At 38.3% G+C, this 72,089-nt stretch overlaps 2 protein-coding genes, 1 long non-coding RNA gene and 1 pseudogene across 3 annotated transcripts; 2 read left to right on the top strand and 2 right to left on the bottom strand.

Moving 5' to 3' along the window:
* Positions 1-12,944: 12,944 nt before the first annotated feature.
* Positions 12,945-14,462, bottom strand: LOC105706968 (kinesin light chain 3-like; annotated as a pseudogene).
* A 61-nt stretch (positions 14,463-14,523) lies between these two features.
* Positions 14,524-15,921, top strand: LOC105706965 (protein bicaudal D homolog 2-like). The gene is given in 3 exon segments (XM_064369121.1): positions 14,524-14,529; positions 14,579-15,050; positions 15,053-15,921. Coding segments are annotated over 3 exon segments (1,347 nt in total).
* A 46-nt stretch (positions 15,922-15,967) lies between these two features.
* LOC105706966 (sterol regulatory element-binding protein 2-like) lies at positions 15,968-16,672 on the top strand. Its single transcript, XM_064369134.1, has one exon. The coding sequence runs from the start codon at positions 16,025-16,027 to the stop codon at positions 16,670-16,672; it is 648 nt and encodes a 215-aa protein (XP_064225204.1). The 5' UTR covers positions 15,968-16,024.
* A 3,206-nt stretch (positions 16,673-19,878) lies between these two features.
* Positions 19,879-67,988, bottom strand: LOC135271618 (uncharacterized). The gene is made up of 6 exons (XR_010339733.1): positions 67,929-67,988; positions 67,113-67,201; positions 44,471-44,627; positions 42,533-42,654; positions 37,397-37,451; positions 19,879-20,003 (listed from the first exon to the last, which is right to left on the bottom strand). It is a non-coding gene; the product is annotated as an uncharacterized LOC135271618 (long non-coding RNA).
* Positions 67,989-72,089: the final 4,101 nt, after the last annotated feature.

Here is a 72,089-nt window from a genome sequence, read left to right as displayed (position 1 = left end):
CTATGTGAAAAGACCTAATCTACGTTTGATAGGTGTACCTGAATGTGACGAAGAGAATGCATCCAAGCTGGAAAATACTCTTCAGGATATTATCCAGGAAAACTTCCCCAACCTAGCAAGGCAGGCCAATATTCAAGTCCAGGAAATACAGAGAACACCACAAAGATATTCCTCTAGAAGAGAAACCCCAAGGCACATAATCATCAGATTCACCAGGGTTGAAATGAAGGAGAAAATCCTAAGGGCAACCAGAGAAAAAGGTCGGGTTACCCACAAAGGGAAGCCCATCAGACTTACAGCAGATCTCTCAGCAGAAACCCTACAGGCCAGAAGGGAGTGGGGGCCGATATTCAACATCCTTAAAGAAAAGAACTTTCAACCCAGAATTTCATATCCAGCCAAACTAAGCTTCATAAGTGAAGGAAAAATAAAATCCTTTGAGAACAAGCAAGCACTCAGAGATTTCATCACCACCAGACCAGCTTTACAAGAGCTCCTGAAGGAGGCACCACACATAGAAAAAAACAACCAGTACCAGCCACTCCAAAAATGCACGAAAAGGTAAAGAGCATCAACACAATGAAGAATCTGCATCAACCAATGGGAAAAACAGCCAGCTAGCATCAAAATGACAGGATCAAATTCACACATAACAATATTAACCCTAAATGTAAATGGACTAAATGCCCCAATCAAAAGACACAGATTGGCAAATTGGATAAAAAGCCAAAACCCATCAGTGTGCTGTATCCAGGAAACCCACCTCACAAGCAAGGATACACAAAGGCTCAAAATAAAGGGATGGAGGAAGATTTACCAAGCAAATGGAGAACAAAAAAAAGCAGGAGTTGCAATTCTCATCTCTGATAAAATAGACTTTAAAGCAACAAAGATCAAAAGAGACAAAGAAGGACATTACATAATGCTAAAAGGATTAATGCAACAAGAAGAGCTAACGATCCTAAATATATATGCACCTAATACAGGAGCACCTAGATACATAAGGCAAGTTCTTAAAGACTTACAAAGAGACCTAGACTCCCACACAATAATAGTGGGAGACTTCAACACCCCATTGTCAATATTAGACAGATCAACGAGACAGAAAATTAACAAGGATATCCAGGACTTGAACTCAGACCTGGACCAAGCAAACCTAAGAGACATTTGCAGAACTCTCTACCCCAAATCCACAGAATATACATTCTTCTCAGCACCACATCACACCTACTCTAAAATTGACCACATAATTGGAAGTAAATCACTCCTCAGCAAATGCGAAAGAATGGAAACCATAAAAAACAGTCTCTCAGACCACAGTGCAATCAAGTTAGAACTCAGAATTCAGAAGCCAACCCAGAACCGCACAGCCTCATGGAAATTGAACAACTTTCTCCTGAATGTTGACTGGATAAACACTGAAATGAAGGCAGAAATAAAGATGTTCTTCGAAACCAACGAGAACGAAGACACCACATACCAGAATCTCTGGGACACATTTAAAGCAGTCTCTAGAGGAAAATATATAGCAATAGGTGCCCACATGAGAAGAAAGGAGAGATCTAAAATTGACACTCTATCATCAAAATTGAAAGAGCTAGAGAAGCAAGATCAAAAAAACTCAAAACCTAGCAGAAGACAAGAAATAACTAAGATCAAACAGAATTGAAGGAGATAGAGACACGAAAAACCCTACAAAAAATGAATAAATCCAGGAGCTGGTTTTTTGAAAAGATCAACAAAATAGACAGACCACTAGCCAGACTAATAAAAAAGAAAAGAGAGAATAACCAAATAGATGCAGTAAAAAATGATAAAGGGGATATCATCACAGATGCAGAGAAATTCAAACCATCATCAGAGATTATTACAAACAACTCTATGCACATAAACTAGAAAACCTGGAAGAAATGGATAAATTCCTGGACAGTTGCCTCCTCCCAAGCCTAAACCAGGAAGAAGTCGAAACCCTGAATAGACCAATAACAAGGTCTGAAGTCGAGGCAGCAATTAAGAGCCTACCACCCAAAAAAAGCCCAGGTCCAGATGGGTTCACAGCCGAATTCTACCAGACATACAAAGAGGAACTGGTACCATTCCTACTGAAACTATTTCAAATAATCCAAAAAGAAGGAATCCTTCCCAAATCATTTTATGAGACCAACATCATCCTAATACCAAAACCCGGCAGAGACTCAACAAGAAAAGAAAATTACAGGCCAATATCCATGATGAACATAGATGCAAAAATCTTCAATAAAATACTGGCAAGCCGATTGCAACAGCACATCAAAAAGCTTATCCACCATGATCAAGTAGGATTCATCCCGGGGATGCAAGGCTGGTTCAATATACGCAAGTCTATAAATGTAATTCACCACATAAACAGAACCAAAGACAAAAACCACATGATTATCTCAATTGATGCAGAGAAGGCCTTCGACAAAATTCAACAGCCCTTTATGCTAAAAACTCTCAATAAACTAGGTATCGACGGAACGTACCTCAAAATAATAAAAGCTATTTATGACAAACCAACAGCCAATATCATACTGAATGGGCAAAAACTGGAAGCATTCCCTTTGAAATCGGGCACTAGACAAGGATGCCCTCTCTCACCACTCCTGTTCAATATAGTACTGGAAGTTCTAGCCAGAGCAATCAGACAAGAAAAAGAAATAAAGGGTATTCAATTAGGAAAGGAGGAAGTCAAATTGTCTCTATTTGCAGACGACATGATTGTATATCTAGAAGACCCTATCATCTCAGCCCAAAATCTCCTGAAACTGATAAGCAACTTCAGCAAAGTCTCAGGATACAAAATCAATGTGCAAAAATCACAAGCATTCCTATACACCAATAATAGACTTAAAGAGAGCCAAATCAAGAACGAACTGCCATTCACAATTGCTACAAAGAGAATAAAATACCTAGGAATACAACTAACAAGGAATGTAAAGGACCTCTTCAAGGAGAACTACAAACCACTGCTCAACGAAATAAGAGAGGACACAAACAGATGGAGAAACATTCCATGTTCATGGTTAGGAAGAATTAATATCGTGAAAATGGCCATACTGCCCAAAGTAATTTACAGATTCAACGCTATCCCCATCAAGCTACCAATGACCTTCTTCACAGAACTGGAAAAAACCACCTTAAACTTCATATGGAACCAAAAGAGAGCCCGCATAGCCAAGTCAATTCTAAGCAAAAAGAACAAAGCAGGAGGCATCACACTACTGGACTTCAAACTCTACTACAAGGCTACGGTAATCAAAACAGCATGGTATTGGTACCAAAACAGAGATATAGACCAATGGAACAGAACAGAGGCGTCGGAGGCGACACAACATATCTACAACCACCCGATCTTTGACAAACCTGATAAAAACAAGCAATGGGGAAAGGATTCCCTGTTCAATAAGTGGTGTTGGGAAAACTGGCTAGCCATATGCAGAAAGCAGAAACTCGACCCCTTCCTGACACCTTACACTAAAATTGACTCCAGATGGATTAAAGACTTAAACATAAGGCCTAACACCATAAAAACACTAGAAGGAAACCTAGGCAAAACCATTCAGGACATAGGCGTAGGCAAGGACTGTATGACCAAAACACCAAAAGCATTGGCAACAAAAGCCAAAATAGACAAATGGGACCTAATCAAACTCCACAGCTTCTGCACGGCAAAAGAAACAGTCAATAGAGTGAATCGGCAACCAACAGAATGGGAAAAAATTTTTGCAGCCTACCCATCTGACAAAGGGCTGATATCCAGAATTTACAACGAGCTAAAAAAGATTTACAAGAAAAAAACAAACAAGCCCATTCAAAAATGGGCGAAGGATATGAACAGATACTTTACAAAAGAAGACATACATGAGGCCAACAAACATATGAAAAAATGCTCATCATCACTGGTCATTAGGGAAATGCAAATCAAAACTACGTTGAGATACCATCTCACTCCAGTTAGAATGGCGATCATTAAAAAATCTGGAGACAACAGATGCTGGAGAGGATGTGGAGAAATAGGAACACTTTTACACTGTTGGTGGGAGTGTAAATTAGTTCAACCACTGTGGAAAACAGTGTGGCGATTCCTCAAGGACCTAGAAATAGAAATTCCATTTGACCCAGCAATCCCATTACTGGGCATATATCCAAAGGATTATAAATCGTTCTACTATAAGGACACATGCACACGAATGTTCATTGCAGCACAGTTTACAATAGCAAAGACCTGGAACCAGCCCAAATGCCCATCGATGATAGACTGGACAGGAAAAATGTGGCACATATACACCATGGAATATTATGCAGCCATTAAAAATGAGGAGTTCGCGTCCTTTGTAGGGACATGGATGAACCTGGAAACCATCATTCTCAGCAAACTGACACAAGAACACAAAACCAAACACCACATGTTCTCACTCATAGGAGGGTGTTGAACAAGGAGAACACATGGACACAGGGAGGGGAGCACTATACACGGGGGTCTGTTGTGGGGGAGTCGGGGGGACAGCGGGGGGGGGAGTTGGGGAGGGATAGCATGGGGAGAAATGCCAGATATGGGTGAGGGGGAGGGAGGCAGCAAATCACACTGCCATGAATGCACCTATGCAACAACTTTGCATGTTTTTCACATGTACCCCAAAACCTAAAATGCAATAAAAATAAAAATAAAAATAAAATAAATAAATAAATAAATAAAATAGCATTTCTTCATAAATATATTCAAAATACTTCAGTGTCTGTTTCAGTATGTAAATAGACATGTTTGATAGCTAATGGTCTAAGAAAGATGATATTTATTCAACTCAAATGATTAAAGAAGCATTAAAAAAAATCTGTAGTGACAAAGCAAAGCTAATATTAAAGTCAAATTGGAAGACAAAGGCATACAATAAAACAATAAAAAAATCCAGAGTATTTATAGGGTTTAATAAAAAACATTCCCTTTAAGTTCAAAAATATATTACAAACTTTACACCCACTTTGTGAATAAAGGGAAGACAAAGTGTTTTAGCAAGGACTCATCAGTTGCTGCCAGCCTCTGAGGCTGGCTTTTTCCACTTACTCTGCCCTGCTTTCCTGAAGAAACACTGCCAATCTGAACAGCCTTAATGTTTTCAGAACCTATCAGAAGGTAGGAGGTCTTGCAAGGATTTCAAATGTTCCTAATATAATTAATATCTGAGTTGCACACTGAGACTTGCCTCTATTGAAATCTTTATATATTGGATTGCTTTAGTAATTATACAGTAGCTTCCATTCAGAAATTAAATACTCTCTTTGAATTCAAGTAAGCCAAAAGCAATACCATGACCAAAAATATCTCCACTGTCAGAAGCATTCTGTCTTACTCTTAAGTAATACTTAAGAGTATTACTTAAGAGTAAGAGTATTACTTAAGAGTAAGACTTTTCCAATACTATGGAAAAGTCTCCACTGTCAAAAGCATTCTGTCTTACTCTTAAGCCTGGAAAAATCTTACCTCCCAATAAAACTTGCCCTTTCCCTAACTCCTCCTCCTTTAGCCCTTTTGGAAGCACAATGCCCACTGTTTATATTTCCCAGTCTTGAAGCCTACAAGCTATCTCAGAAATATTAAGGAGATAAGAGTACCTATAAAAGGTCTTAAGATACTCTTAAATTTAGAGCAAACAATGGACTATTTACTTGCCTTATCTGAGGATGGGTGTTTCCTTCAGTTCATTAGAGAAGGCTAGAGAAGAGGAAATTTACACAGGGGACTTTAAGCCTCACAAATCTTCTAGGAAATAGCCAGATTTTCAGGGTACCAGCCCTTCTGACCTCAGCCAGTCCATCTTGATTCTAAATAAAATTCATTGTTTCAGGTAAAATTCTCCTTCTTTTTGAAGTTACAATTTTATATATATATCACTAAAATAAGATTCACATAGGTAGATTAGGTAGATTTAAGAACATTGCATCATTCAGGTGTGAACTTGATTAGCCTTAAAGAAAACAAAAACTAAGGTTTGGAAACAAAGACTACCCAAATAAGAAAAAGCAGACTATTCACTGGGAGCTTGCCATAGCAGGAGAGTCAGCACCATGGCTTGCATTTGGCAGAAACTCAAGGGCAGGCAGGGGAGTGGAAAAATTTTACAGTAAAAAAAAAAAAAAAAAACAAGGCTTCAGGTATGTTCTGATGGTCAGTTTTTGGAAATGAAACAGGAGACTTCCCTTATCCACCTCACAGGACATGTGACAGGGACATGGCTCACTCCTTCTGACCCCTAGGGGAGCATGCAGACAGGCAGGTGCAACAGCCGCGGGAAGCATATTTTGGGCTTCAGCCCCATGGCAGTGTCTGGGTGGGTGTCTGAGACTCCTAAAGCTCAAGTGGGCTTGTGTTACAGTGTGCTCTTTCAGCTTTGCCATCTGCAGATGGCTTGTGTTAATCAGCTCAATAGACCCTCTGCCTTACTGCAAGGGCAGAGGGCCAGTGTGACAGCTTTCTGTATCCTGAGCTCTTGTCCAGTGTACCAGAAAAATCGAGTCACACTTGGGCTCAAAGGATGAGTGCAAAGTTTTATTGACTGGTGGAGGTGGCTCTCAGATAGATGGATGGGAAGCCAGAATGAGGGACGGAGTGGTAAGGTGGTCTTTCCCTGGAGTTGGGCCACCCAGGAGCCAGACTCTTCTCTGATTGCCCCCAACTGACTCCCCTGAGCATCCAGACGTCCCTTCTCTTATCTCGTTCTCTGCTTCGTCGTTCTGCCTTTGCTGGCCTGCAGGTCTGCTGGGGTCTGCTGGTGTCTGTTGGTCTATTCCTTTGCTCCTCTCAATGTTCAGTTGCTTGTGTCTATGCCTGCTAAGGTCTTGGGTTTACATGGTTACAGGATAGGGCGTGCAGCGGGCAAGAGTGGTCTTGGAAAATGCAACATTTGTTGCAAACAGGAGTGCCTTTTCTCACTTAGGTCCATGGGGACAGGCTGGAGGGTAGAGCCCTCACCAGGGACCCCACCCTTCTCTACCCAGCACTTCCCTGTCCTTGTCCCATATCAGAATGAGGAACCTGGAGGTGACCTAACTAGAAACACAGCATCCTATATGATTAGCTTAAGGGCACATTTGGCTTTCTCTGATTGCGCTTGAGTTGAAAGCAGGGGTAAAAATTAGGGGAGCTGGCCGTTATCGAGCAAGTGCTGACTGTTTTGGGCTGATTGCTGCAGAGGTTGTGGTCTGGCTTCCTAGGCTGGTTGCTGTCAAGTGGTGGGTCAGTGTTCTATTTTATACATGGTCTGGTCACTGTCTGTTTGCATATTTGGGCTCTCACAGGGTTTCTATTGTTCATTTTTTAATTATTTGAAAATAATATTCAGGAAATTATTAAAAAGTTAAGTAGAAACTAGAAACTTATCTCTGGATATTAATTGTAAAACTATTTATATTATAAAGGGAAGCACTGGTTTTTTACCCCCAAAGAACTCATTATCTTGGAACAAGTTTCATCAAAATAGCATCAGAATTTTCCATTGAGGAAAATTCTTGGATTATGAGCTGGAAAGAAAAACTGCTTAAACAGTGTCTGTTGTTGTTGATTCAGTTTCAAAATATAATTATAAAAGGATAACTGATGTGATAGGTCAATATTTCAACCAAATAGTTATTGAAAAACAAACAAACATATAAGAACTTATGAGTAAGATACAAGCAAAGACTTAAAGGCTGTTGTGAAGATAGTGGACAGCAGCACATACATAACAAAGGCCTTGTAAGGAGGTTGCAGAGAAAAAGGAACACTTTTACACTGTTGGTGGAAGTGTGGATTAGTTCAGTCATGGTGGAAGACAGTATGGGAATTTCTCAAAGGTCTAGAGGCAGAAATACTATTTGACCCAGCAATTCCATTACTGGATATATGCCCAAAGAAATATAAATCATTTTATTATAAAGATAAATCCATGCCTATGTTCATTGCAGCACTATAGCAAAGACATAAAATCAACCCAAATGCCCATCAATGATAGACCGGACAAAGAAAATGTGGTACATACACACCATGGAATACTATGCAGCCATAAAAAGGAATGAGATACAGCAAACTAATACAGGAACAGAAAACCAAACACCACATGTTCTTACTTACAATGGGGAGCTGAACAATGAGAACACATGGACACTCTGGGACAGGAACAACACACAGTGGGGCCTGTGGGGCAGAAGGGAGAGCATCAGGATAAATAGCTAATGCATGTGGGGCTTAATACCTAGGTGATGGGTTGATAGGTGCAGCAAACCACCATGGCACACATTCACTTATGTAACAAACCTGCATGCCATGCACATGTATTCTGGAACTTAAAACGAAATGATTTTGTTTAAAAAAAAAAGGACAAGATATGTCCTTTGTACAGACATGGATGGAGCTGGAAGCTGTTATCCTCACTAAACTAATGCAGGAACAGAAAACCAAATACCACACATTCTCATTTATAAGTGGGAGCTGAATGATGAGAACACACGGACACACGGGGAGGAACAACACACACTGGGGCCTGTCAGGGGGATAGATGGGGGCAATAGATCACCCCAAAGAACAGCTAATGAATGCTGGGCTTAAGATGATGAGTTGATCTGTGCAGCAGACAACCATGGCACACATTTATCTACGTAACAAACCTGCACATCCTACACATGTAACCCGGAACTTAAAAGTTGAAGAAAAAAAAGTCACTAAAAACTGCCTTGTAAGCTAAACCAACAAGACTTGGAGATTCATAAAATACGGAGATGAGGTGAAAGGAGGACTCTGGGATGACTCCCTTGTCTCCAATTTTGATGATGATGCAGTTGGTGATTGTTGGCTGAAATTGTGGATTTAAGAGTGGGCATATTCAGAGGTCATATTCAGGAAGAGAAAAAAAGCCCAAGGGGAGAGACTGAACTAGAGATACAGAACTAGACTCCCTTCGAAGTCATTCATTCAACCATATTTTTGAGTGAAGAATCCAAATAATAAACCACCAACTAACTGCAGCTGTAATAAGTGCTGTGGTGGAGTTAAGAAATCATCGTACGGGGGCAACTCAATTATTTTTTGGAGGATCAGAAGATGCAGGGGTAATAGATAAACAATTAACAACATATGAATTACTGGGAGTTAGCTTCTTACTGAAGGTCAGATCATTCCTGGAAGAGGGAATAGTGTAGGCAAAGGCACTGAGACAGGAAGAAGTATATTTAAGGAACCGGAAGCTGATGTGGCAGAAGTAGAAGAAACGGAGGACTAAATGGCTCTAGATATGACTGATGAGACAGACAGACATCATATCATATAGGACCTTAAGGTCCATGATAAGAATCTGAGATTTTATCTTGGTCTAAAAGAGAAGCCATTAAAGTATGTTAAGCAGAGGAATTTCACGAACAGACTTTCATTTTTAAAAGATGATTTTGTTCACAATGAGGTATATAAATTTAAAAAGTACAAGAACAGATGTTAGTGACCAGTTTGGAGGATTCTGAAGTAGCCTATGTAAGAGGGAACGGCCATGGATATAAAGAGAAATAGGCCAATTTGAGGCATACTTAGAAGAAAGATTAGAAGTCTTGGTGATTGGTAGAATACTGTTCCCAATAAAGGAAAGATATCAAAGATAATTTCCAACTTTCTGGCTTGAGCCATACCCTAGGCTCAGAAATACTGGGGGAAAGCCAGGAGTGGAAAGAATATTAGGAGCTTGGCTTTCAAGATGTGAAGCATAAGATGCCCATGAGATCAACAAGACTGATGACAAGGAGACAGCTGTTGGTTCTACAGATCTGGAGCTCAGAGAAAAGTTGGAGTAAACATAAAAGGCACAGTCATAGACAGTGATTGAAGCCATGGTGATTTGGTGATAGTTGAAATTAACTAGGGAAAAAAGATTGCAGAAAAGACCTGAGATCAAACTTTGAGAAATCCCAACTTATTTAAGGCCACATGGAAAGAATGAACTGGCCAAAGTGTGAAGGAGGAGGAGAACCAGAAGAGTGTAAGGTTATGAAAGGCAAGGATAGAGTGTTTCAGTAATAAGGGTGTGGAGAACTGCCTCAGTACTCCAGATGGATCGAGTAAGAGGGGGATGAGAACATGGACTTGGAGTTAGTGACATGCATGTCACTGATGACCTCTAAAGGAGGGCTTTTGGTGCTACAGTGATGATAAAAGCCAGACTAGAGTAGGTTTAAAATTGAGTAGGATTTGAGAAATACAGTGGGGAACACTCAGATGTGGTCCCAGACCATGGTAGCTCTTACTGAATATATTTTCCTCAAAGGGAATTTAAAAATCATTACCATATTGAATGACCTATGTGGTTTAGTGACCATTTAACCTCATCTTCACAGCAGCCTGATAGGTAAAATTAATAAATATCATCTTTTGTTCATAGTAGTTTTATTCATAATCACCCCAAAGTAAAACATTTATTAAATGTCTACTATGAGTATTAAAAAGAGAAACATTTATTAAATGTCTACTATGAGCAAGGTTCCAGATTTGTTAAAATTTAATGTATATATATTTAACCTCATCTTCACAACAACACCCTGATAGGTAAAATTAACTAATATCATCTTTGGTTCATAGCAGTTTTGTTCATAATCACCCCAAAGTAAAAACAACCTTTCAGTTGTTGAAATGACCTTCAACTGATGAACGGATAAGCATACCACTGCATCCATGCTGTGAAACACCACTCAGCAATAAAAACAAACTTAAAGCACACGACAACCTGGATGAACGTCAAAGGCGCTGTACTGAAGGGAGAAGTGGAGAAGTCATACTCAAAAGGCAACATTCTATGTGATTCCATTCACAGGACACTCTGGAAAAGGCAAAACTATAGAGGCAGAGAACAAGGCAGTGGTTGCTGCAGATTACAGATGGGTCAGGGGTTGACTACAATGGGCATGTGGGAATTTGCGGGGTAATGAAACTTCTCTATCTTGACTGTCGGTGGGGACGTGTCAGCGCACATTTGTCAAAACTCCTAGAACTGCACACTAAAAAGAATAGATTGCAGGCTCCCAATAAACAAATGTAGGCAGGTATTATGCCCTTTGCATGCATGAAGACACTGAGCAAGGAAGCTTGTCGTAGGTAAAGAGGAGGTCCTGTACAACCTGAGCCATATAGGTTCCCTCCACTCCCCTGAGGTAGGGTGTGTGGCTGGGACTTCATGTCTACAGTGGTTGCAGTAGAAACTCAGAGGTAGGAGCTCCCACTGCCCGCTAAGGAAAGATGGCAAGGCTTGAAGAGATGAGAAACTTGAGCAGTGTTTTGAGGGTCAGATCTCACCAAGCTGAGGGGCAGGAGTAGGAACACAGATGGCTCTGGGGCATGTTTGGACTCACCTCTTAGTGAAGAGTAGAGGGGGAAAAGGCCGTCTAATGTTGCCCACCCCGGGTGACCCCAGATAGGGACTTGGGTGCCACTGATTTATTTGGGAGGTGATCCCAGGAAGCACTAACAGGGAAAGGGGAAGTGAAATGAGAAAGGAGAAGATACCAGCAGAGGCTGCATTAAACAGCAGGTGACAGTGGACAACAGAGGCTCAATGCCATGACAAAGCTGGGTGTTTGCCCACCGACTCTCATTGCCACTGGCTAAGGCTGCTCCCATGGTCCTGTGCCCAGCTTGCTCTGCACCCTGCAGAGGCAAAGGGAAACTCCTCAGGCAGAGCTGCGGCTACGACTCCTTCGCCTCCCAGGAAGCAGGAAGCTGAGGAGCGTGAACAGGCCACGTTGATATCCCCTGCCATTGGCGTCAACATTGGCCACCTGCACTTGTAGAAGTCTTGTTAACAGGAAATAGAAATTGCTTAACATATTGTTTTGTTTTCTGGGTTTATCTCATCAACGTGAAAGAGGGGCGGAAGACGTCATTTCTTGTCTCCCACATCATCCTTATGACCGCAATTGCTCTTGAGGCTGAGACATCTCTGACACTGTGCTCAGACCATCTGATGAGGCCCACACACGAAAGAACGTCTGAGTAGAAGCCAGACCTCAGCGACTTCCATCTGACTCCTCTCCCCATTTCCTCATTGCACAGTAAAATCCAACATGATACTTCCCTCTGGAGCAGACATTGACGTTTTGCTCTTTTCCATTACAGTTGCAGGGATCACACTTTTTTTTCTTTCTCAGAGATTAAAGAGGTTTGTTGTAGCATGTAACAAGCCTGCATGTGTAACCCCTGAATCTAAAATAAAATTAGAAATTATTTTTTTAAAATTTAGATTCAGGGGTTACACATGCAGGTTTGTTACATGGGTATATTTTTATTTATGTGAATTTTCTTTTTAAATTCCTTATTTACCTATTTATAAAAAATTCTTTAGTAATAGTTTTTATCCAACAATAAAATAGCAATAATAGAGTAACTTAATTGCAACTTAAATGGCTTTAAAGAAACACCAAATTTTCTTTGCCATTGGTTTCAGCATTAGTTATTCATAGAGTTCAAATAAGAAAGAAGTTTTTTCTGAGACGGAGTTTTGCTCTTGTTACCCAGGCTGGAGAGCAATGGCGCAATCTCGGCTCACCGCAACCTCCGCCTCCTGGGTTCAGGCAATTCTCCTGCCTCAGCCTCCTGAGTAGCTGGGATTACAGGCACGCGTCACCATGCCCAGCTAATTTTTTGTATTTTTTAGTAGAGACGGGGTTTCACCATGTTGACCAGGATGGTCTTGATCTCTTGACCTCGTGATCCACCCGCCTCGGCCTCCCAAAGTGCTATGAGCCACCGCGCCTGACTTTTTTTTTTTTTTTTTTTTTACTGTCACATCCACAGCCTTTAATCGAAGGAGACGGTAGCTATCCACCAGGTACCCAGAGGCAGGGGAGTCCAGGAGCTGACAGACCCTCCCTCCCACACTGTTTGTTTCTGAAAAGCTGCAGCCAATGCTGTTCACTCGACGTTAGTGCGGGCTCAGGTCCTGGGTGCTGGTGCTGAGAGTCCGAGGGACCTTGTTCAGGTGCCAGCTGGGGAACTGAGTCCCAGGAGCCCTCACACCATCCATGTTCACTGTGTTGAGCGACATGGCTGTCTTCATTCCTGCTGCCCCGGCGGCCCCCTCGCCTTGGAGACGGGACACCAGCTTCTCACTTCCTCGCCGGATAGACTCACGGATCTTGGAGAGAGAGCTGCTGCGGTGGAGAGCCTGTTCTGCGTCACCTGCTGTGCCTGTGTTGGGGGCACCGAGTGGGGCGGGCAGGTCCTCTTGGTGGAGGATTGATTTCTTTGTATAGCTCTTCTGCTTGTTGGTACTTGTTCTGTTTCAGGTAGGCTGAGGCCAGGTTGTTCTTGGTCTTGGCCACATTGGGGTCGTGGGGCCCTGCCAGGGCCTCGTAGATGCTCAGGGCCCGGGCGTAGTGCTGCTCCACATCCTCAAACTTGCCCTGGTTCTGGCACAGCAGGGCCAGGTTGTTGAGCTGCTTGGCCACATCCGGGAGGTCAGCACCAGGACCTTCTCTCAGATCTCCAAAGCACGCTGGCACAGGGGCTCTGCCTCCCGGTAACGCCTGCGCTTCCCATAGAGGACAGCCAAGTTGTTGAGCGTGGCGGCTACCGTGGGGTACTCAGGGCCCAGCGTCTGCTCCCGGATATGTAGGGCATCATGGAGAAGGTCTGTGGCTTCTTTGTACTTGTTCTGGTCCCGGTACACCAGCGCCAGGCTGTTCAGCATGGTGGCCATGTCAGGGTGGCAGTGGCTGGACCTGTGCTCCAGGTCCCCCAAGGCCTGGCAGCACAGAGGCACTGCCACCTCATAGCGGCCCTGCCCCGCGTACTGGATCACGAGGTTATGCAGGGTCCGAAGTCGGGCGGGGATCTCGTAGCCGCCCTGCTGAGCCGCAGCTGCTCCTGCAGCCTCAGGACCTTTCCTCTCCTCCTCCTCGGTGGAGAACAGGGAGGCCAGGCTCTCTCGGCGAGGCGGGGACTCAGGCTGCTGGCTTTCTGGAGATGGGTCATACTGTCGCAGTTACCCCAGGAACTCCAGGTGGTGCTTCTCCTCCTCCAGCTGGGCCACAGCCTCCTAGCTGGCCCGAAGCCGCTGCTGTGTCTCCTCCAGTTCCTCCCGAAGCCACACGTTCTCCTGGGCCAGCCGCCGGGCCTGCGCCCGCAGCCGCTGCTTCTCTGCCTCCAGTGCACCCACATGTGCTGACAGGGCCAGCAGCACCTGGGCCTCGCCCAGTCCCAGCTCGATGGCCTCCGGCAAGTGGCTCACCACCTGCTGCTTTTCCTCCAGCATCTCCCAGCCAGCCACCCGGCCTTGTCCCGCCAGGGCCTCGGCCAGGTGCCCTGCCAGGCCTCGGTGCTGTGCCCGCAGCGCCTCCAGACCCTGTACCACTTGACACATCTGCCGCACCAGCTCCTCCGGGCTCAGGCTCTCTGGGCCCAGCTCCGTGCTTCCGGGGGCTGCCACCTGCACAGACATTGCTGCTCCTTGATGTTGATGGGCTGCTGACTCATCAGGGCGGCTGTCGTTCAAGCTTGAGATGGCTGTTCAATTCCTTCCTTCCTTCCTTCCTTTTTTTTTCTTTTCTGAGACAGGGTCTTGTTCTGTCGGTGCTGTCGGAGGAAGAGGAGTACGCGCAGCTGGTGATGGAGGCGCAGCCGGAGTGGCTGCGCACCGAGGTGAAGCAGCTATCCCACGAGCTGACGGAGACCACGCGTGAGAAGATCCAGGCGGCCGAGTATGGGCTGGCGGTGCTCGAGGAGAAGCACCAGCTCAAGCTGCAGTTCGAGGAGCTGGAGGTGGACTATGAGGCTATCCGCGGCGAGATGGAGCAGCTCAAGGAGGCCTTTGGACAGGCACACACGAACCACAAGAAGGTGGCTGCCGATGGAGAGAGCCGGAAGGAGAGCCTAATCCAAGAGTCGGCCTCCAAGGAGCAGTACTATGTGCGGAAGGTGCTAGAGCTGCAGACGGAGCTGAAACAGTTGCGCAATGTCCTCACCAACACACAGTCAGAGAATGAGCACCTGGCCTCGGTGGCCCAGGAGCTGAAGGAGATCAGCCAGAATGGGAGATCCAGCATGGCCGCCTGCGGGATAACATCAAGGAGTACAAATTCCGGGAAGCTCGCCTGCTGCAGGACTACTCAGAGCTGGAGGAGGAGAACATCAGCCTGCAGAAGCAAGTGTCTGTGCTCAGACAGAACCAGGTGGAGTTTGAGGACCTCAAGCATGAGATCAAGCATCTGGAGGAGGAGACTGAGTGCCTCAACAGCCAGCTAGAGGACGCCATCTGCCTCAAGGAGATCTCGGAGTGGCAGCTGGAGGAGGCGCTGGAGACTCTGAAGATGGAGCGCGAGCAGAAGAACAGTCTGCGCAAGGAGCTGTCACACTACATGAGCATCAACGACTCCTTCTACATCAGCCACCTGCATGTCTCGCTGGACGGCCTCAAGTTCAGTGACGACGTTGCTGAGCCCAGCAATGATGCCGAGGCCCTGGTCAATGGCTTTGAGCATGGCAGCCTGGCCAAACTGCCCCTGGACAACAAGACTTCCACACCTAAGAAGGAGGGCCTTGCACCGCCATCCCCCAGCCTCGTCTCTGACCTGCTCAGCGAGCTCAACATCTCCGAGATCCAGAAGCTGAAGCAGCAACTGATGCAGACAGAGCGGGAAAAGGCGGGCCTGCTGGCAATGATGCAGGACACACAGAAGCAGATGGAGCACATGCGAGGATCCCTATCAGAGCAGCAGGAGAAGGTGACCCGCCTCACAGAGAACCTGAGTACTCTACGGCACCTGCAGGCCGGCAAGGAGCGGCAAACGGCCCTGGACAACGAGAAGGACCATGACAGTCATGAGGACAGCAACTACTACGAGGTGGACATCAATGGGCCCAAGATCCTGGCCCAAGATCAGTTGGCTCCAGGGAGATGATGCAGTCGTGCACTCTTATTTTACCAAAGTAGAACGCGTCCCCAAGGCCCTGGAAGCGACAGAGAGCCCCCTGGTGAAGGCCGTCTTCTATGCCTGCAGAGCCATGCATGCCTCACTCTCTGGGAAAGCAGATAGACAACAGAGTTCCTTCTGCCATTGTGAGAGGGCCAGTGGCCACCTATGGAGCAGCCTCAACATCAGCGGGGCCACCTCTGACCCTGCCCTCAACCACGTGGTCCAGCTACTCACCTGTGACCTGTTACTGTCGCTGCGGACAGCGCTCTGGCAAAAGCAGGCCAGTGCCAGCCAGGCCATTGGGGAGACCTACCACGCATCAGGCGCTGAACTGGCGGGCTTCCAGTGGGACCTGGGCAGCCTGCGCAGGCTGGCACACAGCTTCCGCCCAGCGTACCGCAACGTCTTCCTGCATGAAGCGACTGTGCGCCTGATGGCAGGAGCCAGCCCCACCCGCACCCACCAGCTGCTGGAACACAGTCTGCGGCGGCGCAGCACACAGAGCTCCAAGCACGGAGAGGTGGATGTCTGGCCTGGACAGCGAGAGTGGGCCACTACCATCCTGCTGGCCTGCCGCCACCTTCCCCTCTCCTTTCTCTCCTCCCCGGGCCAGCGGGCAGTGCTGCTGGCCGAGGCTGCCTGCACCCTAGAGAAGGTGGGGGACCAGCACTCCTGCAATGACTGCCAGCAGATGATTGTCAAGCTGGGTGGTGGCACTGCCATTGCCGCCTCCTGACCACCAGGCTCAGCCCACCCCTCCACCTCTCTCTCGGTTCCTCTCTCTTCCCCAGCATCCTCCCTCTGAGAGTGGTAGGGAGGAGCCTTGTCTTCCTAGCTGTCACCTGCTGAAGCTTCTGGGCCATCTCAGGCCAGTGGGCCCCTGGGCAGAGCCCATTAAAGCTGCTGTCACTAGATGCCCATGGTCCAGGGTCTGGTGGGCATGAAAGGAAAGGTGGCAGGGCAGAAACTGGTTCTTGAAAGCAGCAGGGGGAGCTCCCAAGCTGCCAAGCCCCTGCCTCCAGCCTTCCTGACCTTCTCCTGAACCTGACTCTCTCCTTTTTGCTTCCTCAGTTTTTATCAGGCTTTCTCTGGGAGACAGTAGTCTCTCAGCACCAGGGAGCAGCTGCCCTCAGGCCTGTGCCCGGCATGCCCTCCCCACTTTTTATACGAATGTTTTCTATCAGTGTGCTTGGGTTGGCCATGATGCAAGGCTGAGTTGCTGTAGCATCTTGATTCTCTCCCTGGGTCTGCGTTCCCTCCCCTGTGCCTGACTGAGCCCACTCAAGAAAAAAACTTGAAAGGGATCAGAGTTCCACTTCTGAGATGACATCATTACTAGGTCTGTTTCCCAGTCTCCAGCAACAAGACAAGCAAAGCCAGTGAATAACAGTTTTACTTTTTTTTTTTTTCTCCCAAATCTAGCCTGTGGAAATTGTCCAAATGGCATACAGCAAATTAAGAAACATCTATTCAAGAAGATCTACTGAAACTCAGAACAATGAGAGTCTGTAACATTTGAGCCACTTTCTACACTCTTCCTCTTTACCCTAAGCTCAGCCTAACAGAAACTTCAATCCAAGTTGTCAAAAAGATGAGCTCCTTCTCTTTTCAATTTCTGATCAAGAGTTGCCATATGTTATTGGGAGGGGGAGGCCACCAACATTTTTCATTCTCTCCAACTGCATGAAGAGGACATATTCCAGATGCATGTCGCCAAAGGGTTGGTGGCTATCTGCCTCCCCCGAGCTCCCACTAAGGATGGAATATCTACTCTGTGCATGGCTGGCAAGAATATTGAGGTTCCAATTTTCCTGACATGAACTCAATCTCTGGGTAGCATTCCACACCAGGAGAGTCAAAACAAAAAGTCCAGAGGACCAGAGGCTAACTCCTCCAGTCAGTGCCTGGAGTAGGGTTGAGACATCTTAACGAAATGAAAGGAGAATCCATAGGAAAAGAGTCTTCTGAATGCCCCCAAAGGAATTGATTTTATTTTAAACAGAATAGGTGAAGTTCAAGTCTAAGGGTATTTGTGAAAACAAATAGCTCTTTTTAAGTGAGAGCAAAAAATTTAACCATAGGCCACCTAGTTCGCCAGACAGAGTAAGAGAAAAAGATAGTAAGTACCCTCCTGGGGCTGTGATAAAACTCAAAAACTGTTCTTACAAATGACTACTGCTGCTGCGCGCAGTGACTCATGCCTGTAATCCCAGCACTTTGGGAGGCCAAGGCAGGTGGATCACCTGAGGTCAGGAGTTCAAGACCAGCCTGGCCAACACGGTGAAACTCCATCTCTACTAAGAATACCAAAATTAGCTGGGCATGGTGGTAGACACCTGTAATTCCAGCTACTCAGGAGGCTGAGGCAGGGGAATCTCCTGAACCCGGGAGGCGGAGGTTGCAGTGACCTGAGATCACCCTACAACAACACTCCAGCCTGGGAGACTGAGCAAGACTATGTCTTAAAACAAAATCAAAACAAGAAACAAAACGACTACTACATGGATTTCATCAGCTCATACTACAGAGCAATTTATGCCCCAGGGCATTGTCAAAAACAATAGAGCGATCAGCTGATAAGCAGTAGGCCAACAGGTGGATGTGATATCAAATAAGACAGGCAGCTTAACAGAGAGATCAGGAAAAAGGACAGAGAGCTCTGCTAAAACCACTGTTGTCCCAAGTATCTATGCATGTCCAAAGTTGTGCCCTCCTCAGAAGAGACACTGCAGGGAACAGACTTCATTAAAATAGACTGGCCATGTCACCAATAAACAAACAAGCAAATGACAATGAAAACAGCTCCACCTAGCAGGGAAGGGGAATCATTAGTGCTTACTTAGGGCTAGGCGAGGTGGGATGATTTGGGGTACAGAGGTTTTTTTTTGAATAACGCAAATATTAGAAATTTGGTTGTGGTGATGATTATACAACTCTGTAAATACATTGAAAGCAAGGGGAAAATCATATGGTATGCGAATTGTACTTCAAGGAAGGTGTTTTAAAAAGACCTAAAATGACTATTTAGGCACAGAAACCCACAGTTCACCCTCAAACATTCTGAAACGTAGACTGCCAAGTGAAAGATACTTTTCAGCCAAAGCAGAAATTGTAAACTTGCCTAGGTTTATTCAAATAGTTTGGCAGGGAACCTGTGGGAATTGAGCTCTGGGCTGATGGTCAGCCAGCATTTCTAACGGCCAGTAGTGACAGAGGGTGGCACATCATTTATCATGTTTGTTACTAGCTGAAATAAACACTGCTGCCTCTGGGCCATGCACTGGATATGTAGACTCTTCCCAAGTCTGCAGTGCTATGAATTCTGTAGACCTGTGTATGTTATCACACATCTCACAGTGACCTTATGCCTGTGAGCATCAGACTAATATGGAAAGTGAAAGATTTTAGAAAAGTGAATCTAATTAGAAACACTCCCTTATCCTCATATCCTTCTATTTGTTTAAAAAGTTTACCATTTCAGGTGATGTCCAACTTTTGATTACAATTTTTGAGTGTGTTAACAAGAATGTTTTTTGAACTTGTCATTGATTTGCTTCTTCTAAATGGAAACCTCTGGTCTGAACATTTATGTGGCTAAGATCAAATCGTGTTTATTCTAACTTGAATGGGAGGTGTTTGCTGTCGATTCCTCTTCCTTATTTAGTCTTGACTGAGGAAAGCTATTCTCCTGCAAAAATGATATTCTGTAACTTTCAGTATGGCATGGGGGGAATATTTAGGTGGAAAAGATTATCTGCTTAAATAGTCAAATCAGTGGCAAAGACTGAAATAATAGTCATTCAATCATCCAACTTCATTAATTCAACATGTACTAGATATGGTGCTAGGTCTTGAGACTGTAGAAGTGAAAAGGTAATACCTTTTCTCCACACATTACAAGGGTCCTACCTGACAGTCCCACAACAAGACAGGTGAGCAAGATAAATGCATAACAAATTTTCATTTGTTATGACATGTAGAACATGACACAGGAGACTTCAGAAATGAAAGCCCAAAGACCCAGGGAAGACTTTACAGTTTTATGCTTGGATTCAATGCAGGATCAGCTGTGAAGAAATACTTCTTGCTTCTGAGACCCTTCCAATTTCCTTACATTGAAAGTACTCAGCAGAATAGGGTGTCATATTTTGGAATGACAGGTTCTGAGCCCCAGCAAGGGCCATGGTAGTGCCTAAGATAAAATACAAGAGGAATGTTCATCCTCATTCAATGAGTATCTCTCCAGAGGGACTAGAGAAGTGAAGTGAGAAATTATAATAGCTTACACAATCACGAGAAATAGAACACACTTAGATGCAACATTACCAATATCCCTTGCTGCCTTTTATCCTAACTTAGTTGTGAAATCGAAATATAGTTTCAAAAGCATTGAAATATAGTTTCAAAAAACAAAAGCATTTTCCTTATTGTAAAAAACAGTGAAATGTATTAGTTACAATTAACGGGTTATAAATTTTTAAAGAATTTCAAAAAGCAAAGACTTCCCAGTAAGTATAAATCGCAGCAGAAAAGTTGAAAAAATTGGACAAAAAGAGTGTGTTGTAATGGTGATAAACTGAAGGAGCCTAGTAAGGCCTGTTTTTTCAAATTCTTCTGGGCCTCTCTATGTAGCATGCCTTCTTCCAGTTATAGGGCATGACACCCATCAGATAAGGACCCTTAAGGGAAAAGGGAGAAGATCAGAGAGAAAATGTATAGGTTTCATGGCCAGCTTTCAAGGAGAAGAGTTCTAGTTTCTATGACCCACTTTTGGTAGAGAAATGCAAAAAGGAGAAAGGAAGGTAGGAGAAGGTCAGAGAAAACTTCTTGTTTCTGAAGCCCTTCCAATTTCCTTCCATTGAAAGTACCCAGCAGACCAAGGGTGTCATACTTTGGGATGACATGTTCTGAGCTTTAACAGGAGCCATGGCAGTGCCTAAGATGTAGCACACACACTCAGGGAATGACACCACACTCAAGGTGTCACCTTAAGGTGAGCTCAAACTGCCACTCTGAAAGGATGTCTGTGATGAAAATTATTCTTTCCACACTTATTCAGTTTCTTGTCTTTCTCTCAGTTAAAGGGAAAGAATGTCCCAAGTCTTTGTATTCAGAATGTTCATCCTCATTCTCCGAATATCTGTCTAGAGGGACTAGATAAGTCAAGTGAGAAATTACAAGTGTTTACACAATCATGACAAATAGAATACACTTGGACACATTACCAATATCCCCTACTGTTTTACTTTAAATTAACTGTGAAATCGAAATATAATTTAAAAAGCATTTTTCTCATTGCAAACAAAATTATGAAACGTATAAGTTGCAATTAAGAGGCTACAATTTTTTAAATAACTCCAAAAAGCAAAAGTTTCCCATAAGTGTAAATCACAGCCGAAAAGTTGAGAAAATAGTTTTTAAAAAGTAGAATGAGGAAGGCAATCCTGGATCTTATTGACAGGGCAATAAAATTAATAGCACATTAAGTTTTCATTATATGTTTCATAAGCTGTTACTACATGAAATATAGTAAGTCAAAAATGATTAGCATCTTCCTAGAGACATCTGAACCATCAAAAACTGGAGAGAGAGAAAAAAATAACTCATGGAGAATCTCCATACTGTTGCTGTAGTTTAAACTGACGGCACCCCTTCTCCCTTTCACTCATTGTGGACTCACCCTTCAGGACTAGCTCTGGTGATGGTCTTCAGGCTCAACTGACGTCCCTTCAGGTCTTTTTGGAGTCTATCTCATTCTCTATTTTCTGCCCAGTCGGAGATCACTGTAGCCTAGTACACTTTCGTTTTAAAGGAACTTAGGGAAATGTGGGGGTGTAAATTAATTCAACCATTATGGAAAACAGTATGGCGATTCCTCAAGGATCTAGAAATAGAAATACCATTTGACCCAGCAATTCCATTACTGGGTATATATCCAAAGGATTATAAATCATTGTATTATAAAGACACATGCACACGTATGTTTATTGTGGCACTGTTCACAATAGCAAAGACTTGGAATGAACCCAAATGCCCATCAATGATAGACTGGATAAAGAAAATGTGGCACATATACACCATGGAATACTATGCAGCCATAAAAAAGGATGAGTTCATATACTTCACAGGGACATGGATGAAACTGGAAACCACCATTCTCAGCAAACTGACACAAGAACAGAAAATCAAATGCTGCATGTTCTCACTCATAAGTGGGTGTTGAACAATGAGAAAACACGGACACAGGGAGGGGAACATCACACATCAGGGCCTGGGGGTTGGGGGCTGGGGAGGAATAGCAAGGGGTGGGGGTATTGGGGAGGGATAGCATAGGAGAAATATCTAATGTGGATGATGGGGCGATAGATGCAGCAAACCACCACCATGGCACCTGTATACTTATGTAACAAACCTGCACGATCTGCACATGTGCCCCAGAACTTAAAGTATAATAAATAAATAAATAAAAGAACTTAGGGAAATGTTTCTGAACATCTTGTTTTTGAAATACTGTTTTTCTATATTTTTAATCCATGTAATACTTTCACTTGGTGTTTTGGAAAAATTTACATCGTGCTGAAAAGCATATGCAACTCAGCCCAAACCAACAGAAGCAAAGGCTTCTGTTTCCACAGTTGCCTCCACATTTCCATAGTACATGCTTACGTGGCTATTTCTTGATTGGTTAGTTTCAGACATCATGTATTGACTTACCATTAGACGAGATAAGGACTTACCCTCCTTGCACTACATCCTGCCTTCCCACTTTAGATATATCATCATATTTCATTAGTTAAGCCTTACATCGATAAGTCTATGTAAATATAATCATTGATTAAACAGCCAGAAAGTTACTATGATTTGCTTTTGTGGTTCAACTTTTTCTTTTTTTATTGCTCTTGCCATATACTTTAATTAAATACTGTTAGTTCTAAATTTTCCATCTACCACATCAAGTGTTCTTTTATTCTGTGGATCTTCCTTTCTTAGCTCTCTAGCTTCCTGTTGCAAACCAAACTGGCAAATCTCTAAACCTGTCTGTATGTGACAGATACTCAACATATTCTGGAGCAACATCATGGCAGTATATAGAGATATTCCTCATTCCTTTATTCTACTTTTTAATTTTTTTCAGTTAACGATGAAGTCTCACCCTGTCTCCCAGGTTAGAGTGCAGTGGCATGATCATAGCTTACTGTAATCTTGAACTCCTGGGTTCCAGCAATTCTTCCACCTCACCCTCCCAAGTAGCTAGATCTAGAGGTGCATTCCACTTTTTTTTTTTTTTTTGGTAGACATAGAATCTCACTTTGTTGCCCAGGCTGGTCTTGAACTCCTATCCTCAAGTGAAATTCCCACATCAGCCTCCTAAAGTGTTCAGATTAATGACACAAGCCATGGTACCTGACCCCTCATTCCTTTTTATAGCTGCATGGCATTTCATTATTTATGTCTACCATGTTTTACTCCAGCAATCTTCTACATATAGTTTTCTCTTCTGCTTTTTGCTTTTGAAATAATGCTATATCAAACAGCTCTGAGCATAAGCCTTTTTATTTCATTTTTATTGATTCCTAGAACTGGTATTACATGGTGAGAGAATAAATTTGTATGCAATTATTCTAGATATTAAGTTCCCTTCCTTTGTGTTTTATATTTTTGCATTATCTTCAGTTATAAATATAATTTCATGTTCACTCATAATTTTTCAAAGAGCATACTTGTCAAATTTAGGGAAATTTTTCAAATTGATTAATGAGAAATTAAATCATAATCTTGTTCTTTTTTTTTAATTTTAAGACAGAGTCTTGCTCTGTCATCTAGGCTGGAGTGCAGTGGTGCGATCTCTGCTCACTGCAACCTCCACCTCCCTGGTTCAAGCAGTTCCCCTGCCTCAACCTCCCGAGTAGCTGGGATTACAGGCACACGCCACCATGCCCGGCTAATTTTTTGGTATTTTTAGTAAAGACAGGTTTTCAACATGTTGGCTAGACTGGCATAATTGTTCTTGTTCTTAATCTGTATTTTGCTTATTGTGAGTGAGACTAAGCATTTTTTCACATTATTCACAAATATTTAAACTTATCAATTCACTCTACTCATATTCTACAGCTCATTTTAGAATTACAGAAAATTATTTTATTTTAATCTATTATTTTAATGACAAGCTAGTTTAGAATTACAGAAAATTTTAGTCATTTTCTTTTTTTTTTTGAGACGGAGTTTCGCTATTGTTACCCAGGCTCGAGTGCAATGGCGCAATCTCAGCTCACCACAACCTCCGCCTCCTGGGTTCAGGCAATTCTCCTGCCTCACCCTCCTGAGTAGCTGGGATTACAGGCACGCGCCACCATGCCCAGCTAATTTTTTGTATTTTTAGTAGAGACGGGGTTTCACCATGTTGACCAGGATGGTCTTGATCTCTTGACCTCATGTACCACCCGCCTCGGCCTCCCAAAGTGCTGGGATTACAGGCGTGAGCCACCGTGCCTGGCCAGAAAATTTTAGTCATTTTCTATAGGATTATTAGCTTTTTACTTCTGTATTTTAGAAGCTTTTATATATTCAAGACATTGACTTTTTATCTATAAGTGAACACATATCTGATCTTGTTCTAAATTTTGTAAGAAATATTCCCCTGTGAAATAAAGTGATGGTTATTAGAATGGAAACTATATAACATATATTGCTGAATTAAGGACTTAATTCCTCAATTCCAATTTTATTGAGTGTTTTTGCTTTTTTTAAGCATAATAGATTTTGAATTTTGTCAAATGCCTTTTCTGTGTCTATATAAGCAGATATAAGCTTAAGATATTTTTTCTTAACTCCAATGTGTTAGATTTTACTAATGGGACTTCCTGATATTTAACCATGCTTTAATTCCTAGAATAAAGCTTACTTAGTCATAATGTGTAGTTTTTTTTGAATAAATTCTATTTGCTAGTAATTGATCTAAGATTTTTATGCAGATGTTTATAAATGGGATTGGTCTGCTGTTTTCTTTTTTGGTTGAATCTGTCAGGTTGTAGAAAAAAATATTTCACTCATTTTATAAAATAAACTTAAAAGTTTAACCTCTTTTTCCCTCTACTGAAAGACTTAAGGTACATTGAGATTATATGATTTTTTTTTTTTTTTTTTTTTTTAGGGAGGAGGATTGCTTGAGCCAGGAGTTTGAACCAGCCTAGGCAATATAATGAGATATTCAACTCTACCAAAAAATTTAAAAAAATAAAAATAAATAAAAAAAACACTAGTGTTGATATGTGCCTGTAGTCCCAGCTACCTGGGAGGTTAAACAGGAGGATCCCATGAGCTGTGATCATGCCATTGCACTCCAGCCTGGGCAACACAGCAAGAACCTGTCTCAAAAACAACAACAAAACAAAAGCAAAAGATGGAAGATGCAGGACATAGCATCTGATGCCTTTTGTTTAAATGGGATCTGTTCATTTTTTTTTATTATTATTATACTTTAAGTTCTGGGATACATGTGCAGAGGGAGAATGAGGCAAGAAGTTTGTGAAGCCATCGAGGTCTAAAACTTTTATTGTGACGAAGCTTGTTAGCTGCTTTCCCTTTTCTTCGATGGCAATTGCTCTATTTAGATATTCTTCTCTCTACTGGGGTCAATTTGAGTAAGGAGTATTTTTCCATAAAATTATCTCTTTTATCTAGGTTTTAAAATTAAGTTGCCTACATGTTTTTTAGTTTTTTTTTTTTTAATAAAAATCATACTGTAAACAACGTTAAACATGGACACAAATGTTATTCTCAATATTTCAGTAATACCACCTGAGCTGTGACAATCTCATTATAGCTACTATTTTTAAAAAATTATTAGTTTTATATTATTAGCTTTAATATATTGTACTTTAAGTTGTACTCTTTTATATTTTGCTAAATTGACTTATAAACTTGCCACTAAGCAGCAAGTTGCCAGCTTACAGATGGACATGCATTCTACTCCTGTACATTTTTTTTGCAGAGAAATCCTATAAAAGACCTGCTAGAAAGGTCTCCCATCTCTTCCAGTGACATGTACTTTGGCAGATGAAGCAAGAGAATACTTGGGTAGTCAAGCAAAATTTAACATCTCTCTCTTCTAAAGTTATACATTTTCTAGACCTTTCTAAGTCTTTTTGTGACAATGCCCTCAGAGCTTATTCTTGTAGCATTTCTTTCTTTATAGTTCCCTCAGCCCTCATCTCTTTTTATCTCTTCTACCTGAAAATCACCTCTCTGACCTCCCTTTGTCTATTTACCAAGAAAATATTTCCAACATCTCTCTCTCCACCTTTCTTTCTTTCTTCCCTTCTCCTCTATATGCCTCATTTTGAAACATTTCTTCTTCCAAAAGACACCATATTTATTAACATTACATTTTTTCACTCATCCTATCAGTGTTTCATGATTGCATATCAAAGCAAAGAATCCTTTAAGATTCTTAACTATCCTTTAGGATCGCTTACGGCACTTACTACATTTCTCTTTCATTTGTTGATATTTAAAAAAAAGAGTTTCATTATCCCTGCTATATTTTGGGGACTTCCAGGTCTAGAGCTTCTATTCTGGGGATGGACAATAATAAAATACTTCTTTTCCAAGTCGTCCCAACAAGCGGAACATAGGGACTTAAAGAAGCTGAGTTTCAGCGTACATGGAAATAGCATATTTCATTATGCAAATAGATTTCTTCTGAACTGACCTGCATCATGAAAGACCATCTGCTAATTATACCAGGGGGCAAGTCTACAAACGCCAATTTACATTCTGTGCGTGGTGTCCTTGATTTGTTTCTGAGAACCAAACAATATTAAGGGTTACAGATGGTTTAATTACTGACAGTCACTCCCTTGCTTTCTCCCTGTGGGTGTCAGGGTGTGAGGCTCTGCTCACTTCACAGCAATGACTCAGTTACCCTGTCGAAGACTTCCAGGATCTCCCTAGGCTCAAAGGTGGGTCTTTTTCTTAGTCTCTGAATGACACTATACTCAATATAATGAGAAGTAAAATGAAACAAACTGGAGGACTCCTGTTTAATTGCTTCCTCCTTGTCCGCTGTTTGACTTTGTCTATGTTGAAGTAACTGCTTCCTGAAGCATATTCCTGGTGAGATTATTTTTCTTGCGTCTTATCCAAAGTTGTTTCATGCTTCGTGTGTGTGTGCGTGTGTGTGTGTGTGTGTGTGACTTACCCACAGACCTGATTAAAATTCAATTATCAAGGGACAGTGCAACACAATGGGTTGCATCCTGGAGCAACAGCTGTGAGACCTGCATCCTCCTTCCAAATTTGGCTCTTATTGGTGCAATGGCCTTGAACAATCTCTTTTGCTCAGTTCCCATATGTGAAAAATAGGGTAAACACTATATATTTCACAGGAATCTTATAATTAACGGTGCACATGAAAATCTTCATAAAAACTAAGAAACCATATGTGAAGGAAAAATGCAATTACTGTATCTTTCAGCTCTTATTTATTTAAAGCTTCTATGTGCCAGTCCTCTTACAGCTATTTCTGAGTCTATTTTTCAGCATATTAAAACTTTGAATGTTAACAACAACTCTTTAAATAGGTACTGTTATCCTCACTTTACAGATGAAGAAACTGAGGCACAGAGAGGTTAAGTACCTTGCTAAAGGTCACACATCCAGAGTGGTTTGACTACGGAACCTAGGCTTTTGATCATGACATTGTATTCCTTTGTGCAGAGTATCTTGGGCATAAGAGGCCCCTCAAAAGGAGAGAGAGTTAGTTAATTAAGCATACTAAATTATATATAGTAAAAGATAATCATTTAAAAGTTTTTAATACTGTGCTTTGTCATATCCAGCATCCTTAGCCTATTAAAATAAGCCCACCAACTTTCTAATTAACAGAGCCTAGACTGTAATTCTTATTTCATGTTTATTCTCAAAGTGACTGTTCAATGGCAGCATCTAAGAGCTTTTGGTGGATGCTTTTGTAGGTATCTTCCAAGTAGTCATTCTTGTAAGACAAACAAAAATTTCATGCAATATTCATTAATACTGATAATTTTTAAAATCTATTTATGTGGTGGATTACGCTTACAGACTTGCATATCTTGAACCAGCCTTGCATCCCCGATCTACATTATTAGAAAGTTATTTTATTTGGTATCTAAGAGTTAACCCATGTCTAATACAATCCTTTTTTAAGTTCCCAAATTTATTTGAAAACTTTTTCCGTTCAGGCAAGAGCTTTCATCTCATTTCAGTTTAAACACTGGAATTTCTTCTCACCACCCTCTCCAAGAAAGTCTATTAGTTATTTTTTCTTCCATATATTTGGTTGTGTTTGGTACATGTGGATATATATAAAATGGACCTATTGATTTCTAGGCAAATATCATTTATAGCCACTTGAGACTAGGGTGTCCTCACCTCTGCTCGGTTTTCACTGTTGGTGACCCATGCAATCTGTGATTTGACCTGGTCTATTTTAACCTTCTCAAGAACCTATTTCCAATGCCCTAAGTTGGAAATTTCTCTCTTGTTTCATTTCATAGAATGGTCCTGAAGTATTGAACTTGTCAATGCAGGATTTTGCATTTTCATATCAATCAGTATGTAAAATTGAAGGGCAGCTTATAGGACACAAAGTACATAGGTTCATTTTAGGACATTTGGATTTAGGAGCACCTGGTGGCATTAGACAGGGGAATGAATAAGGAATTGGCTGGCTATAATCTCCAACTTTCTCTCTCCCCACAATTATACATTTTGAGATGTATAATTGATGTTTTCCTATATCATATGAAAAGTGTTATGCAAAATTAGCTTTGAGAGTTGACAAAAATAAGCTATGTGGAAAGGACTCCCTATTCAGTTAATGATGCTAGAATAGCTGGCTAGCCATTGCAGAAGAATGAAATAGGACCCCTACCTTTCACCACATAAAAAATTTAATTCAAGATGGAATAAAGGCTTAAATGTAAAATGTCAAGCTACAAGAATCCTAGAAAAAAATGTAGGAAGCACCATTCTGGACATCAACCTTGGGAAAGAATGTATGACTAAGTCCTCAAAAGCAATTGCAACAAAAACAAAAATTGACAAGCAGGACCTAATTAAACTAAAGAGGTTTTGCATAACAAAATAAATATATCAACATAGTAAACAGGCAGCCTACAGAATAGGAGAAAATATTTGCAAACTCTGCATCTGATAAAAGTCTAATACTCAGAACCTATAAGGAATTTAAACAACTCTACAAGCAAAAAACAATCTCATTAAAAAGTGGGCAAAGGACATGAACAGACACTTCTCAAAACCACACAAAAGTTACCAACAAACACATGAAAAAATGTTCAATATCACTCTTCATCAGAGAAATGAAAATTGAAACCACAATGAGATACCATGGAGATTTCTCAAAGAACTTAGAACAGAACTACCATTTGATCCAGTAATTCCATTATTGGGTATATACCTAAAAGAGAATAAATCATTCTCCCAAAAGACAGCTGCACTCATATGTTCACTGCAGCACTATTCATAACAGCAAAGATATGAAATCAGCCTAGGTGCCCAACAGTGGTGGATTGGATAAAGAAAACATGGTGCATACGGAATACTATGCAGCAATAAAAAAGAACGAAGTCATGTCCTTTGCAGCAAAATGAATGCAGCTGGAGGCCATTATTCTAAACAAATTAATGTAGGACAGAAAACCAAATCCCGCATGTTCTCAATTATAAGTGGAAGCTAAACATTCATTATACATGGATATAAAGATGGCAACCAATAGAGCAGAGAGGGAGGGAGGAGGTCAAGGGTTGAGAAATCATTGGATACTACACTCACTACCTGGGTGAAGTGATCGGTGATACCCCAAACCTCAGCAGCATGCAACATACCCATGTAACAATCCTGCACATGCACCCCTGAATCTATAATAAAAGTTGAAATTATTTTTAAAATATTAGAAATAAAGTCTTTTGGTAGGGCACCGTGGCTCCTGCCTGTAATCCCAGCACTTTGGGAGGCTGAGGCAGGCAGATAACCTCAGATCAGGAGTTCGAGACCAGCCTGGCCAACACAATGAAACCCTGTCTCTACTAAAAATACAAAAATTAGCTGGGCATGGTGATGAGTGCCTGTAATCCCAGCTACTCAGAAGGTTGAGGAAGGAGAATCACTTGAACCCAGGAGGCGGAGGATGCAGTGAGCTGAGATTGTGCCACTGCATTCCAGCCTGGGCAACAAGAGTGAAACTCCATCTTAAAAAAAAAAAATCTTTTAATACTAATATAAAAGATGGTTTTGAGCTCTTTTTCTTCAGAAACTGTGGAGCAGCCATGGTGTTTAGGAGATCTGAAATCCCAGGCTTCCTTGTTCTGGTTCTTTTATGCCTTGGTGGCACAATTTTCCCCTTAACATTACATGTCCAGTGCTGTGGACATTTTGAGACTGTTCTCATTTTTTTTCTTTTTATGAGCATCTCAAGATTGGACTCATTGAATGAAATGAAAATCTCCTAATTTAACTTAGTCTCAGTTTGGGTAAATTTTTTCTCCCCTTTTTCCCCCATGAATTACTTCTTCCAATGATTTTGTTGGTATAAATTCTGCAAAACAATGACAGCTGTCTCACAACTTGAATTCTTGTTTGAATTCAAGAATTCAAACTACGTAAAATGTTAACTGTCAACTTCAGAAAAACAGGAGATGTTTTTAAATATATATATGAAATTGTTCTGGGTTGAAGATGTTTGTTTTTGCCCAGTGCGGTAAGAATTTATCAAACATTTTACCTTTCAGGCCTCTTTGAAGATTATCCTGAGTCATGACCCTTCCATTTCCATTACAAGCACATCCTCAAACATGTTATTTTTATAACATTAAGAGCATAATGGCAACTTCTCATGTTGTACTTATTGCAGTTGTATCCCATATATTCCTGTATATCTTTGTATACTATAAAAGCACAGTAAACCTTACAATATATAAAACCCCAATAACTCTGAGACTAATGTATTATAATAATCATTTTCCGAAAATAATAAACTTTTTCTCCCTAAGAAAAGAACATTCTGTACATTATCCAGGGTGGGGCATGGGAAATGAGTCTTGAGGTTAAGTTATATCTGGTTCCCGGACATCTATAATTCCTTTCCTGACAAGTTCATTTGTAACACACAATACACATTGATAAGCTATCAGTCACATGGAAATTTGAAGGAAGAAAAAACTGTACCCATTGAATGAAAAATCTTTTTCATTCTTTTATAACAAGATTTCAAAGTATATTTAAAGTATATTTTGGCTCTGCTCGCTGAATGTTACATTAAGAATAACTGATCTTTGGCAGAATGAAGTATCAAGCCCAGGTTTCCAGCAACTAAAATTAAATAAAATATCATTAAATTTAGCAAATATTTGGAATCAACAAGGTATATGTAATAAATTACATAGTTCGAAAAGTAACTTAGCTGTCTTGCTTTCATTATACAGAGGAAACTGCACCAAACTCCATTTCATTCCCCATCCAAGTGCCACTGAACCACTTACCTAAGCAAGAATAGCATGAGCATCACTACAAGCAGCTGTGAATCCAGAATACTAATTAGTGTAATAAAATATATCTGCCATTTCCATTTTATCAAAAAATGAACAGCATTCAGTTCATGCTTTATACATTTACACCCATTTCTCATCAGAATTTTAACTGAAGCAAATACAGGAAATCAGAAAGATAAAACCGTTCTCAAAGACAAAATATTCATGTTCTTGATTAGAAATAGAAAAGGAACATAAAGTAGATGGGGCTTGCTGGTTCCAGAAATGGAAGCAAGTAGAACCTGCTGGCAGTTTGGGGTCCAGTGAGTGATAAAAACTGAAAGATCCCTGCTGGAGATGAAACTGAGTAAGAACTCACAACCTGGAATGAGGTGCTTCAGTGGGGCTCTCCTTGCCGTGATGGAAGCTCAGAACAGTGGCGCTCACCATTTATGTGAATTAATGGTCAGAGCTATTATAAAACTGCACCACTAGGGGGAAAAGAGGAAGCAGATATTGCCAAGAAATGAGGCAAAGACTATATTACCCAATAGTTTAGCATCTGGATTGCACTATTTACAGTATCAATGTGAGACAGAGGCCCCCTAGCCACACTACAGAACATGACAGGCTTCCAGTCAAGGTGAATCTGGGAACTGGTATTCCAAAATTTATGAAGAATACCAATTTAGGAACAGTAGCCATGAGATAAATTCAGTCTAGATAAAATATGAAAATATAATAGAGAAATGTCAATTTGAAGTATATATGTTAAGGATTTTCAAAGAGATATAAAAAGTACAAGACAACTGGGGGAAAAACGAAAACATAGCAAAAAAGAACCGAAAAAAATAGTGAAGTAAAAATATAACAAATACTACAGTAAGTGAAATGAAAAACTAAAAGAGAAAACCTCTCAATTGTAATAGAGACCACTAGTGAACATGAGAAAATCCTGAGGAATTCTGCCAGAATATTGCAGAGGGATAAAGAGACTAAATATATTTTTAAAAAGTGGTTAATGGAGATGGAAAAGACTTTGAGAAGACTTAACACGTGCTAACTTGCACTCCAAAAAAAAAGAAAGAAAATAGAAGGAATGATAGAAAAATGATATTTAGAAAGCAAACAGCGAAGAATTTTTAGATTTGAAGAAAGATATAAACTCAGACCATAAACATCAAGTACGAAGAGTGTTAAATAAAAACAAGCCTGTGTTTAAATATACCATGGCCAAAAATAGAGGTTATCAAGGGTAAAGGGAAAAATCTCATAAAGTAATACAGACATCATATTCAAAGACACATGTGGATAAGGATGCAGAAGAGGAGGAAGGTTTAATGTAGAACCCTGTCTTGTTAAAGATTCAGCAGGAGGCTGGGCACAGTGGATCACGCCTGTAATTCCAGCACTTTGGGAGGCCAAGGCAGGTGAATCACCTGTGGTCAGGGATTTCAGACCAGCTTGGCAAACAGGGTGAAACCCCGTCTCTACTAAAAATACAAAAATTAGCCTGTCATGGTGGCATGCGCCTATAGTCTCAGCTACTGTGGAGGCTGAGGCTGGAGAATCACTTGAACCCAGGAGGTGGAGTGAGCTGAGATCACCCCACTGGACTCCAGCCTGGGCAGCAGAGTAAGACTCTGTCTCAAAAAAAAAAAAAAAAAAAAAATCAGCAGGAAATATAGAGTAACTTCTGAGTTATAGAAAGTTAGAGTCAAATATTTACGTGATGATAAAATATAAATACAATATATGGCTTCCAAACTAGTAGAGGGAATAAAGGAGAAAAATATTACCAATTCAATAAAAAGCAAGAAAGAAGGAAGAAAAAATCAAATAAACCAACCAAATAAAGGAAATCAGAAACAAAGAGAAAACAGAAAAATTAGTATGTAGAATTCCAAATAAATGAGTAAGCACAATAAAAATTGGTGGATTACATTTTCTGATTAAAAGGCAGATTATTGGATGAGACTATGAAAAAGTAAATACACTTCTAAAATGAAATGACTCAAAAAGTTTTTTTTTAAAAAAGGAAAACAACATGCCACGCAAATACCAAGAAACAAAAGTTGAATAATCAGTATTAATGTTGGAGACAGAATCTAAGATATTTCTATCAATGGAATACCATTTGTCAACATCCAAGTATAGAGGCTGATTTAATGGTGTTTTCTTCACTACCAATTCACAAGTACAGCTTTGAAATGAACAGTTAATTTTACAAGAAGTAAGGTTAAATTTTCTGTGTGTGTGTTTCAAGGAGGCTTCTAAAAACGAAAGAGCAAAGGACTTACAGCAAGCATATTTTAAGATACAACATTCAAAGCATTTTTAAATTTGATACAAAATGTTCTTCATCTGAGTATTGGTTAGATTTCTTCTTTTGGCATCATCAAGATTTTACAAATAATACTGAGTCAAGCTATCTATAATTGCATTGTGTTTTCAATTGATTTCAATGAAAGCTCTTGTTCTTCATCTATCCCTGAACCCATTCCCTGTGACAAGAGATGGCTGCAATCTGACTAAAGAGGATTATGTATTCCCAACCTCTAGACTTCGGTTTCTGTCTTGTGACTTCACTTGCTGTGGAGTGTTATTGGGTGTCACATGACCAACAACATGAAAAGTGCTTGCATTCTTGAGCTAGACCTCATTCACCTTTGCCATCGCCACGAGAAAAACATTCTTGGTTGGGGAGAAGAATTCAGCCATCCCAGTCACATAAAACCTACATCAACTAACCTCCAGCTGAACCCCATACAAAAGACCAAGCCCACTCGAGATCAACAGATCCATACAGCTGAGCCCATCAGTGAGCCCACAAATCTATGAGATTAATTATGGTTGTTACAAGTCCCTGAGATTTGTGAGTAGCTGGTTATACAGCATTGTGGTGGCAATAGTTAACTGACACACACTGCCCTATATTCAACAATCTTTTATTCTGCCAAAGATTGTCACTGACAAGTGCTAGTTAGAGGCTTAGTATCTGGCTTCAACTATGACTTAATAGCCAACAGAATTTTTAAAAATTAAGAACTGAATTGCAGAACATAGAGTTTATGGTAACTACATTAAAGAAAATGACACTTAAAGTTTTCTCTTTCCATAGCATTTAACTCAAGAAGCTAGAAAAAGAACACCAAGTTACCCTCAAAAAAGTAGAAGAAAGGAAATTATAAAGGAAGAATAAAAATTAAAAAATAGAAAACAAAAAAGAATTAAAATGTTAATGAAAACTAAAAGTTAATTGTTTGAATAAAGTAATAAAATAAATACATATAGCATCACTGATTGAGAAAAAAGTTAATTAAAAACACAGCAATCAATGGAGGACTATAAATGCAGATATAGTAAAGAAAAATAAATCACTGTAATAAGGGGGTAAAAATAATTGGTGAGCTAAGCATTTATGAACTAATATTTCCCACCTTATCACCTTGACATACACATCCTCTCTCTAAGTAATCTTCCTTATGCACGTAATTTCAATGACTGTATGTATTCTAAAAGTTCTAAAACATTTACTTCCAGAACATACTTCTAAGATTCAGATATACAATTCTAATTTCTTCTTATTGGACAACTAAAATTGGATGTAAAATGGGATCTCAAAACCAACATATTTTTTCATCTCTACTATCATTTCCCCTAATCATTTCTTGAATTTTCAATCTGGGTTTCAGTATGGGTTAATGAAATGACCAGCTGTCCATATACCAATAGATAAAACCTTAATTAACTCCTCTCACCTCTACTTCACCAATTTGGTAATTTGGTTCTTTGGATTCTTTAATTAGCTTTTACCAAAATAAATTCTCAATACTTAATAAACTACAGTGTACAAAATATGTACTGACAATATGAAAAGTTTTTTTGATGAAAACCTATAATGTCTTTATGTTTTATTTAGATAGTGTGGATTTAATATAGTTTTTGTTCTCTAAAAAAACATCATTTTGCTTTCAAAGAGGTGAATGGTATATTAAAAGCTAAACAAAACTAAATCTATGCCTTATTGACTTAATGTTAAAAATTTGCAATTATCCCTTTATAGATTATTCATAATGCTAAATATTCCTTCCATGTTCCCAAGACAAAGCAATTGAAAAATATATTAAACCACTTTAAACAAATTTAAAGGAGCAGTGCATTTAGGTGGGAAAAAAATCCTGTTAATTTATTAACATATTTTTCCATTTAAAGTCAGTGAATATTATATCCTAGATATTGATTTAATGGGGAGTACATCTTAGTGCTATGAGACAAACAAACATACAAATACATGTATACTACATTTGGAGACAGTGCAATGAAGGAAAATGAAGCAGGGTAAGAAAGAAAGAGTTTTGGAAGAAGTAGTATATGTAGGGTGGTTTAGGAGACCTTTCTGATCAAGGGATATTTCAAGCAAAGGCTTGAAGAAAATGAGGCAGCCAGCCATCTGAATAACTGAAGGAAAAGCAACCGCGTCATGAGGGTAGCAACTGCACAGGCCTTGAGTGCTTGGCATGTTTGAGGAAAAGGAAAGCGGTCAATGTGAGGGGGACAGGGATGGAAAATGATATTGGGTAGATAACAGGTGACAGGGGGACTGAAACAGCTGAATGAGTCATGAAAGACCCGACAGACTATGGTTGGAGCACTGCCTTTTTTACTGAGTTAGATGGGAATCTATTAATAATCCAGATGCAATTATTTAGGGCATACTATAGTGAATTATCAGGAAGAAACCAGATCATGAGATATCTGAACACTCTTGGGTATGTATTTGGTATTTTAGATGTAAATTTACAAATATGTCTATAGACTAAAAACTAGAAAAAAAAGTCTTTCTGCAATACAAATGTAGCTTTCCTAACAACAAACCAGTACTTTTCTTCCAATTATCACAAGACAGTGTTGAACAAAGGCTTTGAGTTAGAGTAATCAGCCTATTAAATCCACCCAAATATTTCTTTCTGAAAGGAACACAGTGAGATATGACAAAGATGAAAGACGAACAAAAAACATGAATATTATATTTATGAAAAGAAAATTTGAGCAATCTAGTGTGTCTGTATATTATCTCCTGTCAGGCAAACTCATATAACTTTTATCCACACAGCTGGCTGTAGTGATCTGCATTGATTATATAATAAGGCTTAGGCTAACCAGACAGCAAATAAGCTGAATTACTCACAACGTAGCCCCAGAGAATAAACAAGAAGACTTGCACACAAATGGTATCATCATGTAGTAATCATACTTTTTAATTAAAAATATTAAATATTTCTCAATATATTTCTCAAACCATTCAAATGCTGATGGATTCAGTTCAAAACCAGGTATTTGGACACTCTTAAGTATTTCTAAAGTTTGTTTGTTTCTCATAAACCACTCTTTTACCTATTCTATTTCAATAGCCCCTTTGCCCATCCCCTATCCTCTGCACTACAGTAGAATGTACTCAGGCAGTGACATGTAGAAGTTAAGAGAAGGGGCTTAGTTTAAATGGCACTGGTTTAAAAATCTCAACACTCCGTCACTTAATAGATGCATGATGTTGGACACATTCCTTAACTCCTTTATTTGCAAAATGTGAATAATAGCAGTATTTCATTCACAGTGTGTTTTTGAAGATTAACTATGATAATGCATATAAGCAAGCATTCAACTGATGAGGATGAATCATGATGATTGCCAAAACAATTTTTAAAATAAAAATTCAGTCCAGCCCTCTTTTGTTTAAAAAAATCCTTCAATGGCTTTCTATCACCAAAAGACAAATAACAAATCCCACAGCATGTAGGGTCCCTCGTGATTGATAGGCATCTTCCCTTTGAGCCCTATCCCTCACTGTTCTCCCTATTAATCATATATCAGCCATACTGAATTATTATACTTGCACCCCATCACTCCATACATACCACCTTTGTACATGCCATTCATTTTATTTGGAATTCCCTCTCTCCTCTCTGCCTCTCCTACATGGCAAAACTAACATTACAAATTAACATAACAAACTTAAACATACTTTCTCATTGAAGAGAGTTCCCTCAATTATTGGAATCTCTCCCTCTCTCTCTGGAGGACTCTGTGTTTCTGATATTCACATTCTCATTGCCTGGTATACTGACTGCCCAACATATACTACACTCCTGATTAATGTCTATGGAATGAATTTAGGCTTCAGACATCAGTGAATGTTTTTTTCCTAAAGAGAAATTTATCCTTTGAACAGCTATTAGATCTTAGAACAATTTAAAAGATGTGTTGAGTTTCATTAACACCTCTGCTATCTAAAGTGATAAAAATGACAAAACAATAACAACACAGATATTGCTTCTAAGAATGCTGACAAATAATTTGCATAGTAGGCAGGTTTAAACACTGACTATTGCTTAAGACCAAGTTTGTTAAAAATTCTTGAATATTGCTATTGTTTTGATGAGAATCATAAAAATAAAGCCTAAGTTGATTAAATGACAGAATAATAGACACAATGAAATTATATAGCTATTCTACTATTTTTTAAATATTAGTTTTATTAAAGAATAAGCTTGATATATTGTTCTGTAGAAAGCACCAATTTACAGTCTCCAGGGATATTATGAAACTAAAAGTACAAATCTTTAAAAACAGAATTTTTTTCTCTGTACAGAATAGTGGGATTCAGCAGTCATCTGCTTTTCATTTTTTTAAAACGTTATAAAAGATCTTAAAGAAAATAAATTCCATTTTAACTGTTTCGCTCGTAAATTTTAAAGTTTCCTAAAAGGATGCATATTTGAAATAATAGTTCTTTAAAATTTTCAATATGCCAGCTTGATCTAGTCACATTAAAACTTTGGGCATATGATGATTGCAATTTTTAGATCCCTTAACTGTGCAAAGGCTAAATAACAGGGTTGAATAAAAAAAAAATCTAGTGTTTAAGTTATGTAATGCAAAAATATTAAGAATTTTTTTGACCACACATAGGACAGGACAGTGGAATTCTTGATCCTCAAAGCGTAGAAAATCATCCCACTATAAATGCCATCACATAGAAAGACAATACACTATAAAATGAGTTTACCCAGCCAAGGCTGTAGTTATAGAGCAATTAACTTTCCCTTCTTCAGGCCACTTTAAGTTTGAGAGGTGGGCTACTGATATGGGAGGTAGCTAGCAGCACTGGCAGTTCCCTTTGCCTTTCTTATATCTTAGGAAAAGTGAAGCGAGTGGTGTCCTGGGAGAGTGAACTCAATCCCAACCCCATCCCTGACACTTCCTCTGCACCTGCAATGCATATTACTTTGTGGAAAATAAGGCAATGGGGAACTGGGATTCACTAAAACAGGAATTGCACCTTCTAGTCAATGAGAATGAACACATCCTATTCAACGTATTCAGAAATAGAGCTGTATGAAGATGCTTGTTTAACCAGGCAAACAGGAAACTATGGAACTAAGTGTTCTTACAAGTTCTGGTTAATGCCTCTTCCCCATCTGAGACATGCCAATTGTGTTGTGCCTGTGTTGACACTTCTGTTCTCTATTTGATTTATATATGGGTCTTAAATTGAGTTAATTGTAGCCAGGTTAATGATATTAGCCATATATATGTACATATAGACATTATAATGGGAGGACAAAAGCAAGATCTTTGATGTTTGTAAATGATAATAGACCATAAATAGGCTATGTTTATTGAATGGGAAGCCAACAACCACCACCATCTACACATAAACATCTGCCCAAGTATACAGTTCATAGTCCTCAAATAAACGAGATTTCCTCCTAAACAATTTTGTCAACATTTCTTGGCACTCACATCTGGGACCAATGAAATTCTCTATGTGGTCAACCTGTCTTCTGAATGTTCCCCTCACTTTCCTTATCTGAGGGAAACCTGGCTGTCCTCTAAAATTCTTCCCTCTGGCAGCCGTCTCAAAATGAGCATTTTTTTTCCTCCCGCAATCATCTCATCTTTAGATCTAGTGACGAGGAGAAGTTATTACTGATAATTACCATTTCCAAATGCTTACCTTCCTTACACCCTAAGAAAGTCTAATTTTTGAAGTTCTTTCTCTCCTATTATAAGATTTGCCACTGTGCATTTCCCTGGGCTATTCCTATCATTTGTTAAAAGTTTCTTTTAGCAGAATACTGTCACTCTATCCTATGTGATTGTCATTGTTCTTAGCAATTTCACTGTCTATGTGGACTGTCCTTCCATCCTGTCCTCTCAGTTCCTTGACTTCTCTGCTCCGATGATCTTGCCCTCTATCCCACACTAGCTACCCACTCCTATGCTAATATCGTAAATATTGATCTTACTTTTTGACCAATAGTAATACTTCCTATTTTTCTAGCTCACTCTCTCTAACACTCAACTTCCAAAAATTCTTTGGTTACGTTGGAACTTTCTACTTTATCTTTGACCCTAATTTCATTCAAATTTTTACTTTCCTGCTTTTAGCTTATATTCCTTGATCTCTGATTATAATTTCCTATTATATATCCTCACTCACTTGCTGCTTTGCTCTTAGACATACTCTCCTCACCAAACTCCAAACTTAGTTTGATCCAATTCTTTGCCTACGCTCTGTATAACAATGCCCTGAACATTACTGGAGAAAAATAACTCAGCCATGTTGATATTAATTTATATACATGTCATTTATTTATAGTATTTTTATCCCATCTTATTTCTTACTCTCCAATTTTGACATTCTGTAATTATTATTTTTGCTGTTGTTTTTTCATAAAACCTATGACAGAAATGAACCCTCATGTTAACCAATATGTTTATATTAATAAAATCAAACAGTATATATTATTTTATGTCTGGCTTCCCCTACTTGGCATAATTATTTTGAGATTTACTCATATTGTAGCATGTGTCAATTGTTTAATCATTTTGTTGGTGAGTAGTATTTCATTGTAACATAATTTGTTCTTCCATTCCCCTGTTGATGGATACTTGGGTTGTTTCCAGTTTTTAAATATTTTAAATAAAACTACTATGCATATTTATCTACAAGTTTTTTGGGGGACTCAAGTGATCCTTCTGCCCTGGCCTCCCAATGTTCTGGGATAACAGGTGTGAGCCACTGCATCCAGTGAGATCACATCTTTTTATCACTAAGTAACTTGAACCCCTTGAGTGATAATTATTCAATAATATCACTATATGGATATACCACAGTTTGTTCATCTATTCACCTATTCAAGGTATCTTGCATCCTTCCAAGTTTTGGCAATTACTAATAAAGCTTCTATAAATATTTGTGTGCATATTTTGTCTAAATATAAGTTTTCGATTTACTTGGCTAAATACCTAGAAATGTGATTGCTGGATCACAATTAGAACTATATTTATTTTTTGTAAGAAACTGTCAAGCCATCTTCCAAAGTAGCTGTTTTGCATTCCCACCAGCAATGAATGACAGTTTCTCTTGCTGTACATCTTCATCAGCATTTGATGTTAGCCATGTTTGGATTTTCACCATTATAATATGCATGGAGTGATGTTGCATTGTTGTTTTACTTTGCAATTCCCTGATGACATAATGTTGATCATATATTCATAGCTTCTTTGTCATCTGTGTATCTTCTTTGGTGAGATGTGTACTCAGATTAATTTTTGCCATTTTTTCAACTTAGTTTTTTTAACTTACCGTCAAATTTTAATAGTTATTTGTGTGTTTTGCACACAAATCTTAATTTTTTATTATGAGTTGATGCTTCATCTGTAGGGATACTGTGAGGTCTGGGGAACATGTATCACTATTGACTAGAATTGTGCTTGCTTCTTTTATACCGCACAGGGTGCAGCAGGTCCCTGATAACTTTAAATTAATTTCTTAACTAGATGTTATCTAGACATATCTGTTGTAGCACATTTAAATTCTGTAGCTGAATAAGGGAAGTTTGCAACTGCAAATTCTTGGGAGTAACTTATTTTCCTGTCCTTAGCTGGGACTGAAACTGACAAAGGTCCCCAGTGTATTAGACAGGGCCTGCCAGAGAGACAGTATAACAACAACAAATGCATATATATGTATGTATGTGTGTGCGCGCGCGCGTGTGTGTGTGTGTGTATTTTTTGAGACAAAGTCTTGCTTTGTCACCCAGGCTGGAGTACTTGGTTCACTGCAACCTCCGCCTCCTGGGTTCAAGTGATTCTCCTGCCTCAACCTCCTCAGTAGCTGGGATTACAGGCACCCAACACTACGCCCAGCTAATTTTTGTTATTTTTAGTAGAGATGGGAGTTTCACCATATTGGCCAGGCTAGTCTGGAACTCCTGACCTCAGGTGATCCCTCCGCCTTGGCTTCCCAAAGTGCTGGAACTCCAGATGTGAGCCATTGTGCCTGGCCTAAGTCTGATTCCTGTTATACCTTCACATTCCTTACACAGAGTAGGCATTCAATAAAGGTCATGTGAATTTTAAAAAGTCTGATACTGAATGATGAAATAAATGAATGATGTGGCTCACCCTTGATATAGCTAAGCCAAAGAGATCCTTATAAACAAAGTTTACTTCTGAGCCAAGAGGTTGCATTTTCACTAGTAATTGAAAATACAGTCTTCAAATACAGCTGGGCATTTCTATTTGGGGAAGAGCTTGTAAAGCTCAGGAACAATGTTATATATTAATTCTCTGGGAACGCTTGGTATACAACCACCATACAGGTGTTTCCTGTTAAAACTCCAAGTTCCCATGCAAGAACTTTCAGGACAGCTGAGAACAAAACTTAGCCCGCTTAATTATATTTGCCCAGCGTGCTGCATGAAAAAGTCATTGACCAAAAATAACATGTTTAAGTAATGTTCTAGTTCAGATACAGACCAGCCGCAGTCAGGAAATTCAAAATTAAATCTGATCTCCACCCTTCACTTGCCTCATTGTGCCCAGGCAGCACCAAGGTCAGAAATTAATTGGAGAAACTGCAAAACACACAGCCTGCAATATTTCAGCACAGTGAGGTCAAGGGGAAAACTTAGTTAAAACCTTATTACAGTAGTTTACAGAAACACATTACTGTGAATATGAAATTAGAGTCTTGCCTTGATGGATGTGTCACCTACCAAGGTAATTTGTTGGGAATAATTTGAAAATGTAAGTGAACATAATTAAGCTTCTGTTTTATGGTAGTCTAGTCATTTGTCTCCAGCTGCACTTGTCTCTATAGATTTGACACTGCAGATGCCTAGAATATAATGAGACACGTTTCAGTCACTCAGTTTTAAGTTAGTATTTGGGCATCTGTGGATTAAAAGAGGACCTTAGAGTTGGCAATAAAGTTGCAGTTAATATTTTCATGCATAATGTTTTTCTGTAGAACCCTAAGTATAATATAAAATCTCAAGGGTAGTATTACCCTGAAAACCAGTATTGCATACCACACTACTACAATGCAGCCCTTAGTCAGTCTTTCCTAAAATGAAGGAAGCCACACCCACCTGGAATGATAAATGACTACATGATTATTAAATATGTGGAGAAAAGTATTCTCTGAATTTTAGAGCATCCTATGGGTATATTTATACTTTCCTTTTAGAAGTCTTCATAATTTCTGACCAAACTTATCAATGGCTTCCTATTTATTTGAGACACTGCTGCTTAGTGTTAGTTGCACCATCTTCTTTAAATACAGAAAACAATATATCTTTTCTTTAAGAAGTTTAAGGAAAAGAGTAAAAGGGAAACAGCTGTAGAAAACTGGAGAGTATCAGAATTTGATTTCTTTCATACAATGCTTAATCAGCTATGGTATACTAATTGAAGATTATTATTTGATTTATACTAAAGATTCCAATTATACCTACAAAAGTTGAAAGTGAAGATTAATATACTATTAACTCAGAATAATATACTATTAACTCAGAATAGCTGTTTCCTAAATCATTGTTTGTTATTTTTTTTATTAGAGAATTTAAACTAGATAAGTTATTTTGAGTTTATATCATCTTTATTTTTAATTATTCAAAATAAACATTGTCCCAAAAAATAGACTTATATAACTTTTTAAAGATGTATTAATTGATATTCATATTTACAATGTGTCTTTCAAAGTGAGATTGAACATTTCTAATACGCTGTGCTCCAATTTGCAACTGTCCATGGATGTTGCAACTGCCTGTATTACTTGCTATAGAAAAGATAAAACTAACCAGAAAAAAAGCACCATAAATTAAATATACCTTTAAAAGTCAGATTACATAAAAAAATGTATTTCGTTTCTCTACAATATTTTTTAAAATGCAGATAAACCTAAACTAGTTTTGGAATTAGATCTGTTGTTTAATTTCCACGGCACATGTATGAGTTTGACTTCCAGGGTTGCTGTGTTTCTTCTTTTGTCAAGAGATCTGGGAGAAGGACTCATTATGAAGTTTTGCCACGTTGCTAGGCACACAGCTTCAGCTTTCAGATATTCTAGCTGTTCTAGCAACTTTTCAGTTCTCTGAGTTTCTCATTCAATTTTTGTCTACTGTCTTCTATGCTCCTAAATAGCAGACAAACACATAATGATAAATGTGTTATGGGAATGACTAGTTCCCTCACTACCAGGGAATTACATAAGAACAATTCTGTATTCACCATTTTCAGGCACAAAAGACGAATAAAAGCCTACCCCAATGTGACCTGCTGCACAAAATACCTTTTGTTATCAACTTAAGTGCTCTTCTGAATCCTCAAACCACCCATTGACAGATTTTCTTCTTCCCACATACATAATTTATAAGTCATCTAATTAATTTTTCATAAGTTAAACAACTGTTAATATTAGTTTCTGGCCTTCACAAATGGTAAAAATTAATTTTTTTTTCTAAATGCACTTGCAGAGCCTTCTTCCCTTTCTTCAATGCTAAACAGAGCAGAGACTTGAATATTTGGAGCTTTAAGTTGAAGAGTGGTTTTAGAATTCAGTCTCTGGGCAGACAAAAGCTTCCATACTGTGAGCAAGTCTCAGCAGAAGATTGCTTCAGGGAAAATTCTATACCACATGATATATCACTGACCTCTCTCCTCTGTCCTTGTTACACACAGAACTGAACCCCTTCTCTGTCTGCATTATGGAGTATTTGACAATGACTGATAGTTTTGTGTTTTTCATAGCTGCCATTGCATTAAAATGCAGTTGCTGTTACATGGAGACTCAGAGAGCACAGAGTAAATCTGAAAGGAGCAGGGAAAAAAGTGGCACAAAACCTTCATGTGTCAGAATACGTGAAAATCCACCATCTCAAATTATGAGTAACTTTTAAGTTTCTGGTACATAACAGGAATGAGAAACAAGCATTGACTACAGAAAATAGAACTATTTGAAATGCAAACTTGAGATAGTCTCCTGGCTCCTGGGTAGAAGGGCAAAGCTTAGATGTTAGACCACATCAAGAGGCTTTGATGGCTTTTCTCTTCTCACTTTTGAGGTAGGACTAAAATCCTCAGTGTGAGATCAGCCTAGGGGCTAGTAACCTGCTCTCAAGAGTTAAGTAGAAACCCACTCAAAAAGTGCTTAGAAAGTACAAGAAGACCTCAGTTCCTGCCTCTCCTCTCTAAAGTCACTAAATCCAATGAACACCCTTACGTGTCTCTTGAATCTGTTTGCTTCTTTCATATCTACAGCACTACCCTAGTGTGGCCACCATAATCTCTTCTCTGGATTTGTTCCACCACCGGTAACCTGACAGCCCATCTCTTCTTTCCCTACTCTCTTACACGAGTAAACATCCTGCAGCACAAAATTAACGGTGTCTCTATCCTGTTTAAAATCCTTTATTAGCTTTCTGGTGCTCCTAGGATGAAGCCCAGAGCTCATGTGACTTGTAAGGCTGTGTGAACTAACTCCTGTTCACACCTTGTTCCAGTGGTGGGAAGGTCTACACAAATCTACCTCCAACGGCCCAGGAAGCTGAGACACTGAAGAAAAAGCCTGAAAAACACAGTTTCTTAGAAAGAAATATTTAATAGGGACATATGAACAGAAGCCATGTCTGTATCTTGGTTGGCCATGAAACAAGATGGTGGATCCCCTCACTGTTACCTCATATGCTCAGGGCTTATACACCATAGGGAAGGAATGTGTAGGATAGTTGAGCTGGATTCCTCAATGAAAGAAAAGCAAGAAAGCTATATGAATCTGCCTAAGGTCAGGATGTATGGTCAAGGTTGTTTTGACCTCAGGGCAGAATTTACAGTGACAGTAGGTAAAATAGAAATCTGAGGGGTATTCTCAGAATCAGGGTTAATGAGAAGTCAACATGGCAGATTGGCATCCAAGATGGAGTTGCTTTAGCCTTCATGCACGGCTGCTTGGATGCTCCACGTTGCCTTCAACCCCTGCTATACTCTCTCCTGGAAAACTCCTTCCTTCACTCTGCACCTGGCCACCTTTTCATCAGTGCCTGGGCTTTAACACAAACATAGATTCTTCAAGATTTCTGACCCATCAGACTGGATTAGCTGCTTCTGCTATTACATGCTTCCTTATCATTGTTTTTGCTCTCTATAGTAGGCTACATCGTACTGCATTATAATTGCTACTTTAGTTGTTACTTACCTGTTTTACCCACTACATTGCAAAGAATTTAGTTTTCAAACCATGTGAAAGCAATACCTCCCCTTCCAGAGAGGGCTATAATGAATCAGGAAATAAAACCCAAAGGCAAATTAAGTAAAACATTGTTATTATCAATTTTTATTCATGGGCATTCTTATCTAAGAAAATATATTTAAATTTATCAGACTATCTCACTTTAATTTTTCTGATTCTTAAATTTCTTTCACAATAATATGTAGTCTTATGAGTTCTCTGAAAAATCTCTTATATCATTTTATATTTCTGAGTGGTATATGGTAAAGGAAACACAAGCTTCAGGAAAGAAAACACAGACTATTTTGTTTTATATTCATTCATTATTAAAGATTTATTACAGGGCTTATTTTATAACTTTTGTACCTTTCAATACAGTTAAAGAAAATTCTGGACTTTTTCCATTTAAATTATGCATGCGTAACGATTTATTTTAAATTAAGAAGAAAGCATTACTTGCTGATTATAAATTTTTGTTGAATTTTTTGTTATATTATTTTTGTTTGGGGGACCAAATATTTATTAAAGTGGATTGAAATTTATGTGATAACAACATATGAATTATGGAAGCAGAAATTCTTTACTAGAGCTAAAATTATTACCTGGTTATGTTTTTAATGATAAAATAAAAGAATACAAGAAATGCTCTACATAGTGCAAGTAAGGATCTTCATTTTTTCAAAATAAAAAGCAAAATTGAATATGACTTTCGGTACATTTTCTGTTTATAACATGGGTTTAAAATAGTAGTGACATCCTGATGCCTAATAAGAGGATTCTAATCAGATATATGAAATTTTCAGATTATAAAGATTATAAGCAAATGTTCAAAATAATTACATTTTATACTTTGCGCACACACACACACACACATCTCAATTTGACACAATGAAATTTACTTGATGCTTTGTTGTAGTCCAATCAATGTATGCGTTCCTGGCCATCCTGCCATCTTCCATGTGGTTATTTGGGGACTCAGGCTAGAGCCTAAGAATCCTCTGCCTATGGCTAACAGATGAAGAAAAGAAACCAGAGAAGGTGCACAGTCTATAAGTGAGAACAAATTACACAGTCACACTGGACTGTGAGGGGTGCTAGGAAATACAGTCCTGACCTAGGTAGCTGCCTCTTAGTGACAGGTTTGAAAGAGGGTACACAAATATTTGGTAGACAGTTGTCATCTCTACTGCAAAGGAGTGGGAGACAGAGAGAGAGAGACCATGAGCATATATTTTTTTCATGTGTAATTAAAGGATGTGACTTTACCAGTAACAAGTTTGTGTTACTTCTTGATGATTTGATAGTGCTTCCTCCAGAAAGGGATGTTGAAAGTACTTAATGTAAACTCCCATATTAGAGAAACCCAGTGGGTGAATTTGCACTGCCAAGTCTGCTTGTTTTGGAACATTCCTTCCATAAAAGCTTCTCCAACTACTACATAGTATATATTTCTTATCAAAATGATGTCGATGATTAGAATGTTCCTAACACTTCATTTTCGCTTAAGTTTGAATGTTCCTAGCTCTGCACTAACTCTTTTCAAAATAATTTAAAGTCACACACATTCACTGACTTAAAACAGTGCTCACAAGAACATTACCACAACCCAGGTGCACCATCATCAATTAAATACTAATTAAGACCCAGGCAGGTATATCTTCTTAGCTCACACTTGTATTTGTGCATCAAGAAGAGGACACCAGTATCTCATATCTGCATGATATTGGACTTATTTTGTGCTAATTGTAGATTTGGGATACTTTTTATAATAATGCATTTGATCAAATATATTATTCATTATACAACATTCCAGCTTGTCATCAATGATTCTGTCTTCATACAGACAACAAATTTAAGTGCTCTATGTCAGTTAGTCATGTAGCTTCCAGGTATGTGCTGTTTTATGACAGGAGAAGAGAAGCAGTAGAAACTAGGGCTGAGGATGGTTGTTTTCACACAGAAGGAAAGATCTGGTTTATCTCTCAAGACAAGACCCAGTTCCACCTCTTCTCTTTACATGGATGAATGACTAAAAGCTGGATTTTTGCATCATTATCTTTGTATACCTCCTAGCAGCTGGTCACAGTGCCTGGTGTGTCATAGGCACATTAGTTTTCTAATAGTAAGTTACAAGTTACCACAACTTACTGCCTCACAGCACTACCCATTCATTATCTTATAGTTCTGTAGGTCAGAAAGAGGGAGAGATTCAACCTGGTTCTCTGCTTAGAGACTCACATGACCAAAATTAAGGTATCAGGCAAGCTGTCCTGTTAATTGGAAGCTCTGGAGAACAACACACTCCAGGTGTTGGCCAAACTCATTCCAGGTGTTGGCCAAATTCAGTCCTTTGTGCTTGTAGGACTGACATCCCCATTTCCTTGCTGGCCTGTTTTCTTTGCCATGTGGCTCCCTCCATCTTCAAGTCAGCAATAGTGCATTAAATTCTCACATTTGGAATCTCTCTGACTTCCTCCTCTACTACCAGGAGAAAACTCTCTGCTTTTAAAGAACTCGCTGTGATTAGGTTAGGCACACCTAGTAATCTCTATTTTAACGTCAACAGATCAGTAACCTTACATTTGCAAAATGCCTTTTGCCAATAGCATAACTTAATCACAGGAGTAACACCACATGGCAAGCGGCATGGAAGTCATGATAGAATTCCACCCAGCACAGTAGAGGTAGGGTTTGTCCTCCCACTGCAGTGCTTTCTAGTGCATATCACCTTGCTGACGAGGGAGAAATACTTCTGGATGTCCAAGGTACAGGGGTATGCCTTCTGTAGATTAGCACTACTTGTCCCAAAGCAAGCATAATGTTTCTCCTCTGTGTCCTACAGCGGACCTCCTACTCTCTGGTTTACGCTGTTGGACATGGAGAAGCTTCCTGAGACAAGTTGACCTTTCTATTCAATTCCCAGCATAGTTCTACTTAGGGATTAATTGGTGAAAATTTCTTAAAAGTCTTCAAAACTTCTTTTCTTTTCTTTCTAAACACCTCCTTCTAGGTAATCTTATATTTCTGTAGAAACTGACTCCCAGTTTTAAATATAAGTATATACTGTGACTATACCATATAGTTCTGAGTCCTTTTGTGAATTCTAATCCACCTTATTGAGATATCCACCTGGATATTTATAAGATATATAATCCTTCACTCTTATCTTCCACATACCCTAAAGCTGCTCTCAGCCTTCTCCAAGCCAGTAATTGGCAATACCATCAACGAACTTTTTAAGCCAAAAGCATGAGTCATTCTCAATTTCTCTCTTTCTCTTCCTCTCATCAGAATTCCATCAGCAAGTCTTATCTATGCTATCTCTAACATACATTTCAAAACCATCTACTTCTGAATAATATAATTATATTATCACTATTTTGCAACTGCTAATTTAGAGATCTGAGAGATGATTATCAACAATTGTTAACATCCCAAAAAGAGACATTCAGATATTGTGTGCCTCCTGATGGAAGGACACTTGCCAAAGAAAAGAAAAGAAAAATTAAACCTGAATACAATTAAACTTTTAGCTCTAACCGCTTACAGAAGATACGGGGGATAGAAGAACACATAAAATGACACTGTTATGATGCATTTAGGTAAGTCAAATTAATAAACACTCTTAATGAAGTCATGCAAATTCTCTAATGAATAAGTTACAAGGAAAAGAAAATAACAAGAGAGACATAAATGTCACATCAACCAAATGCAATATATGAACATGAGGATCCTGACTCAAATGAATCACAAAACAGTCATAAGACAAAGAAATGTGAACACTGACAGGATATTTGATAACATTAGGGTAGAGGGGAATGGAGGATGAAGAAAGGTTTATAAATGGGTACAAATATACCACTAGATAGAAGAAATAAGGTCTATCAATATATAAGTAGGGTGACTATAGTTAATAATAAACTATTGTACATTTGAAAATAGCTAGAACAATTCATATGTTACTAGCATAAAATAAAAGATAAATATTTAAGGTGTGGGACATTCCAATTACCATGATTTGACCTTTACACATTATATGAATGCATCAAAATATCACATTTACCCTTAAACTATATGCATCTATTATGTATCAATAAAAAATACATACACAAGGCTGGGCGCGGTGGCTCACACCTATAATCCCAGCACTTTGGGAGGCCGAGGCGGGTGGATCACGAGGTCAAGAAATCGTGTCTGGTCAACATGGTGAAATGCTGTCTCTACTAAAAATACAAAAATTAGCTGGACATGGTGGCACATGCCTGTAGTCCCAGCTACTCAGGAGACTGAGGCAGGAGAATTGCTTGAACCCAGGAAGCAGAGGTTGCAGTGAGCCAAGATCATGCCATTGCACTCCAGCCTGGGCAACAAGAGCGAAACGCCATCTCAAAAAAAAAAAATACATACATACATAAAATTAGACATATTAGCAGTAAAATTGTGCTTGATAAAATTTGTTACTGATTAAAATCTAACAGAACTGAAAAAAATTGTCCATGTTTAGGTATAAATTAGTATTGTATTCAAAATATAAATCTTTGTCTATTAAAGATTCATACTGTAATATTTATGGATGAAATGATATAACATTTTATATTTGCTGCAAAATAATCTGGAAAGTTGGTGAGCTATAGAAGAAACAAAACTCGCAATGAATTGGTAATGGTCAAATGTGGATGATGGATATGTAACAGTTTATTTTGCAATTTTTTTCTAAATTTATATACATTTGACATTTTCCTTAATAAAAAGGTCTTTAAGACATTCACTTCTTGCCAGTTCCACGATTGCCACTTCATCAGTGCCACGATCCTTTCGTACCCATGAGGCATATGAGAGTGCCCCCCAGGCTCCCTTTAACCATTGTGGCCTCCTTCAATCCACCTTCTCATAGCAGTCAGAGCAATCATTTAGGACTCAAATCAACCAGGTATGGTGGCTCATGCCTGTAATCCCAGCATTTTGGGAGGCCAAGATGGGTGGATCACCTGAGGTCAGGAGTTCAAGACCAGCCTGGCCAACATGGTGAAACTCCATCTCTACTAAAAATATAAAAATTAGCTAGGCATGGTGGCATGTGTCTGTAATCCTGGCTCCCTAGGAGGCTAAGGCAGGAGAATTGCTTGAACTCAGGAGGTGGAGGTAGCAGTGAGCCAAGATTGCACCACTGCACTCCAGCCTGGGCAACAAGAGAGAAACTCTGTCTAAAAACACGAAAACAAAAGAAAAGAAACCCTCAAATCATATCCCATCTTCTTCACCTGGTCTCTTTTAATGGCCTTACCCAAACTTTTGATTCAACTGAAATAAGATCTAAACCCCTGACCTACAAGGTCCTTTGGAATCTGGACCCTGATAGTCTCTTCAAACTCATCCTGCATGTCTCTTCCTGATACTTCAGCCACCTGGAAGTTCTTTCTGTCCCTCAAACATGCAAGCAATTCCCTTCTCTGGGCCTTTCTCCCAGCAGTTCCCTCTGCCTGAAAGACTCCTCCCTGAGCCATCTGAGGGGCCTGCTTCTTCCTATTCTGGTTTCAGGGAGGCCTTTCCTGATACTGCCAAGCAAAAGGAGCCATTCTGTCATTGTTCATCACATGAGCCTTTTTCTTTGCTATTATTTTATCACTGATATTTAGGTAGCCAGTTTGTTCATCTATTTTTATCCACTAAAATGTAAGCCTTATTTACACAAAAAAGAGGGCCTTTTTCTATGATGTCCCCTGTACCTAGAACAGCCACTCAACAAATATTATTTGAATAAATCAATGAATTAATTTATACAAGATCTAAGTTTCTGTTTCAGTTCTCCATTTGTATGAGTTTTGTTTTAGTTAGTATGTGACCAGGAAGACTACACAAAAGAGTTCAGCTCTCACCTTGTAGGCCTGTGACTTCACGAATTAGCCTCTCCACACCCCTGCCTATTTCTCTGTAAAAGGAGGCTTCTACTAGGCTGTGAATGTTAAACCAAATTGTATCCTTCATCTACCTATATTCCAAGTACTCCTTTCTATTGTCAATAGTACTTAACACATTTTAAATTACATGTGTATTTATATTTGTTATATACATTATATAATTAATCTCATTCTAGATGTGAGAGCAAGAACCATATTTGTTTTCACTTGCTGTTGTATCCTAGTAAGTATCACAGTAATTGGCACATTCTAAGCTCAGTACTCATATATAGAATAAGGGAATAAGTGAATAACTGGATCACAATACTATGCCCTAGTATATAACAATCCCTCAATAAAGAGTACTTTTATTATAATGGAAACGGTGGCAGTTCTTTTAGTATTAACCCAAAGGATCAGGTGAAGGAGGCCATACAACCAGATCTATGAAATGGTCATGTATCTCAAATGCCCTTGCTGCAGGCAAAAATTGGACAATAGGCTTTTCACACACCCACTGTGATCTCTGGTGCCAACACTCCTCTTTTGACAGTTGGATTCTCACTTCCTCTGTCTCAGAGCCTGCCATGGTCATCTAACTCAACTGGCCTGTGTGGCTTACATCTCTCACTTCCTGTTTGCTTACTAAATATTAAACCATTTCCTGACTTCTATGTTTTTACCTCAGCCTGGGGACCTAAAAATGACTTTTCTTTGATACTACCTGGATTTCTAGGGCTTAAAATCCTGCCCTAAACTCTAAGTGCACTACAGCTTTTTGACATGAACAAAATAATGAAATACAGTAGGAGAAACAAATACAATACTCTTCTTTTGTAGAATAAAATAGTAAGGAATGCTTCCTAGTATCTAACATATTTGGTTAGATTACAATATCACATTGCTGTATTTCATAAAAGCATTTTATTTATACTGCCTATTAAGTACACTGACATCAAAATTAATTAGTTTATTATACCCAATTAGATTTGTGTTTAAACTTTTTGGCCCCCATCCACCTTAGATTGGCCCTTACTAAATATCTTTTTTAAAATGAATCAATTTTCTCAAGGCCATTTTTTATTTTGTTCCTGATTTCTAGAATATTGGCACTGTCACTTAGGGTAATATTTACTCTCAATTGTAATTTATATTAGTTTCATTCATTGAAATTACCATGAGTTTGAGCAGTATGTCTGTGTAAATTTTGAGATCAATTATGTTAAATATTTCAAATATTTGAAAATGGGATTAAAAAATCTTTCAGTAATAGTAAAATGTTCTCTCTCGAAATATATCTGAATTTACCTACCATCAGAGACTTAAATATAAAATAGACAAAACATAAGAAAAATTATTTAAGAAATATTTTGTTATCTACAAGACTATATTAACTGATACATGATCTGCTTTTTAAATTTTACTTTGTGATTTTATGATTCTTACTTACAGCATCTCTATGACTTTATATCTGAATGTAATTCATTTAATTACATCCAAGTTATTCTTCTGTTTAACATACAGGAGTGTTCCTACTAATGTAGCACACTGATTTAATATTCCTTTTAAATACCATTTTATAATCTTAAGTTTATTTCTAAAAAGTTGATATAATATCTTAAAGCTGGTTTATTTACATGCTCCACTCAAACTGTATACAGAAGGCACAAGAAATAGCTTTATTCACTGCAGAAGAATTTTGATGTCTTTGATAAGAAAGCAAGAAGCCAAACTGCATGCTGGGATCTTGTATCTTGAAAATAGTTCATGTTTTCACCCAAAGAGTCATCTGCACAGACGCACAGACGCACAGATGCGCAGACAGCTGCAGACTCGCCTGCCCAGGGAAGAGCCTTCCACAGAATCCTGATGAGGCTGCTGCCTGAAGTCTATGGGGTAATGGCTGACCTCCGACCCTGCCTGACAGCCAGCACTTTTGTCATCTTGCTGTGCAACAAGTCAAAATAGGCTATAATTGCTGCACAGACACAGGCTGTAATTACACATTCAGGTCCCAGAGTCTGGTAGGAGGGAGATGATTGCGGCTGGAAGGGGACAAGGAGAAGTCATAAAGTCAAAAGACAAACCACTTTTTGATACTTTTCTCCAAAGTGTAGTTGTACTGTGGGCTCCTCAAAGAGGGGGAAGAATCAAACCACACTGGAGAGCAACCACTCTTATTCAAAATACCAACAAGACATTACGCTCATGGACTTTAGTAGACGTGATATACCAAAGGTTATGTGACTAGTAAATAAAAGCAAGGACAACTATGGTTCCCACAAGCTTCTCTGCAGATGCTGTTTACTGTTACTAATCTATTTTAATTGGAAAAAAAAGGAAGAATGGAACTATCTAGGAGTTGGGAGAGATAGGACATACAGTTATAGTTCTCCATGAGTTTTAGCATATTAACTACTTTGTTTTTGCTATTCAATTTTTTAATTCTGGGAGTTATTCATTAGATTGGGCCATAGTTACTCTAAAAATATTAAGCCCTATTTTTAAATATGCAAAGCATTTAGGTAGCAAATTAAGGAGACTGAACAGCTTAAAAATACCCATAAAAGCAGGTCTGCCTTTGCTGCCTTCGAGACTGTCTGTAAAATTACTGGCACCTTTCACCCTCTCTATCCAAAGTCGTGGATCTACCAGAGAAGTTATAGGTCTCAGGAATGAGATAACTTGTATTCACTTACCAAATTTCTGACATTCGCTTTTCCAGCATCTTCTTAAATGCCTTTAGGGCTAAACTCTTACCTCCTAATGAGGCAGCCCATGCCATCTTGAAATAGATCATTTTTTTTTTTTTTTGAGACGGTGCCTGGCTCTGTCACCCAGGCTGGAGTGCAGTGGCACAATCTCGGCTTACTGCAACCTCCACCTCCCAGGTTCAAGTGATTCTCCTGCCTCAGTCTCCCAAGTAACTGGGACTACAGGCACGTGACACCACGCCAGGCTTTTTTTTTTTTTTTTTTTTTGAAAAGGAGTTTCGCTCTTGATTACCCAGGCTGGAGTGCAATGGCGCAATTTCGGCTCACCGCAACCTCCGCCTCCTGGGTTCAGGCAATTCTCCTGCCTCAGCCTCCTGAGTAGCTGGGATTACAGGCACGCGCCACCATGCCCAGCTAATTTTTTGTATTTTTAGCAGAGACGGGGTTTCACCATGTTGACCAGGATGGTCTCGATCTCTTGACCTCGTGATCCACCCGCCTTGGCCTCCCAAAGTACTAGGATTACAGGCATGAGCCACCGTGCCCAGCTTTTTTGTATTTTTAGCAGAGACAGGGTTTCACCGTGTTAGCCAGGATGATCTCAATCTCCTGACCTCGTGATCCACCCGCCTAGGCCTCCCAAAGTGCTGGAATTACAGGCGTGAGCCACTGTGTCCGACCAATAGCTCTGTCTGTTAAAAATATCTTTGTCATGTTAAATAAAATGTTCTGGTTTAGTTATCATACATTCACCCTAACCTCATACCTTGTCCACCAGTCCTTGGTCACATTCCAGTCGGAAAATCTTTTAATATTTAAAGATACCTATAATGCTACACCACCCTCACCCCAGCAAACATTCTTTGTTATCTCTCTGACACGACTCCAACTCTTTTAGCAATCTAGTATCAACATATATGCACATGCTTTAAGACACCTAGAACTTAAAACAGTATTCCAGAGGTGATCTGACCAATGCAAACAGTCTGGTACTGTTTGGATCATTATTCTATTGTTTTGTTAATAAGCCTATGATCACAGAGATTCTCTGAGCACCCACACCAAAATGTTGCCTCTCTTGAAGCTTACTATAAAAGCCAAAGCCTCAGAATGTTTTATCTATATGCTAAACCAAATGTATACCTTCTCTCACATGTTTTTACTTTGCTTTCTTTCACTTAAGGACCAGTGCTTACATTTATCTTTATTAAATTTCATATTGCTCACATCAACTTAATAATATCAACTTTCAATATCATCCTAGATCCTGATTCTGCCATTCAAAGTAAGTACCAATGAAAATTCATAGAATAAATTAGGCAAAACTGTCAGTAATAAAAATGATCTACACTTTTGTACCAGTAAGTTAAATAAAAATTATGTGATTATAGAAAAAGTCATTTGGACCCTTCCATTTTTCATTCAAGGAAACAGTTAACTGAACTAATCAGAGCCAAAGTCAATACTAGACATCTTCTGCTAACAGGATATTAACCCAGTGTCAGGGCATATGGCCTTGGAGTCAAACATTTTTTCATATACTGGCATCTCCTTTTACTTGTTTAGTGACCTTGAAAAGTTTGACCTCTAATCTGCATTTTCTTTGTCTATAAAATGACAATATATCTCTCATAGATTATATTAAGAATTAAGTAAGATAATGTGTTTGTTTAGTACAATGCTAGAACATAGTAAGTGCTCAATAAAGGGTAGCTACTAGATTATTATTATATAAATATCCCTTGAGTAAAATCATTCAACTCTTTTCAAATATATTTGTTTTATATCTAGTTCATATTTTCCAATCTCATTCATTAGAATCTCACAAGAAAACTTGTCAAATGCCTTCTTAATGCCGCTAAACATTTGTCATATATCTGTTATATATTCTTGATCTTTTAATCAGGTAAGCCCATAAAAGATGAACAAAGAGTTTAGCTTAATATGCTTCTTCCAAATGTCTTGGGGAATCCATGTGATAGCTTGGTAATTATGCTTTAAATACGTATAGTCTTTTAAATGCCCACTGGGATGAATATCAAGTTTACGTTTGAAATAAATATCCTTACAAAAGTGTACATTAGTTCAAGTTGTTTTCTAAGTATTTATTCCCATATGTAGTTCTTTAACAAAAAATCTTCTTAAAACTTATTTTAATGATATGAAACAGAAAGGGGACATTCAGCATTTTATAATCATCTATTATACAACTTCTCATAAAATTATTTTCAGAATCTCCCACAAAATCATTTTTCAACCAGATTTCTTCTTCTACATACCAAAGTAGGTATTCAACATGGGCAAACATGCTGACTAGAAGAATTAATTCATGGACTGATTTCAGTGAGACTGAGTATTGTGTACAATCTCCACAACTTTCTCAGTATCTTAATTCATGGATTGACCTCAGTGCAATGAGTTAATCCCCAATGGAGTAAGTCTTAAGATGAAATTTATGTAAACTTAAAAATATATTGTATATACTCATCATCTGCCAACAAACCTCAAAATATCTAAGCAAATTTTAGTTTTATGCACTGAGGAGTGTACTGCCAGATCTGGGTTTAGCCATCATCTTTCAATGGATTTTCACTTTGAAGACTCAAATTTCTCATAAACTAAATGAAATAAAATGTTTAGATAAAATAGAATTGAAATAAAAATTCATAATGACAACCTTAATAACTATCATATAATTACTACCATTTCTTCCAGCTCTAAATTTTTGTCTTTGATTTTGTGAATTTCATGGGCAAAATGACTCAGAAATAATAAAGCACAAGTTAGAAGATATCTTTCACCTTGTCCAAGATTGATATATCAGTGTTAGTGCATCCTTTTCTGCATACTTATCAAAACATACAAATGTATAAAGAGAGATTAGCAGAAAAAAAGGGAGAAAATTAATTTCTTAATTGCAAAGCATTCCTCCATTAACCTCCATTGCTCTTCTCTAGTGATTTTTTTTTTTTTTTTTACATTTCAAGAAGTAAAGTTCAATACTATCTTCCCACCCTGACCTTGTCTACCTCCCACTCCTTCTTTGTGGCCACTATTTCCTCCTCAAATTGCAGAAAAATCAGGAAAACAGTATAGTATGACTGAATAAAGATGGAGATCAAAGTAAAGCCCAATGAATTGTCATGACTATGATTTATTCAACCAGGAAAAATGGGGGTGAGGACAGTAATGTTGCAGAACCTTCCATTCTGGTTGTTACTAACTGAATACTCTGTGGAAGATAATGACCTCTCACTCTACGAGAAAGAAAAGCTAATGCATTCAATTTGTTTGACATACACCAAACTTTAACCGAGCCATTTATGAAAACCTGCAAAGCAAGGAAAGGCCATGAATACTGCGGTAGCTTACAGCGTTCTTTGCTTTTCAGAACACTTCTAAATGTTTTTGAATTGGAAGGTAAATGAGAACACAAGCCCTCTCCCTCATGTATGATTCACATGATATCAACATTTTAGAGTCAGGCTGGCATGAGTCAATTGCACAGTCATTCTGGAAGTTCCTACAATCCAATCTTCTGAAAAAATATTAGAAACAAAAAGCAAGAATGAAACACAGAAAGAACAACCAATAACAAGATTTTCTTGAAACATTAAAGGTTATTCAGCTGCTGTTTGGTCGATACCCTAGCCAAGGTCAAGTCAGTACATAATAATTATCAAATATGTATACTTGCCTACAGTTCATCTGCCAACGTGCTTGATGTTTTTCTCAATGCAAAAATTAAATATGGCACATTGTAAAATGTAAGAAACAAGTAAAAGCAGTGAAAGTGATCTGTTGATAGCATAAATAATTGAGAAAATTATAAAATAAATGTGGCAGATATATCAAAATTTTATTTTGGTATATTTGCAATCCTTGCTGTTCACATTTTTATGGAGCATCTACTCTATATTATGCACTATGTTACGAACTATGAATGTATGGTAAAATAGGAGCCCCATCCTCAAAAGCTTACAATCTAACCAAAGAGCTTCATGTCTCCTATCAAATGTCACTGGTGGAATTGGCATTTGCACCTTGCTATAAATTAGAAAAAGACTATTGATTTAGAGGAGGCCATTGTGGTGACAAGAAGCAGTCTCACTTATAGTAAGTAGAATAAGAAATATTATAAAGAGTTAGTGTAATCTCTGAGAACTTAGGAGCACAAACACAACCTAGGCAGGTAAAGAGTTAGAACTGAGAAGTTTTCAAGAGCAAGGACTGTTTAGAATTGAAACTTTAGCTTTTCCCTCTTTTTCTTTGTTATCCCGTTTCTTTCTGAAGACCAGTTCTTTCTGCTTAACCCTAAGTAAATATTATCCCAAAGTGGGTACCTAAGTGGCAGCCTCAGCCTTAGCCCACTAAGTATGTATGTGTTTTTCTATATCTAGTACTCTCAGTAGACTTGAATTGCTTTGTTTCAATTCCAGAATTAGGATGCAAACATACAATTCGCTCAGATGAGCGTATACTTTCCTATAATCCAGTCATCAGTAGTCAAGGATGGAGTCACATATTACAGGTGTGGCTACAGCAACTCACCCCTATGTAGACAGCAGTTCTCCTGTAAGGAATAAGAACTGGGTAGGAGCCAAAAGTTGTAGAAATTACACACAATATGCAATATGAGAAGTTGTGGAGATTGCATATTGTGGGCAATCTCTACAACTTTTGGCAAATATCTTTGTTCATAAATAACTCTGATGTATATGGCACTAATATACAAAGTTTGCAGGCTACAAATAAAAGAGAAAAATCAAAACTGAATTGTTTAAAGCATAGTATATTTAAATTCCTCATTATGTAAATTTCCACGCTGCTGCTCAAACTTGAAGTCATTCAAATATAAAAATCTCATATATTTTAAGCTGTTTATGGTAATGACTTCATTTTAAACTTCAATTACATTTAAAAATAAGATTAACAACTAAGGAAGTTGAGTATGCAATTGTTTGTATGTTCTGTGACAGAGATTTTTCTATTCTTGATCATCTTGTTGAAATATGCTACCATTTTGTATCACTATAACCACTACTTTAAACATATCTGAATAAAGTGCCTGTCACAGATTTCCAAAACATTGTAATGATTTATGCTTGTGCAATGTATTTACATATGTTTCCCTCACTGGTCTATAACCTTCTTGAAAATAGTGCCTAGAAGAGTGCCAGCATACAGTAAGGACTCAATAATTACTTTTTGAACGGCTAGCTGAATACACAAGATTTATAATTTAGAATTGTATGCATTTGCATTTCTAATAGTTTTAATCCAAAGTAAATTTTCCATTATTTACTGAACAACTGAAAGAGTGGTACAGCTCCCAAGCTTTCACAAATTGATGAACATATAACCAAACTGTTTTCTGTAAGTTTTAATTTAAACACAGTAAAAAAATCGTGCTGGCCTATATAGGTTTGTTTACCTTTTTTGAATTATGGAGTATTCCTTATTTTAGGGCAGAAAGTATCCAGCACCCTCAATCATCTATGATTGCTATAATCCTAAAAGTCAGTGAGAAAAACAACATTTTTGCCAAGTACTGATGACATATAATATGAATAAAGTACATAAGTTAATATACTTTGTTTCATTAGAGGTGAAGGGAGATATTCTTTCCTTGTTTTATTTATTATACCTAAGTATTATGTTTCCAGCTATCTACCTTTTCAGATATTTGAACTGTATTTGAACTCATTCTGGGTTACTAGCAGGTACTGGGAAAGTATGAACAACAGCAGATAAAAGAAGAGGACTTAAGAATTCATATTTAAAAGTTGATTTCAAAAATTTTAATTTGATTTTTTAGAGTTTTAATTATATTTTATATTTTAAAATAACTGCTAACAAACAAAAATAGCTTTACTATAATATTTTATTCTCCAACATATTATAGCAATTATACACTAACAGGGATAAAAATAAATTGCTTGAGAAATTAGTTTGGTGCATAGGTAAGTGAAAGACTGTAAATTGATTGAATTAATAAGAAGCAAGTAACAGCTTTGAAATTACAGTAACTTTCTCTATGGAGACAGACACTTTCTTCATTGAACTAATCCATTCAAATTTAGAAATTAGAAATGGAAAGTAGGAAGGGGAACATCAAGTTAAAGTCATCATGTAATATTTCAATGTTTTCATAGAGTCACTGACATACATTTTGTATTTTAAATATTATTTACAATTTTGGTTATGTAGAAATGAAAAAAGCAAATAACATAAATAACTGGAATGGAAATTTATTTTGTTCCCACTCTTTTTATAAGAAAGACACAAACTGAATTAAGCTGACATCAGAATCACGTTAAGAAAAGAACCCATAGGGGCAATAAACAAAGTGCATAGAGACCATTCCTTCTGTCAGCACAAGAGCACTGTAAAATGACATGTACTGCTCAAAGGGCACTGGAACAAAAATACAATGAAATATAGGGCATTTAGGCAACAGATATCATGATGAATGGAACAGTATCTCATATCTCAATACTAATGTTGAATGTAAAAGGCTTAAATGCTCCACTTAAAAGATACAGACTAGCAGAACAGATAAAAATCCATTATCCAAGTGTCTGCTGTCCTCAAGAGATTCATCTAATATATGAGGACTCTCTTAAGGTAAAGGGGTGGAAAAAGAAATTATTCCATGCAAATGTACACCAGAAGCAAGCAGGAATAGCTATTCTTACATCAGGCAAAACAAACTTTAAAGCACTAGCAGTTAAAAAAGACAAAGAGGAACATTATATAATTATAAAAGACCTTGTCTAACAGGAAAATATCACAATTCTAGATACATATGCACCTAACACTGGAGCCCCCAAATTTATAAAACAATTACTACTAGACCTAAGAAATGAAACAGACAGCAACACAATAATAGTGGGGGACTTCAATGCTCCACTGACAGCACTAGGCAGGTCATCAAGACAGAAAGTAAACAAAGAAACAATGGATTTAAACTATACCCTAGAACAAATTGACTTAACAGATATTTACAGAACATTCTACCCAACAAATGCAGAATATACATTCTACTCATCAGCACATGGAACTTTCTCTAAGATATTATAGGCCACAAAATAAGTCTCATAAATTTTAGAACATTGAAAGTATATCAATTACTCTTTCAGACCACAGTGTAATAAAATTGGAAATTAACTTCAAAAGGTATCTTTGAAACCATGCAAATATTTGGAAATTAAAAATATGCTCCTGAATAATCATTGGATCAACAATAAAATCAAGACACAGATTAAAAAATTATTTGAACTAAATGACAATAGTGTTACAACCTATCAAAACCTCTACAATACAGCAAAGGCAGTGCTAAGAGAAAAGTTCATAGACTTAAATGCCTACATCAATAAGTCTGAAAAAGCACAAATAGACAATTTTTAAGGTCATACCTCAAGGAACTAGAGAAACAAGAACAAACCAAACCCAAATCCAGCAGAAAAAAAGAAATAACCAAGATTAGATCAGAATTAAATAAAACTGAAACAAACAATAATACAAAAGATAAATTAAACAAAAAGTTAGTTCTTTGAAAAGATAAAATTGATAGACCATTAGAAAGATTAACCAAGAATGAGGGAAGATCCAAATAAGCTCAATTAAAAACAAAATGGGAGATGTTATTATACAACCAACACCACAGAAATGCAAAAGATCATTCAAGGCTACTATCAACACCTTTATGTGCATAAAAACTTGGAAACCTGGAGGAGATGGATATTCCTGGAAATAAATATACAACCTCCTAGCTTAAATCAGGAAGAATTAGAAACCTTAAACAGACCAATAACAAGCAGTGCAATTGAAACAGTAACTTAAAAATTACCAACAATAAAATATCCAGGACCAGATGGATTCACAGTTGAATTCTATGAAACATTCAAGGAAGAATTGACACTATTGTAGAAGATACAGAAAGAGGGTATTCTCCCTAAATCATTACATGAAGTCAGTATAACTCTAATATCAAAACCGGGAAAGGACATAACAAAAAGAAAAGAAAGAAAGAAAACTACAGACCAATATCCTTGATGAACACAGATACAAAAGTCCTTAACAAAATACTAGCTAACTGAATCCAAAAGCATATCAAAAAAGATAATCCACCATGATCAAGTGAGTTTCATACCAGGGATGCAGGGATGGTTTAACATACACAAGTCAATAAATGTGATACACTACATAAACAGAATTAAAAACAAAAATCACATGGTCATCTCAATAGATGCAGAAAAAAACCCAACATCCTTTTATGATTAAAACTCTCAGCAAAACTGATATACCTCAATGGACATACCTTTTATTACATTAAGTGGACATACCTCAATGTAATAAAAGCCATCTATGATAAACCCACAGCCAACATAACACTGAAAGGGGAAAAGGTAAAAGCATTCCCTCTGAGAATTGGAACAAGACAAGGATACCCACTCTTCCTATATCAATTCAACATAGTACTGGAAGTTCTTGCCAGAAAAATCACACAAGAGAAAGAAATAAAGGGCATCCAAATCAGTAAAGAGGGTGTCAAACTGTCACTGTTTGCCTATGATATGTTTGTATTCCTAGAAAACCCTAAAGACACCTCCAAAAAGCTCATAGAACTGATAAATGACTTCAGCAAAGTTTCAGGATGCAAGATTAATGTACACACATCAGTAGCTCTGCTATACACCAACAGCAACCAAGCTGATAATCAAACCAAGAATAATTCAACCCCTTTTACAATAGCTGCAAAAAATAAAATAAAATACTTAGGAATATACCTAACTAAGGAGGTGAAAGACAGCTACAAGGAAAACTACAAAACACTGCTGAAAGAAATCATAGATGACATGAACAAACAGAAACACATTCCATGCTCATGGATGGGTAGAATCAGTATTGTGAAAATGACCATACCCCCAAAAGGAATCTACAAATTCAATGCAATTAATATCCAAATACCACAATTCTTCACAGAACTAGAAAAAAGCACTTGTAAAATATATATGAAACCAAGAAAAAGCCTGCATAGTCAAAGTAAGACTAAGCAAAAAGAACAAGTCTGGAGGCATCACATCAACTGGCTTCAAACTATACTATAAGACCATAGTCACCAAAATAGCATGGTGCTAATATAAAAATAGGCACATAGACCAATGGAACATAATAGAGAACCCAGAAATAAAGCCAAATAGGTACAGTCAGCTGATCTTCAACAAAACAAACAAAAACATAAGGTGATGAAAGGAAACTCTATTTAACAAATGATGCTGGGATAATTGGCAAGCCACATGTAGGAAAATGAACATGGATCCTCATCTCTCACCTTAAACAAAAATCAACTCAAGATGGAACAAGGACTTAAATCTAAGACCTGAAACTATAAAACTTCTAGAAGATAACATTGGAAAAACCCTTCTAGACATTGCTTAGGGAAAGACCTCATGACAAAGAACCCAAAAGCAAATGCAACAAAAACAAAGATAAACAGGTGGGACTTAATTAAACTTAAGAGCTTCTGCACAGAAAAAGGAACAGTCAGCAAACAACCCACAGAGTGGGAGAAAATCTTCACCATCTATGCATCTAACAAAGTACTAATATCTACAAAGAACTCAAACAAATTAGCAAGAATAAACAATCTCATCAAAAAGTTGGCTAAGGACATGAATAGATAATTCTCAAAATAAGATATACAAATGGCCAACAAACATATGAAAAAATGCTCAACATCACTAATGGTCAGGGAAATGCAAATCAAAACCACAATGTGGTACCACCTTACTTCTGCGAGAATGGCCATAATCAAAAAAATAAAAAAATAATAGATGTTGGTGTGGATGCAGGAAAAAGGGAACACTTTTACACTGCTGGTGAGAATATGGACTAGAACTAGTACAACCACTATGGAAAACGGTGTGGAGAGTCCTTAAGATGTAAAAGAAGACCTATCATTTGATTCAGCAATCCCACTGCTGGGTTTCTACCCATAGGAAAAGTAGTCATTATACAGAAAAGATACTTGCACACACATATTTATAGCAGCAAAATTTGCAATTGCAAAAATATGAAACCAGCCCAAATACCCATTAATCAATGAGTGGATAAAGAAATTGTGGTATATATATATACAATGGAATACTACTCAACTGAATTAATGGCATTTGCAGCAACCTGGATGGAACTGGAGACTATTATTCTAAGTGAAATAACTCAGGAATGGAAAACTAAACATCGTATGTTTTCACTCATAAGTGGGAGCTACGCTATCAGGATGTAAAGTGGGAAAGGATGGGAGGGAGGTGAGGGATAAAAGACTACAAATTGGGTTCAGCGTATACTGCTTTTGGGTAACGGGTGCACCAAAATCTCGTGACTCATCACTAAAGAACTTAACTTGTGTAACCAAATACCACCTGTTCCCCAAAAACCTATGAAAATTTTTTTAAAAATTAAGGCCTTAAAGTCAGTACAGTCTGACTTTTCTTTACATATTTTTTTCAGTGTAAAATATGTGTCTAATATCAAAATATGGAAATAACATGAAAAAATTGGAAAAAGAAAAATGTGTTCTTTAATATCACTACTTCTTAATAACTATGGTTAATGCTTTTATGATATCTTTTCAATCTGCTTTTTCTACCTAGTATTTAGAAGAAGAAAAAAATTAACTTGTGGATTTCACATAAAGCCTTCTGTATCCTGCTTTCAGGTGTTATACTTCTTTCACTTAACATTATGACATGTGTTTTTTATGATATTTGTAAGCATTGTTTTTAATGACTATGGTATTCTTCCAGTGCAAAGACAACAAATCCCTTTACTGTTTGATACAGTTTGGCTCTGTGTTCCCATCCAAATCTCATCTTGGCCTGTACTGTCATAATTTTCACATGTTGTGGGAGGGACCCAGTGGAAGATAACTAAATTATGGTGGTGGCTCCACCATACTGCTCTTGGGGAAGTAAGTCTCACGAGATCTGGTGGTTTTATCAGGAGTTTCTGCTTTTGCATCTTCCTCATTCTCTTTTTGCCTGGTGCCATCTATTAAGATAAGACTTGCTCCTTCTTGCCTTGTACCATGATTCTGAGGTTTCTTCAGCCATGTGGAACTGTAAGTACAATTCAACCTCTTTCTTTTGTAAATTGCCCAGTCTCGAGTATGTCTTTATGAGTAGCCTGAAAATGGGCTAATACACCATTCCTCTATATTTTTACTTACAGTTCATTTCCAATTGTTATAAATCATACTGTGATGAACACATTGAGACATAATTTGTTCTCATTATTTCCTAATGATACGTTCCCAAAAGTGGAATTACTGGGCCACAGCTATATTTTAAACAGCATGGTAAGGTTAGCAGACTTAATTAAAACTCCAGATATGTGAGTTCTAATTCCAGCCATTTTTCTGTAAATTACTTTGTAACATTGGTCAAATGAGTTCATTGTTCTGGTCTTGAGTTTCTTCAGTTTCCCCACCTACAATATAAGAAGGCTAAACTAAATTATTCATATTTTAGAGTGCCTACCTTGGTTATCTATGAGTGCATAACAAATTATCCACAAAACCTTGTGGCTAAACTAACAATTATTCTGTTATTTCTCATAATTCTGTGGGTTGACTGTGTCTCAGCTGTATGTTCTGCTGGTCTTGCTTGTAGCTTCTTACTCAATTGCAGTCAGATGGGGGCTCCATATTCAATATCCAAGATGCAATGTCCAAGATGGATACACTCATGTACCTAGCACCTTGTTAGGGATAGCTGGGATCAGCTGGGATCCTAGGAGAGCTGGGCTTCCTTCTCTCTCCCTATAGCCTTGGGGTGTCTACTCTTCGTGTAACCTCTCTATATAGTATCCCCATGTTGTCTCTCCATGTGGTCTCTCCTTCAGGGCAATGGAACTTCTTATGTGGAAGCTCAGTCTCTTCGAAGTGCAAATATATCATCACTTCTACCACCTTCTCTTGAAAAAGCAAGTACCAGGATCAGCCCAGCTTCAGCATGAGAGGGACAGTGCAAAAGCATGGATACTAGGGGCCATCTTTAGCAAATAGCTACCACGTAGTATCTCACTGCAATAGGGTCCTTAGAACTCTAGGATTTTAATTATTCGAAAATTTGCAATCCATATGTGGCAAGTGCTATGACAGACTATGTATCACATTAGTGATTCTGTAGTGAATCTCTGTTATCAGGGATGTTTATTTTACCAGAACATTCAATTTCTCAACTCTTCCTGGAAAGAAATGAAAGTATTCACAGAAAGAATACTGGAAGCATTCTTTTCCTTTTGGGAAAAAAAAATAGAGAAGATTTACTCTACTTGTATTAAAATAATTGCACTATCCTCTTTGTGCTGACAATCTCTACATTTACACGTTTAGCTGCACAGAAGATATACATCAATTGAACCTTTCCACATCCTACCCCAAGAAGAGTACCTGGTGGAAGATCCAACAGTAAGTGGAAGTAATTGAGTTTCCTCACATGGAGTTTAGAAAACGGTCATTCTAACTGTATTTTATAGACACTCCACATGATTGGGGAAACCAAAAAGAGATTAACCAGAAATGAGCCTTCAGAGCAATGAAAAATGAATGTTCTGCCCACTCTCACCTAGCAAAAGATTCTGCTCCTTTCAATAGACTAATTTTATTATGCCATAGCTGAGTATATCCACTAAGCCCCATAGAACTGAGACTTCCAGGCCGTGAGAAAACCAAATAACCATTGTTACAGACAAATAACAAAGCCAGACTCAGTAACATTTTATTAATCATCAATGCCAAATTATAAATGCTTGAGAAGAATGTCCTTTTTCTCCCATACTATGGGAAAATGGTAGCTTTTTATTAAGTCTATCTCTTAAAACTTAAACATTTGTTCTTTTTGCTGCCTAGCAGTGAGAACTGAAGCTTCCAGAATGTTTATTTATTTATATGGCATTTGCCTTGACGTTGCCCAAGTAGTAATACATAGTAACAGAGACAGATGAGAGTTCTGTATCATCCTTTCCCTCAGGGCAAACCAGGCACAAATAGACCTCTAACAAAAAAATCCACAGAGCAGAACAATAAGTAACAGGGAATAAATGAGAAAAACAGTTTCCAAGCACAGCCTTTGAAAAATTACAGAACAGAAAAATCTCCTACTCAAAGTGAAGTAAGGCCTCTTCAACTTTCACATTATACAGCAGGTTTTAGTTTCATTATTTGATTCTTTAGCACTAACCAGGTTACTTCTAAATCTAATATCACTTTTCTTGGCTTCAAGAAATAGCAATGACTTCAATGGTGCTTTATTCATAAAATGGTACTCTTTCCTAAGTAGCAGCTGAAATATAGAGGTTTTTGTATAAATTTAGAGGGTACAAATGCCATTTTGATTCATGGGTATGTTACATAGTAATGAAGTCTAGACCTTTAGTGCAACCATCATCCAAAGAGTGTGCATTGTACCCATTAAGTAATTTCTCATCCTTCAACTGCCCCCATACACAATTCCAAGTCTCCAATGTCTATTTTACCACACTCTGTATCCATGTGTACACGACTTAGTTCCCACACATCACTGAGAACATGTGGTATTTGACTTTCTGTTTTTGATTTGAAATATAGAGATTTTTAAACGAAATATAAATATGATTACTCAAGATATGCTTATTTCCTGCAAAGCAACTACTAATTTATTCAACAAATACCCTGTGATTGCCAACTACATGCCAGACACTGTGCTAGATCCTAAGAATACATACATGATAGAACAAGATATTGATTTTGCCCTCAGGAAATGTTAGTCCAGAAGAAGCAACAGACCACTAAGCAGGCTAGAGTCCAGGGAAGTGATATCCATCCAGTCTACAGCTTCAGGGAAGGATATCCAGAACTAATAGGTTCTGAGATAGGAAAGATACAAGGAAATTGGTCAAGGAAAGAGGAGTGAGGTGAGTGAGCAGGATATGGTGGCTGTGGGGGCACTGACCCTCGGGGAGGAAGTTTCAAGCAAAGGAACATGAAGTGTAAAGGTGCTAAGAGCCAAAGATGGCTCTGGGGGACCAATAGGCTTCTGAGATTCAGAAGCTAGCACCCACCAGTGTGTACTTCAAAATATTCCATTCCATTTTATGACCAAGAACAGAAATCACACATTCTTAAGGAGCCCTAAACATTTCACCAATGGATACATGCCCACTGGTGCTTATATCCTTATGTAAGTAAATCATGTTTCACCAGCTTGTCTCCTCACTTGCTGCTAAAGGACCTCTTGCTTTTCACAAAGTCCACTCCCTTGGCCTTGTGCCATTATTTCTGTAGATCAGAAGGAATTAAAACTGTCCTCATATATCAATGGTTCTCAACCAGGGATGCTTTGCTTCCCAGGGGACACTGGGCTATGCTGATGATAAAACAGTTTTGGGTAGAAGCCAGGGATGCTGCTAAATATTCTTTAGTATGTAGTATAACTACTACCTCAAAGAAGTATCTGGCTCAAAACATCAAGAAACAAGTGCTGTGGGCCATCACAGGTACTTCTGGAATGTTAGGCAAGTCTAAACGCAGTACCTCTTCTTATCTGGTGTTCCATCTGGGGGGCTTTTGGAGCTACTCCCCAGACCCTGGGGCTCTTGAGTGTGTGTCACTGATAGCTTATGCCATGTTGGGTTTCTTGCCTCTGATTCCTCCATGTGTCCTTAGCCTTTGCCTCCAGAGGAGTTGCTTGCCCACATCTGCAGTCCCCACAGGTAATACGGCTGAAGTGGGCTTCATTAAGATGTACAATAATAATTATGCTTTTCAGGGCATGTATTCCTTACCATATTTTGTTCTGAGTGCTTTAAAGGCACAATTTCCTCTATTTCTGTAGCAAAACAACAATTTTTATTTATTTTACAAACAAAGCTATTGACACTGATAGAAGTTAAGTAGTTTTCCCACAGTATACCGCTAATTTTAGATTATACTGCTAATTTTAGAGCTTTAGGTTGGAATCAGTTCTGTCTGACTCCTAACCTGTGCTCTCAGTCAATTTACTAAACTGCTTGAATCCCAAATAGGTGTCCATCCTCCGTGATTGGCTTTGGCTTAGCCAAAGTCCATACATTGACCTTCTCACATTCCCTAAGCATCATTCTAAAAGAGACTCAGCTTAACTATATATTAGCAAATAATATAATTTGTGGGAAAATAAAAATTTTTTCACTGTGATATATTTTTAATTTCTTTTAATCCATATTTGCTCTTTCTGCAAGCCCCATTTCCAACCAAGTTTCTATCCTCCTTAACAGCTGATCTGTCCAGTACACACATAATCTCTTTTACTGTCCTAAGCAATTTAGCTTTGACTCTCAACTTTGTTCTATTGTCCTGAGCAATTTAGCTTTGACTTCCAGTTTGCAAACCTCAAGTGAAAACAATAAAGGAAATCACAAGTGAGCTGTTCCTTTCCACCTTAAAAGGCATGTCATCCATTGTTTCTTAAGACTGACTGTTGAGGGTTTCTGTCTCAGACCTCATCAAAGTCTTCATTCAAAAAAAAAATTTGCTTGATATTATTCAGGAAATAGGAGAATAGAAGGAGGTTACATTGCTAAGAAAATTTTTTTTTAATTTTTTTTATAATTTTTGCATTCATAATTTGTCCAACCTCTAAATTCGCTTTTAACATTTACTCCACTGACTGTAAGATCCTTAAGTAATGATGTGCCAGTCATCGAGCTAATTTATTCATGTAAGACAAAGGTCAGCAAACTACAGACTACAGGCCATAAGTGGCTCATTCCCTGTTTATGTATAGCCCACAAGCCAAGAATGACTTTTACATTTTTAAATAGATAATACTTTAAATTAAAAGTGTTTAAAAACGAATAAAAGGTTAGGAAACATATTCTGAAAAGGGTCAGCTATTATGATGATATGAATATATGTGTCATGCACTGTAATTTTCTATCTTTATAAATTTTAAAACAAGTTATATCTTGATGTGAGCTTGGTAAAGATCTCTCCTCCTCTCCACTGGTTTTTTTCCAAATAGCTATGATTTCCAACTTTTTTTTTTATAGAAGTACAATTATAAATGTCAAGCCATGTAACATAATTAATAAAATTGACTTCCTTTACATTCGCTAGACATTCGTTTACAGATGAAGAGTAAAGCAAGGTAATTATAAGGGTAGAAGCTGAGTTGCTACTACAAGAAAAGTGTGAATGTGAATGTGCTGCAGTGATTGGATGGTCCCAAGCACAACACACTCAGCCAAACTGGAAAAAACAGCAGGAGAGGAAAGAAAAGAAGACAAGACATTTTTTTTGTCCCACTGAGTCCCTCTATGTTCTTTCTGGCTGTCTGTACCCCTTCTCAATGGCATATTATCTAGATATTTTCCTTAATGCTTCAGTTCTATTTCTCTGCCTATGTAAAGCCTCTCTCACATTTTGGGACCTCAAGGTCTTGTACTCTGACCAATAAAATTTTGAAAATGCAATTATCACAGGTCATTATTGGAAATATAACACTATCCAAAGGAACTGATCTCTTATGGTAGAAATCTGGTACATGGCAGGCAATGAGAAAGCTTTTCCTAGGAAAGGTGTGCCCAGATCACCCTTAAGGGCTTCCTTGGTCACCTGTGCTGGTGAAGATGGAGCTGGCTACAACACCTGGGTTACTCAGACTATAAAACAATAGGAGAAAGAAAAAGGAGAGGAAAAGAAATTTACTTTTTTTTTTTACTACCTATAAAACATTTCTTTTGCCTCTAGTGGGAGGTGTGTGAAAAAGGATGTACTTCATATATACAATAATTGGGGATGGGCTGGAGTAGGAGAGGTTCCAATTATTATCTGGCATATATTAATTTTATTTTATTGTGAATAATTTTGCTTGTGAGGCACTAAAAAAGGGAAAGAGAAAATCACATCTATTATCTGTTTGCAGTTGTAATATCTTAATAATTGCCATATAATTGGTAACTTAGCAATATACTACAGTGTTATCTTTAATTTGCCTTTCTAATCATATTAAATAAATTTAATCATATTTAATAAATTTAATCATATTTAATAAAATTTAATCATATTAAATAAATATGATCAGATTTTAAAAAAACAAAATCTGTAACCTAACACATGCTCAAGGATTCAGCTTATGGAAAAATACAGAACCTTAATACATTTGGAAAACTTTCTACTACCCTGCCTAATCTATGTTAAATACAGATTTTTTAAAAAGAATATAAACCATCATTCTCAGCAAACTGACACAAGAACACAAAATCAAACATCACATGTTCTCACTCATAAACGGGTGTTGAACAATGGGAACACATGGACACAGGAAGGGGAGCACTATACACTGGGGTCTGTTGAGGGGGAGTGGGGGGGACAGCGGGGGGTGGGGAGTTGGGGAGAGATAGCATGGGG

The sequence above is a fragment of the Aotus nancymaae genome, unplaced genomic scaffold, assembly GCF_030222135.1.
Source record: "Aotus nancymaae isolate 86718 unplaced genomic scaffold, 86718_ANA_hifiasm-v0.15.2.pri h1tg000088l, whole genome shotgun sequence".
In the NCBI taxonomy this organism is placed as follows: Eukaryota; Metazoa; Chordata; class Mammalia; order Primates; family Aotidae; genus Aotus; species Aotus nancymaae.
This window is presented reverse-complemented; position numbering and strand designations above follow the sequence as displayed.

Bases quoted from the DNA above. Each gene is read 5' to 3' on its own strand.
- LOC105706966 (XM_064369134.1), top strand. From the start codon at position 16,025: ATGCATGCCTCACTCTCTGGGAAAGCAGATAGACAACAGAGTTCCTTC.